The sequence below is a fragment of the Peromyscus leucopus genome, chromosome 4 (genome assembly GCF_004664715.2).
Source record: "Peromyscus leucopus breed LL Stock chromosome 4, UCI_PerLeu_2.1, whole genome shotgun sequence".
Classification (NCBI taxonomy): Eukaryota; Metazoa; Chordata; class Mammalia; order Rodentia; family Cricetidae; genus Peromyscus; species Peromyscus leucopus.
Genome location: NC_051066.1, coordinates 81,472,726 through 81,544,814, shown reverse-complemented (window position 1 = coordinate 81,544,814; position 72,089 = coordinate 81,472,726).

Sequence of the window (72,089 nt, the reverse complement as noted above, 5' to 3'; positions counted from 1 at the left end):
TTCGATTCTAAGAACCCACATGGTGACTCACAACTGTTTGCAAGCCCAGCCCCAGGAGATATGATACGTCTTATGGCTTCCGCAGGCAGCAGGCACATACATGGTGCACAGACACACACGGGCAAAACACCCATACACATACAACTTGGAAAGGAAAATGAAAGTTCCTCAGAATGTACATTGTACCTTATTAAAATTTACTTTAGGTAATTTATAAAAATAGGCTTCAACAATACTAAGTAAGTAGATTGGAAAAAGTAGATCTAAAGTATAAGAAAAGTTCAGTTCCATTTTTTTTTTCAGCTCCAACACAGTTTATGATACATATTGTATCAAGTCTTGGTTGGTTATTTATTTATTTATTTATTTATTTATTTATTTATTTATTTATTTATTTATTAACTTAATCAGGAAAAAATATTCCAACCCCCGTAGCTCAACTCCCATGCGTTAATTCAGAAGGGAAATGAACTGTATGCATACCTTTGAAGGTATGAAGGTATGCTTCAGTGGCTGGCATCTTTCCTGAAAGCTCTAACTGCATGCCTACTTTTTTCTGTATAATGAAGCCTTCCTGTCTCAAACTTTGCTCACGAAGCTTTGTTTTCTCTTGGCTTTGTCTTCTATCACTCAGTTTCCATCTTTGTTACCTTGGACCACTCAGACTTGGCTATGGGTGGCATTTTTAGCTCGAATTCATTACCAAATCTTCCCTGAATATGTCTTTGCATTTCAAGAAGCTTTGAGAAGCTGATGTACTGATGCTTTCAGAGAACTTTTTAGGTATGTGCTTGGCAAGGCTAATTGTTTCTTCATTTTCTCCTATCTTGAGTTCTCTGTTGTGACTCATTTTATTTTCGAGAGTCCTTCCTTCCAAGGGAGCACATGAGCACTTAAATTTGCTGTACTCTTTCATGCACGTAAACATCTTTCCAAACTCCTGATAGCCAAGTGACTATAAATCCTTCACTGCAGAGTCAATAGACAGTGTGCCAGTGCAAGGAGGATTGTTTTTCTTTGTAGAATCTGTTGTGATTTCCTTTCAAATAACAGTTGCAACTCAATGAGATTTATTGATCTTAAGACTCAAATTGTCTTTTCCACTGAGGGATTTAAATACTGCCTTCCTTCCATATTGGTGTTGTTTCCTCTTTCTAGATCTTTTTTTTTTTAAAAGATTTATTTATTTTATTTTATGTGAATGAGTACTTGTTCACATACATGTATGTATATTATGTGCATGTCTGGTACCCATGGAGGCCAGAAGAAGATACCAGGTCCCCTGGAACTAGAGTTACAGACCGTTGTGAGTTGCTGGTGCTGGGAACCAAACCCAGGTCCTCTGGAAGAGCATCAAGTGTTTTTAATCACTGAGCCATCTCTCTGGCCCCCGCTTCTCGATTCTCTGTTATTCACACTTAGACATTTTCGAAGCCTTCTGCCTTTCCCTCACGGTTCCCATCTCTTTGTATTTGTGTAATGCTTTAAAGTACTCATTCCATTTCCTAAGCTTAGACTCTAATTTTCTCATGTGATTTATAAGTCAAAGTGTTAGAAATAGAATCTCTTGCATACATTTCTTACTCTCATTGTCCCATTTCCAAAATTACCTCCTCAGTCTGCATATGAAGCACTTTTCTGGGTGATGTGTGTTCATCCCCCTCTTTCTCACTGCTTGGGACTCCTTACATGAACAACAGGTTCTCTTTGCCTACTTTGAGGCTCAGCCTCAGTTCATGGGTACATCCTAAGCACAAACAGCTTCTCTACCCGTGTGGCTAGTCCTCTAGCAGATGGCAAGTGACAGATGTTCTCAAGGAAAGGAGAGAGGGAATCTTCCCCAGTATGCTATTGTGAGCACCTAGGCATATGCTCCCTCTTGGAATGCCATAGATCTACAGCACCTATCTCTCTCCAAGAGCATGGAACTCCATATTTTTTATTCAAAATTCTACAAAAGTCCACGCTCCCTCCAAGCCCCAAAGAAAAACTATGAACCCAAATTTCTCTGCTTGACTCTCCGGACCCCCAAACAGTTCTTATCCCACAAGCCTGCTGTAGGTCTGACCTGGGGATGAAGCTATTGGATGGAAACTTCAATTCAAGGACAACAGGGATTTCTCTAACATTCCTGGAAGTATAATTGATATGTTCTAAAACATGAAATGTAGCACTCATGTAGAAATGTTCATAAATCACAAATGTCAGTGAAATAAATGACCATCAAACAAACCCTCCTATAAGTTCCACCAAATAATGTTGGCAGCATCCCAGAAGGCTTGTATATCTTCCTGCTTTAACACAATACCTTCCTTGTCCTGCTAAAGGTTAAAAAAATTTACTAATTTGGGTAGTAATTGTTTTTCTTGTCTTTCTTAAAAAAGTCTTATGCCTTTTATTTGTTTATTTTGAGCTTTATATAAATGAAATCATGCACAGACATTCTTTTGTGTTTCACTCCTTTTGTGCTCATAACATTTATTCCTTTATCTGTCTTCCCGCCCCTGAGTTTTTTAGCTGCCATAGAGTATTCTAGTGAATGGGCATACCACATTCCTTTGTTCAGTCTTTCATCAGTTGGTGTTGTGTTGATTTTCGTTTAGTGTTGCTCCGGACACTCCCTGTGCATGCTCTGGTTCATGTGTACATACACAAGTTTGTAACATAAAATTAGAAGTAGAATTAAGTGGGGGGGGGGGGTCAGGAGCCTCAGACAAGGCTTCAGGGCTTTGGCTTTACTAGGTAATGTTAAGTTATTTAAAAAGAGGTTGTTCCAATTTATAATGCCCAGAAATTCATTAGCAGTTTATGAGAGTTGCCGTTGACCTATGTGTGCCCTTGATCCATCAGGTGGGTGTGTAGTATTATCTCATTTTCCTTTTAATCTGTGTTTATCTGATCAGAAGTTAGCAGCATTTTTCACAGAAGAAAAAACAAGCACAGAGGAGTCCTCTAAAGACGAAGAGAGTGAAAGCAGCGTAGATGGATGGATGGAAAGTTTTGGACGGGTCATCTTCCTAACACCCCAAGAGAGGTGCTAACACCCCTATTTTACAGATGGGAAGTTGAGACTTAGAGAAAAGCTGCTTCATAGAGAGCACATATCTCCCCCAGACTAAAGGTCTCCCCATCACTGAGTCCTTACTAACGTGCTAAGGAGAGCAGCTCTGTGGATGGCAGTCCACGAACTGGAGTTACTAATGGTGGGCAGTCACGGCAGGAAGCCCTAGCACTTGTCAGGGAATTTCACAGGGAGTCAAACAGGTGCAGCTTTCAAGGCTCCCTAGCTGAGGTTTAAGAAGAGCAAAATGTCAGACAATTCAAGACCTGGTCTGAGCTTTGCCGTGAAGATTTGTGTGTGGTGGCTCCTAGATATAAGTGTAGGACTTTGCCTTTAATTTTAAGACTATTTAATTTTTAATATCTGAAATAAACACACTTTGCCACCAAGTATTGTGAAATTTACAAATCTACAAAGATAAAGCTAAGACTCACTTGATCGCACTAGGCAGAAATAATTATTATTATTTCTTCATTATAATCCTTCACTGTTTTTCTCCACATAGGAAAATGTATAAGCAGAATTGATATCAGATTGTACAGGCTACTTGGTAACTTAGTTCTCTAAAGATAAAGAACACTCTTAATATATATACATATATATATGTATATATATTACATTTTGTGTGTGTGTGTGTGTGTGTGTGTGTGCACTTGAATGTGGAGGTCAGAAGACAACTTGTGGAAGCTGCTTCTCTTTTTCTACCCTAAGTATCCCAGAAACTGAACCAGAGTCATTAAACTAGGCATGTTTACCTGATTACACATCTCCAGCCCATGAAACAATTTTTAACATTAAAAATTCTTTAGTACAGGAGTTTGAGGAGTAGATCACTTTGAAGTTGTAGTATGTTTTATATTTCAAATAACTCACTCCACTGTTGTGCCTGTTACCTTCCTTGTCAACTGGAAGCAAGCTGGAGTCATCTGAGAAGAGGAAACCTGGACTGAAGGATTGTCTCTATCAGATTTGCCTTCAGGAAAGTCTGTGAATTATTTTCTGGATTCATGATTGATGTGGGGTACTCCAGCCCACTGGGAGTGTTGTCACCCATGGACAGGCAGTCCTGGTTTGGATAAGAAAGAGGCTGAGCAAGTCAGGGAGAACAATCCAGTGAACAGAGTTCTTCCAGGCATTCGCTTCGGTTTTCACGTCTAAGCTCCTGCTTTGGATTCCTGCCTTGACTTTTTTCATGAGCGATGGTAAGCTGTAGGCTGAAATAAACCCTCCTCCCCACACACACTGCAATGTGCCTTTGTCCTGCTGTTTATTACAGCAAGAAAGAGGCCACATTTCTCATTTTTTCCCTTAATATTACTAGAAGTATGCATGGCTATAGACCATAATTCACAAAATCATGTTTGGAAAACACATCATACCTGTGTTGTTTCTTGAGATCAATTCAAATTTGATTCCAAGTCCTAGAAACTCAAACTAATGGAATATGAAATTTTCTCTTAGAGCTTTTTTCGAGATGCTGGTCTAATACTTGATGGAGAGGAAAGAAGAAGAAAGGCACATTAACTTTATGGCACCATGGTGAGCATAGACTGCAGCATTGGACAAACCCTGCATCCCTTGAAGTCAGATGATTCTCGACTTGTATGCCACCCTTCAATACCACTGGGAACCCTAGTGTATGGCATCCAGTCTTTCCTGGGACCCTACTGGGTTGTCTGAACTCTTGTCACCTCAGTGTTGCCAAGGAGATGTAAGTACCCTCTGCTTCATTGGGCAAGGAAAACTCCTCTTTACTTTCCTCCATCTTCCAAAGCTCTCACACTCTTCCATTGCACAGGCCTTTCAGTGACTTTAGCTTTTTCATGAGATGGGACACATTCTTGATTCTAAACGACCTCAGCTTTTCACTGTAGGATGAACATCCCTTGGGGCAAAGGAAGAGCAAAGATTTGTCAATTAACTGACATTAAGAAAATCACCTTTAATCCCCACTTCATAGTTTCCTTGCAATGTCTGAAGCATTTAGCGAGGTCTGATTGCTCGTCCTCACTGTCAACATGGCCTAGATTTTAGAATCACTTCAGAGACCCACTTGCAGGTATGTCTGTGAACGCTTGCCTAGAGAGGTTTAACTGAAGAACAAAGACCCACTCCAAATATGGGTCGGGGGCTCAGCCTGAATTACAGCAGAAAAAGATGCAGGAAAGTCAAAACAAAGGCTTCTGTCCTCAAGTGACTTTTCTTAGATATCTTGTCACATCACACAGACAAAACTATGAACTCAGAAGGTAATTTCTATCTCATGGTAGAGATAGACCACAAGTAATAATAGCATGAGGTTAAACACAGTGAAAGTGGAGTTTTAAAAAAGCTGGACCACAGGTATGGAGAGAAGCCCTAATGAAATGAAGGGCACCAGTTCAGAGGACAGAAAATAAAGCTTGAGAGCAAGATTTGAAAGTTCCAAGTAGAAAAACAGAGGACTAAACCAAAGGATAGAGATGGGAAGTCAGAAGACAACTTGACGCCTTCTTCTCCAAAGTGGGGTCCAAGGACCAGAAGTACTAGCTTGAGAACTTTCTAGAACTCAAGAGTATTGTGTTGGTAGAGCTTGGGGGAGCAGGAGATCCCAGCTGGATCAAGAACAGAGAAGGAGAACAAGGAATAGGAGACCCATGGTAAATGAAGACCACATGAGAATAGGAAGAAGCGAAGTGCTAGAGAGGCCCACAGAAATCCACAAAGATACCCCCACAATAGACTGCTGGCAATGGTCAAGAGACAGCTCGAACTGACCTACTCTGGTGATGGGAAGGACAAACACCCTAATTGTCGTGCTAGAAACCCCATCCAATGACAGGGATCTGGATGCAGAGAGTCACGGCTAGGCCCCAGGTGGAGCTCCGGGAGTCCAATTAGTGAGAAAGAGGAGGGTTTGTATGAGCGAGAACTGTTGAGACCAAAGTTGGATAAAGCACAGGGACAAATAGCCAAACGAATGGAAGCACATGAACTATGAACCAATGGCTGAGGGGCCCCCAACTGGATCAGGCCCTCTGAATGGGTGAGACAGTTGATTGGCTTCATCTGTTTGGGAGACATCCACGCAGTGGTATCGGGTGCTGTGCTCATTGCATGAGTTGGCTGTTTGAAACCTGGGGCTTATTCAGGGTCACTTGGCTCAGTCTGGGAGGAGGGGACTGGACCTGCCTGGACTGAGTCTACCAGGTTGATCTCAGTCCTCGGGGGAGGCTTTGCCCTGGAGGAGGTGGGAATGGGGGGTGGGCTGGGGGGAAGGGGAGGGGGGGGAGGGGGGAGAACAAGGGAATCCGTGGCTGATATGTAGAACTGAATTGTATTGTAAAATAAAATAAAATAAAAATTAAAAAAACATTGTGTGAAATTCTCAAAATATTAATAAAGCATTATAATTAGAAAAAAAACTTTCTTCCAAATATTTATGTTTCTACCCACAGACACTGCTTCCTGCCTCTGCCACCATGCTTTTCTTGTCACGATGGACAACATCCTCAAATTATGACTCCTCAGTTTGGCCCACACCAGGTGGCTCACAATGGCCTGTAGCTCCAGTTTCAGGTGTCAGAAGTCCTTTTCAGACTCCTACAGGCACCTGTATGCACCTGCTCATACACAGCAATAAAAATAAAACAAATCTTTAAAAAAATATGTTTGAGGGATTCAAATAGCTACTCAGAGAAGAGACCCACTGATATCCAACAGGATAGGGAGCCTGAGAAAGAAGATTTGAGAGAGTGAGGTTGATCAAACAGGAAGAGAATATGGAAGGCTAGAGGCAGAGCCTTTCAAATGAGAACATCCCCAGGCATTACCATGAGCTGGGAATTTGAATATTCCTACAGGTCAAGGTGCATATTTTCATTATTTTCCTTAACCACATGTTACTGCATTTAAGCTACAATATTACAGATGAGAAATGTCTGAACAAGGAATAGGCCAAATGGTTTTTAATTCCCCAACAGCAAAACCCTGTTAGTACCTTGCCCTGTGTCAGCAAAATAATTGTGGTTCAAGTGAATGTAAAGCACTTCCATTCAATCTTCTCCCTTCTCCCTAAGGCAAATGCTTTCTTATCATGGAGAAACAGTACTCCACACACTGTCAGACCGCATCAAGAGAGTTGAAGAAGAATTATAAAGCCAGGCTAAATCAAGGCCTCAGCTGGGAATGTAAAATTCTCCTGAAGGTGAGCTTTCTCTAGCCCCATCCCTGCTGGGAGCCTTCACTGATGCTACTGTGTCAATTCCGGGGGAGAAGATGCAGCATTTCTTCAGGAAGAAGAATACATTTCTTTGTTGCAAGAAGCAGGGGTCGTTACTGGCTAATCCAGTGTAAAAATAATGTGTTAGCTAAAAAGGTCTTTGGTGGCTCAAAAAAAAAAAAAAAAAAAAAAAAAAAAAAAAGAAAGAAAATGACAGAGAATTCTGAGAAGAGCCAGAGCCAGTCTTTGGGATAGGAGCTGTAGTGATGATCGGATCTGGCTGTTTTCTATGTCCTACCCTCCAGGAGCCGCTTCCCAGAAACAAGTATTGGACTGGCTGATCGGAAGCCCAGGACCTTAGTCAACTGTGACACCCTGATCAATGATTTGCAAAGCCCGACAGAGTTTCCATTGCAACAAACAAACAAAACACAGAGAAAAGAAAATAAAAGAAGTGATGCCAGGATGTGGGAAAAATCTATAGCTGTATAATTAGCATGTTTTTAAAATCATGCATCTAAAGACTCTCCTGGAGTTTGTTGTACAGTCACATGTCAATGGTGGGACTAGAGCACACAGCTTCCTGCACTCTGAAAAAGGAATGGCCCATAGGGTCATGGGTGCTGGGGCAGGAAAAGCTTGAAGGCACACCCACCCCCCTGGGTGACATCGAGAGAAAACGGGAGGACTGAATAACTTTCCAGCCTCTTCCTATTCATGTTTAATGTTATTCATGAAAACCATACAATTAGACAGAATCCAAGCAAGCTGCTTCTTGATCATTCAGCCTGTGGCTGTGAAAGTGAGTGCATTTAATTTCCCAGAAGACCTTCTGCATGCATCAGGGTTGCTCTTTTAAAGATGAGTAATAACAGTTTTTCACATCTGTCCAGCAGTTGTTATTGTAAAAAAAGAATCATCCCACTTGCAGGTCCTGTTCTCTCCTCAGGAGATTCTGATTTGAGGAGTATGGGTTGGGGTCAAGTGACCGCTAGTTCAGAAAAGGGCTTATGTATGTGCATCTGCTCAGGCTGCTTATGCTCTGGACAGCTACACCATTCACACTGGAGGCCTGGGGAGGCCCAGATGTCCAGTGAGGGAAGTTGGGAGTCTGTGAGACACCAAGAAGCCTTGAGCACAATGAATTGGGAAGTGGGAGTCCTTCCCACGGGTGCTTAAACTCTATGCTTTCAAGTATCTTGCATGTTAACCAAAACCTGTTTGCTGTACAAATTCTGCTCTCCTAGACTCTATAGGTCTTAAGTATGACTGATGTGAAGACGGCATTTGTCTTACTCATAGAGCTACTAAGATTCCACTGCCCTTTCACAAACAAAAATTAAGGAGGAGCTTCGACAAAGCTGCTGAATTTGAACACAGATCTGCTAGACTATAAACTGGAGTGTTTTTAGACACACTCAAGGACTTTTCAGTCTGTTTGTTTATTTTTGATTCCTCTCTGTGCTGTGATCTGCATGAACAACATTCTTTTCAAATGTGATTTTGTCTGTTCAATCATGAACAGGTCAGGAAGAAAAGCCTTGCTGTAATTATTTAAGTCTGTGAGCCATGTGCAAAGCAAGGAGACTCTTCAGAGTTTCAGATTATGAAACACATGACTTGGCACAGTGTTATGTAGAATTACTGTAGGTCTCTTTAAGATGGCCCAGTTCACATAGGTTTCTTCATAAGAGTCAGTTGATTGGGAAACACAATGTATTTGGATTCTCAGTTCCTTAGTGAAACAAAAGATGAATTCCTTGTAACAGTTCGCAAGTTAATTATTGATCGTGGCCAAAGCCTCTGGGAGTTGTCATGACACAGATTAAAACAGCGCCTTAAAAAAAAAAAAAAGGGTAGCTATTTCAAGGCAAGCTTTGAAGGGGAATGGTAGAATTCTTTCTGTGATTGAGAATTCTAGTCCTACCTTACACAAAGTGTCACCAGAACCCTGTGATGTTTGAGTTGCAGAATAGAGGATAGGTTAGAGGTTCACTGGGCAACTTCTGGCCTCCACTGAACAAGACTTGCTTCAGAAAGTCTGATATGGCCTCACCTAACTTAAAAAGTGATTGACAAGCAACTGTCATGTTTGTGAGTTCAGCTGTGTGCCACCCTGGCCCCTGAAAAGATGGTCTCAGCTGGGCTGGTATACACCCTGGCACAGAGGGGTGGACTAAGGAGAGCCGGCTGTAGCTGGAGATTTCTCCAGTCCTGCTGGAGCCCACAGCCTCAGACCCAAGTAAACACAATGACTTATATTACTTATAAACTGTATGGCTGTGGCAGGCTTCTTGCTATCTAGTTCTTATATCTTAAATTAATCCATTTCTATTAATCTATAAGTTGCCACGTGGCTTGTGGCTTACCAGTACTTTACATCTTGTTTCTCATGGAGGTGGCAGCTGGCAGTGTCCCCTGACTCAGCCTTCCTGTTCCCAGAATTCTCCTCTCTCTTTGTCCCGCCTATACTTCCTACCTGGCTACTGGCCAATCAGCACTTAATTTATTAACCAGTCAGAGCAACACATTCACAGCATACAGATATTCACAGCACCCAGCTGCTTCCTATAACCAGGCAACACTGCTTGAGGCCTGGGGAAGGGGCTAGAGTGTAGAGAGGGCTAGAGGTAGGCAAGGTAAGAGGTGTTGGGGTTGGAGGTTGAGGGACTGAATCTATGTGACTGGGAAAACTCTCAAGCCTGCTGGGTAAGGCTTTTCAGGTACAGTTGGCTGCAGAGGACTGCCCATACCCTGTAAGTACCCCTCTCACCTCGCTCTGTAGGGAAGCCCAATAAACTCATTGATTGCCCAGACTGGACTTCAGAGCAGTGGTGGTTGGTTTGTTGTTGAGACCTAGGGAGGAGAGGTAGATGTTGCTCTCATCTTCCCCAGAGAAGGAGTTTTAGCAAACACAAGTGTGCAAGCACATCAGATGAAGTGGGGTTGGGCATGTGGCTCAGTCGGCAGAGTGCTTGTTGAGCATGCACAAAGCCCTGAGTTTGATCCCCAGCACTGTGTGGTGGCTCAAGCCTGTAATCCCAGCTTTCAGGAGGTGGAGGCAGGAGGATAAGAAGTTCAAGGTTACCCTCTGCTATACCCCGGATTTGAGGCCAGTCTGGGGTACATAAGGAAACATAATGGATGAGCTGTAACTCAAGTTAGGGTGCTTTTAAAAGTAAAAAAAATCAACTGTAAAGATTATTGACAATTTACAAAAAGAAAGAAAGAAAGAAACCAAATGGTGAATAGACCTGAAAATTCTTCCTTTTACTAGCATCAAAATAAATGCACATTAAGATACAAATAAGAGAAAATGTTTCTTCCATCAAACCAGTAATTTTAAAAGTCCTATTTCAGGGTAGAAAGCATTCAGTGAAACAGATTCTGAAATAACGTGTATGGAAAGAGAATGTGCCACAGTAATTTGGGGAAGCAATTTGGCATTCATGTCAAGACTTTAACCTTTTCCTTCCTTGTACTATAAATAAAATATTGCAGGTTCAGGACAATTTTAATTTATAATAATTGTATTGTGAATTCACTGTAGTATTTTTTTACAGTAGAAAAATCGCTGTTCTTTACATAGAAACCTATGTGTTAGAGCTTAGGTTAAATAACTCATCAAGGCTTTTTGGAAACAGAGAAAACCCAAATATTCACCCCTTAGCTCTCTCATTCTGATACCCTTGGGAAATGTGTGTGAGTGGGGACTTTCTGCATACAGCAACCACTCTCGAGCACACTACAGCCGGGGGTCAGCTAAATCAGTTGCATTCTGACTCTATCTCCCTAGAGTTATCCTCAGACCTCACAGGTTGAATGCTCAGTCCCACAAGATAGCATTGCTCTCCACATACCCCTTGCAAGTAACCTCTGCTTTTATCTGCTTAACTATGAATCAGATGCACCATATCCAGGATCATTCACAGAACCCGGGGAAACACTCTGTGTCTACTCATTTATTAAACAGGATGTCAGAGAGGACTAGAAGATGGGAGGTAGGGAAGAGTGGGAAGTTCTGCAAGTTCTCCAGGTGAGCTACCTTCTGGAAAGCTGCATGTGTTCAGTCACTGAATACTGTGCTTTGGGGTTTCTATGGAGACTTTATTACATATGCATGATTGATCCGATCCCATCATTGGCCATCGGTGAGCAGTCTAACCTTTGGTTCTTGTCCCCTTTTTAGAAGATGCAAATCCCAACTCTCATGTCATGCCTTGGCCTTTCCAGCAACCAGCCCTCATCCTGAAGCTGTCTAAGATCCCCAGCCACCAATCCTGTCATTAGCATACAGCTGGCACTCTTATATTTCTCTAGAGAGCCCAAGAAGTTTTGGAGCTTTAGTTCAAGAAATGGGACTGAAGACCAAATACATGTTTCATAGTATTACAAGGTTAAATCCATGTGAGGAAAATAGTATTTCATTTCAAAAATCAAATTTCACTGGGCGGCGGTGGCGCATGCCTTTAATCCCAGCACTCGGGAGGCAGAGCCAGGTGGATCTCTGAGTTCAAGGCCAGCCTGGTCTACAGAGCGAGATCCAGGACAAGCACCAAAACTACACATAGAAACCCTGTCTCGAAAAACAAAAAACAAACAAACAAAAAATCAAATTTCAAAGAAAACTAAGCATTTTGGAAAAAAGTCCTATGTGTTAAAAATGAGGAAGGAGAAAAAATGTAAAAAATGCTACTGATTTTTTTTTAAATACATGTTTTATATTACTTCGCTTGAGCTTCCAAAACAGAAGAGTACAGACTAATGACTGAAAGAACAGAAGTGCACTCTTTTCTAGTTTTAGTAGTTGGAAGTCCAGAATCAAGTTACCAACAGCACAGGAGTTCAGTGAGGCCCTCTTCCTGACGTGCAGATAGTCGAGTCCCTTGATCTGCTCTACACTCTCACATGGACATCCCATGTGTTCACACACAGAGAGGCAGATGGGCAGATGGCCGAGTCCCTTGGTCTGCTCTACACCCTCACATGGACTTCCCATGTGTTCACACACAGAGAGGCAGATGGGCAGATGATCGAGTCCCTTAGTCTGTTCTATATTCTCACATGGACTTTGCATGCGTTCACATACTTCAGGTTTCTTATTCTTTAAAAACAGCAGGGATTATTGGGTTTAGGACCTTCTCTCACTACCTCATTCCACTTGAATTACCTTTTTAAAGGGCTCATCTCCAAATAAAGTCATATTTGGAGCCAAGACACCAACAGATGAACTTCTTGGAGACACAGTTTCAGTCTGTGATGTGTTTTATAGTCTGTCGTGGTAAGTTCTTTGGTGCTATGACAACATACCTGACACTGTATTTCTGAGTTCTAGGAGCTGGGAAGTCCAAGATCAAGGTGCCTGCAGGTGATGCTAAGGGCTCAGTTACTGCTTCTAGATTGATGTCCTGAAAGCTGCATTCTCTAGGGTTGAGGAGTGCTGCTCCTTACAGGGCAGTCAAGGGCAATAGGACTAATCCACTCCCCAAACCCTTGTTGTGGACTTGATTCATTCACAAAAGTACAGTTTTAAGTAATGGTTAGTATTGACTGTCGACACCTCTGAGAATTACCTGGGAAGAGAATCTCAATGAGGAATTACCTAGATCAGATTGGCCTGTGGGCATTTCTATGTGTTTTTTTTTTTTTTAATTGGGTTAAGTAAGATGGGATGAGGCCCCCTTCCCAATGTGAGTGGCATCACTTCCTAAGCGACCGTGAACTTTGTAGAAGTGGGAAAGGGGCAGTGAGTGAAGAGGTGTGCATGCTTTCATTCTTTCTTTGGTCTTGACTGTGGATGTGACTAGTTACTTTAAGTTCCTGTCTTGACTCTCCCACAATGACAGACTATAACCTGGAATTACAAGCCAAATAACTCCCTTTTCCCTAAGCTGTTTTGACCAGGGTATTCTGTTACAATAACTGGAAAGAAAACAACAACCTTCATGACTTAGTTCCCTCTGTTAGGCCCTACGTCCCAGCACTGTCCAATTGGGGATTAAGCTTCGAACACGTGACTTTGAGACGGACCATTTAAACCACCACAGAGTCATAAAGGAGAGCCGAGAATGAAATGCAGTGAAGTCCCGTTATTTCTGAGACGTAAGAATATGGATGGCCTAATTTTTGTTTTCCTGTCTCTTTTCTCCCATCGGTCTACCTCTTTGTTTTTTACAGTGGTATATCAGTGAGAAGAATATACTACTCAGGTTCACAGATGTAGGGGAGGCAACCTGGAAGTTAAAAATGTAAAACTAGAATTCACCTTCCATTATTTTGGTCAAAAAGGTATGTGGTCTGCCATGGTTTCTACAAGTGTGACAAACAGATGAAAAAATATTCATGTCGTGGCATCACTATGAGAAATCAGATAATTTCACAACATCAGTTCTGTTTTTATTTCTAAAGCTTAATTCATTTGAAAGGCATCTGGAGGACATTTAGTTTGCACCGAGAGAACATCTAAGGAGGGTCCATGTGTACTTGTATGTCATCCAAGCCTTCATTTGTACATAGGATTTGACTTGTGACGGGAAAGCCAAGGGAAACAATCTCAAGCAGTGATGGTAGCTAGTTCCCTAGAACACGAGGTTGGGTTTAATGATCATATAGGAATTTTTAACATTTAGCTTGCTCAGCCTCTTTGCCTTCACAGACCAAGTCTCCCCAAATGAGGTCATTGATGACACAGCCCTAACTTGTCAATATCAGAGAAGAGCACATGACCCCAGTTGGCCAGTCAGAATAATCATCCCCTTGAAGACAGTAATTGTTTCAGAGGTGGTCATGAGGGGCAGAGGCTTTTTTGTGGTGTTAACATGGAGTTCCTGTAATCCTTCCTGCTGAGATCTGTAAGGGCAGGCTGGACAAAGGAGTAATCCCACAAGGAAAGACATCTGAAAGTGAAAAGGGATGCTGTACTAAAAACACTTGGCACAGATACACACTGGCCTTGTCCTGGGCACACTGTGATGTGTGGCTGTCCTAATGAAGATCAAGTAAACCTAGAACTACCAGAAACACCATGTGAGACTAAATGCCTGGCAATGAATCCAGAAGATAGGAAAGTGATGGGAGAAAGGAACAGAAATGGTGCTGGCAACTTCTAGCCAAACCTGATGGCTCTCCCCTTCTGGAATGTTCCATTCCATTTTTGCTAAAGAATGCTTTTCAGAAAGAGGAACAGAAGACAAAGTAGAAGGTATTTGAATCAATACTGATATTCCTCACTTTGTTTTGAGATTTTAGCCTGTGTCTGCAGCCTGACCTTCTGTCCTATTCAGAGGCCTCTGGGAGCCTGAGGTCATTTCTCATTCATCCAGAAGTTTCTGTAGCACTGCAGTGTCTAGAATCCCACAGGAACCGCTGAGAGGTAGACAGCCCCATTTTGCCTGGATACTATTTCTCCCCACAGGCCTCTGCATGGCACCTCTGCTGCAGAAACAGGCAGATGACAAAGGTCTAGTCCTCCAAAGGATGCCTTTTTGCCATCTGAAGCAAAGGCTCTGCTGTAGTTTAAATATTAAGTGTCCCCTAATGTACTGTGTGTTAAAGACTCTGTCCCCAGAGTGTTGTTATTAGTGGGTGGTAGACGCTTTCAGAGGCAGGGCCCGGTGGGATGTCTCAGGTCCTGGGGGATGTGCCCTTCAGGGGAACCGTGAGAATCTAGTCTCTTTCTCTTTTTCTGGCCACTCTGTAATTAGCTTTGTCTGGCACGTGCTCCCACCCGATGTACTGCCTTGCAACAGGTCCAAAACAAGTGGGCCCAGTCATGATCTAAAATGTGTATGATTGTGAGTCAAAATAAAACTCTCCTCGTGAGAGCCATTGCGTCTGGTTATAGGGACAGAAAGCTTGAAGTACCAGCATTCTGATTATTCTTTGCCTTTCACATGGATAAGACTGTCATTTTCTAAAAGTACAGCTACTTCCCAGTGCCTCCTGTAGACTGGCTCCATGGAGGTCAAGGGTGGAGTCCAGTGGGTCTTATTCTGTTGGGAATCAAATAGAGCTGTTCTTCTCTTTCTCAGAACCTTTGAAGAAGGAAGGGGCTACTGAGGAGCCCTGACATAGTTCTGGTAGATTCAGCCATAAATAAATATAGTAGCATCTATATAAAGCTCTAGTTCTTAATACTGAGGCTGCAGCAGACAGGTAGAGGGCAGGGTGGCCACATTACATTTCCCTCGTTCGTTCGTCTTTCCTTCCTTCCTTCCTTCCTTCCTTCCTTCCTTCCTTCCTTCCTTCCTTCCTTCCTCCCTCCCTCCCTCCCTCCCTCCCTTCCTTCTTTCTTTTCTTCCTTTCTTGTGTGATGTGCATATGCACCACAGCTGTGTATGCATGTCAGAGTACAACTTGTCAGAATCAGTTTTTTCCTTCCACTATTTAGGTCCTAGGGATTGAACTCAGGTCCTCAGGCTTGATAGTAAGAGCTTTTACCCGTAAGATGAATTGCTAAATGGTCTTACTAATAAAAAACCCAGAGCCAGATATTCGGGTTAAAACCCAGAGATCAGAGGAATAGGACAAGCCACAGCCAACCTTACCTCACCAACACCTCAGTCCCCAAAGAGAATTACTTCCTGTAAACCCACGCCTATATGCCTTTCTGTTCTGCATCTCCCTTCCTCTCTCAGCCCAGCTCACTTCCTGTCTGTCTGTACAGACCTCCAGACTTCTGTGGTTAGTGCTGAGATGAAAGGTATGTGTCATCATGCCTAGCTCTGTTCCCCAGTGTGGCCTTGAACTCAGAGAGATCCGGATGGATCTCTGCCTCCCTAATGCTGGGATCAAAGGCATGTGCTACCATTGCCTGACTTCTATGTTTAATATAGTAGCTGGCTTTTTCCTCTGATCCTTAGATAAGCTTTATTACGGTGCACAATATTTTTGGGGGACACAATATATCACCACATTTCCTCTTTCTTTGTCTAAAATAAAAACTATAACTAATATAAGAAAAACTATATGCAATAAGTACAATAACTATGTACAATATATACAAGCAATAAATACATCAACAATGTTTAGTCCATTTGCATTTGACAAAGAAAATATTCCATTATCTATTCTATTTTTGTGAATCCAAAGGATTGTATCTAATTTACCTTCTATCCTAATTTGCGTTATCAAAACTATCTTTTGATGTCTTTCAAACTTATACACTTAACATCTCTTAGTGAGTTTCTTTTCTGAATTGTTAACAAGGAAAACTATAACCATCTCACTTGCCTGAAATACGCTTTTTAAGTAAGGAAAATTCAATTCCCTGTTAGGGCAGAGGTATTTCTTTACTTCATTTATTCTTTCCTTTGTGATCTGTTATTTTTCTCCTTTGTAGTTATTTAAACCTAATACTTGTCTCCTCCACTCTCCTCTGTAATGATCACTTATTGCTTTCACTCTGTCTCTTTTGTGATATTCTAGTTTGGGGATGATTTTGGGTCTACATAAGTGCTGAAAGAACACTGCAAAAGAGTCTCTTCTGCTCTTCAGTGGACTCCCAAAATGGCTGGCTTAATACCACGTTTGTTTTTATCCATCCACAGCCTTTCCTCCCTCCCCCCACCCTCCTTCCTCTCTGTTATCTCTCCTTCTCTCCCTCCCTGTTATCTTTCTTCCCATGAATATAGATTTTTTAGAGTTATTCTGAAAATTAGTGACACACAATAGTCTCTAATGCCCAAATTGTAAAGTCATCATGTCCAATAAGTCCTCATCAGCAGAATGCCTTTAGCTCATCTACAAACCATATTCAAATTTTATCAAGTTCATGTATCAAATTTCGCTTTTCTCCTTCAAGATCTTGTCTAGGATCATTTAGTTACCCTATCTGTTCAGACAACATTAAGATAGTTTAAAATAATGGAATTCTTCCTCTTCCCCCTTTTCCTTTAATATTGTTAATCTTTATGAAGAGCACCAATTAGTTAATTGTGCGGTAAAATATCTTTTGGTTATGGTTGTCTAATGTGTCTTCATGATAAAATTCAGGTTCAGATCTTCGGGAATAGAATTAATACTGAAGTGGTGTTGTGTCTTGGGAGCATCAAAGCCTGTTTGTATCGTCGCCCTTATCAGCTACACTTGGATTACTAAGTCAAGTTCTATTCTTCCTGGAAGGTTTCCATTTTTCTCCTGGTGATTTGCAAGTCTTCCAATAGAGCTACTTTGAAAATATGTAAATATTTGGTTTCTCATCTAACATTCATCTAATATTCCTAGCCAAGTGATTCTTAACTGCATCAGTTATTGCTCTAATAGTCACCAAATGATGATTTTCCCACATCCATCATTTTTTATGTGATCATGAGGGGTGTTTTCTCTGCCTCTCTTTAATCATGAATTAATTTATATCATTATTGATTCATGGATTCAACAGTACTGAATAGTTTAAATCTATAATCATTATGATATTCAAGTGGTTTCCTGCCCTGACCCTATTCTTCCCTTGTTTTCTACCCTTCTCTCCCATCCCCATTGTTCTGGTTCCAAAAGTTCTTTTCCTTGTGTGTGCGATGGCATGAAATGCGTGCAGCTCTTCTTTTTACCCAGCTTTCCTTCTTCATTTCCCGGATGTGGGTTGTGTCCCACCCAACCGCACCAATGCTTGAGAGAATCCGGTAGTTCCTAAAGGTGGTATTTCTCTTGATCCAATCGTAAGATGCCAGCTGCAGTTAAGTGTCTCAGTATTTTCACAGGTTTATAACTTAGCTATAAAAATTCACTTTAGGCTACAGTTTGACATATAATCTTTCAGCCCAGGAGTGAATTTCTCTGGCCATTTCCCCTTTAATTCAACACTATGTGATTCAGGATAGCTTTCACCATCTAATAATAGATGCCCAAGAATTGTTATTGCTTCAGTACAAATCATGTCCAGCACTAAAGTGATTATAGGGTAAATATGAGAAAAGATACAACTTTACTGACTCAGGGATTAAAGTAAGAAAATAATATTGATTTTCTGTGATGCTCTCTCTAATGTCCATCCTTCTTATCAGGACCCTCCCATATGAAAATCCAGAAGGATTTGCTGTCGTTTCAGGGACCACACTGTAGTATTTGTAAAATCCCGGCTTCACTAGTTAATGGTGGCCTCTGTCCAATATTGTTTTGTGATTTGGCTTTAAGTTAAGGGACCCAATGTGGCCACAGGAATGGCAAGCTATTCTGTATAGAAGGAAAATATTTAAAATCCCTACTTACTAAGAGGTTGGCTGTGCCTCTGTGTGTAGCCTGTAGGTAAAGATACACTATGGAAAGAGGTGTATTTGAAAGCAGGATCCTTACTCCTGGTCTGGTTCAGCCAACAACTATCTGTATAAGTCCATTATTTTCACTTTGATTCATTTCCCCCCTCTGAAAACAAAAAGTTTGGGATACAATATCCCATAAGGTACAGTCTAACTTCAATGCAATTTTGTGATTCTTATATCTTAAAAAGCATTTGTTTTTCTTTTTAGTTTCAATATAACAAAACAGGTCTAACCTAAAACTGGGAACAATAAAACAGTAAGACAGAGGACATTTTTGCCAGCACAACTGATTTAGGAAAAGGCAGCAGCAGCGGAAAGTGTGGGGGTGTAGGGGAGATGGGGTTGGGGGTTGCAATGAACAAAACCCCATAAACAACAGAGGGGAATTCAGTGGAGAAGCTTTTACTGATTTGCCTACTTGCTGGTTCAAACTCACTCAATCCATTTGATCATAGTGGTCTCCTGTGTATATCCAGTGGATATCCAGTCTCAAAGGGTGCAGCGGCAGAACCATTTTTGAAATTGACTGGGCATACTTTCCTCTCTTCTGTTCTTTTATTATCACACATATAGGTGGAAGGATGTTCTTCCTGGGTAGAGGAAGAGTGTTTGGGAATCTTATGCTCAGACAGAATCTCACTGAACCTAGGCTGGTGACGTAGACTTAGTGGGTGTTGAAAAAGATGGCTCTGTGGTTGAATTGCCGTGACTCTAAATAGGAGTCCTTCTGGTTCACGAGAGCTCTTTGTCTCAGGACCTCTGTCTCTAAATAAGACCAAGTCTCCTCATGGCCGTCATCATCTCTCCCTCCTGTGACTCTGTCCTTAGGATTTGACCTGTTTTCTCATTACACACTTTTCTTGGTGCCAGTGATTTCCAGATGTGGTTTGTTTTTTGAGACATTGTCTCATTTGCCTGAAGGACCTTGACTCTACTATGTAGCGCAATATGGCTGGAAGACCGATCCTCTTGCCCTACATCCCAAGGACTAGGGTTAAAGTCTCATGCCACCATGCCTGGTTTGGTTGGTACTGGGGATCCTGACAAGTCTTTTGTGTATGCCGAGCTAGCTCTCTATCCACTGGGCTATATTTCCAGTCCAGGCCAGATCTTTCTTCTCAGGTCTGACCTCTTCTTATATGCAGACTTGAATTTCTAAGAACCGTTTGCTGATTTCTAGGAGCAATGGAGTTGCATTACCATTGTTTTGTCTTTCATTTTCCCCTGACTACCACACTTCTGGGGGCAGAGACAATGTTTTATGCTCTCTACACCATGACATTTCTCCCTTGGGCACTAGGAAGGGGATGAGTCAGCCCTGTGGTTATCTCTGGTCATCGAAATAGAGACAGAGACTACTCAATACTGTAAATTCCAATTATATAAATGGAAAGAGCTATTTTTTCACAAGAAATGAGGTAATTTTAAAAAGAAAACCATGGTTAGCATTAAAATGCTTTGCCTCATTGCCATGTTGGCTAGGAACCAATGTGGAAGTGGATAGAAAAGCAGAAACTAAGAGGACAAAAGAAGGGAAGGGGCTTAGGGAGTCATTTGCGGTCTCTTGCCAGCTGAGAGTTGAACGTTCAACAACTAACAACATTTTCTGTGAAGACTGCAGATGTAGGGACAGCACTCCTTCTCCACAGAGATGTTTTCAAATTCCAGTGTTAAAATAGCAAAGACTTATGCTTAAGAGCTGAACATATATGAACTGTGGCTTTCCTGTATTTTCCTGCACCTCTTCTAGATGTAAACCTAAACATTCCTGAGCATCTCACAAAATTACAGACTCTATTTGCAGTAACAACATCTTCATTTCGCCTGTGACCCCTGTGACCTGGGATTTGACATTCTTGGCTGTAGAGAACCAGCCTATAATTTAAGTTCCTTAGCAACCCTTCAATATGTAACTCCAGAAGCCACTGAATTTGCATACGTGGTTACTGGCTATTGTAAAGACATTCAAGTGAAGCTCGGTCTTGAGAAGCCCAGGGCTGTGCTTGGTTGTGTCTGATCCTCTTCTTCAGCACTTGTCTCGCTCATGACCCTCATGCCAGAATCTACGTGAAATTCCTCCCGAACAGAATCCAACTCTCCTCCACACTGCAGTTTTTTCCCCAATTCTGTTTTTTTTAAATTTGTTTATTAAATTTAATTTTACATATCAGCCACGGATTCCCTTGTTCTCCCCCTCCCCCCTCCCCACCTTCCCCCAGCCCACCCCCCATTCCCATCTCCTCCAGGGCAAAGACTCCCCTGAGGATTGAGTTCAACCTGGTAGACTCAGTCCAGGCAGGTCCAGTCCCCTCCTCCCAGGCTGAGCCAAGTGTCCCTGCATAAGCCCCAGGTTCCAAACAGCCAGTTCATGCACTGAGGACAGGACCCAGTCCCACTGCCTGGATACCTCCCAAACAGATCAAGCTAATTAACTGTCTCACCCATTCAGAGGGCCTGATCCAGTTGGGGACTCCTCAGCTATTGGTTCATAGTTCATGTGTTTCCATTCGTTTGGCTATTTGTCCCTGTGCTGTTTTCAACCTTGGTCTCAACAGTTCTCACTCATACAAACCCTCCTCTTTCTCACCAATTGGACTCCTGGAGCTCCACCTGGGGCCTGGCCGGGGATCTCTGCATCCAGTTCCTCAGGAGTCCCATGATTATCGGAGTGCGGATCTCTGGAAAGAACAACTCAGGCTGCTCCAGGAGGCAGGATGGGGCTGTGTCTCCTGCCCAAGCCCCACTGGGGCTAATAGTACCATCTCTGCCTGCTCTCTTTACTTATCCACTGCTTCTCATCTCTAAATTTAATCAGACTGCACACCTTAGTCATGTTGGTCTGATTTTATATCTCTGGCATTTCAGTTCTGGATTTGATAAGAGCGAAGGTCTCTCTAGTTTTTGTTTCAATTATGTCTCTATTTTTCTTACAGTATCTTACTCCACAGCCTGTGTCTGTGTGTATCAACTGGCCTGCTGTGGATATTGTTCTATATAAATAAAACACTGATGGCCAGTGACCAGGCAGGAAGTAGGTGGCCAGGCAGGAAGTAGGTGGGACAAGGAGAGAGGAGAATTCTGGGAAACAGAAGGCTGAGGGGGGAGACACTGCAGCCACCGCCAGGACAAGCAGCATGTAAAGACTCTGGTAAGTCACCAGCCACGTGACAAGGTATAGATTTATAAAAATGGGTTAATTTAAGATAAAAGAACAGTTAGCAAGAAGCCTGTCACGGCCATACAGTTTATAAGTGATATAAGCCTCTGAGTGATTATTTTATAAGTGGATTGTGGGACTGCGGGGCTTGGGGAACCTGGAGAGAAGCCCTCCAGCAACACTGGCCTTGTGGTACTGTTAGGTTCTTCTATATTGACATTACTCAGGAGATTATAAGCTCAGGCTAGACCCTCTGCAGGCCACCACCAGACACAGAGAAGGAAGAAGAATGCGTGGACAATGGTATTTGAGGGACTGGCATGAGAATGGCAAACTTCCTCTCTGCATCCATTTCAATGACCAGAGTTAGTCATGGGGCTGATTGCAAGGAAGGGTAAGACATCATCTCCCTCCTAGTACCCAAGGAAAAAATGTGATGGCATAGAGAACATAGAACATTGTCCCTGCCTCAAGAAATACAGTAACGGGGGAATGATAGACAAAACAAAGATAATGTAACTCCTTTTCTCCTCAATGTTTTCAGTTTGTCTAAGGTAATGTTTGCCGCGCTCAGCAATCTTAGGACCACTTGGTGAGTTTTGCTGTGATGTCATATGGCATTCCCCCCACTTTGAATTGGCTTTTTTAAACTAAGTGTTTATCTTTTCAAATGGATTCTTCTGTTAACTGCTATGAAGAAATAGTGATATGTATCTGTACTGTGTAAAAATAAATCACAAGTAAGAAAATGAGTCCACCATATCTCACCTAAAACATTTTGGCATTCCACTAGTGGGCCATCCTGCACTTTTGGTAATGGCCTTACTGTGTCAGACGCAGACACAGGGCTGACGCGTGGGGAGTGCTTACTGTCCCGCAGGGTTGTTAAGGGGAAGTAGAACACAAGAAATACAGTCAGCTTCCTGCTTGGAGTATTGCCTTCCCCCTTTCTTTCCATCCCTCTGTTTTCTCTTTCTCCCTCCCTTCTTCTTCCAACCTTCTTTTCCTTCCTTTCTTCTCTCTTCCTCTCCTTCTACCTTTCACCATCCTCAGAGAAATAGCTCTTTTCTTATCTCCCCACAGTTTCCTCATCCAAACCCGATGAATACTGAGCACCAGTGTAACATCCAGCAAAATCAAAAGTCCTCTCAAATGAAGTTCTCCTTTCATCCCTTCCAGCTCCCTATCACACACCGTCCACCCCATCACACTCCCATCTTTGATTCTTTGGTAAGCAGTGTCCAGTTTTTTTTTTTTTTAGACAGGGTTTCTCTGTGTAGCTCTGGCTGTCCTGGAACTTGCTCTATAGACCAGGCTGGCCTCGAACTCACAGAGATCTGCCTGCCTCTGCCTGCCAAGTGCTGGGATTAAAGGCGTGCACCACTGCCACTGCCACCACCACCCAGCTGGTGAGTAGTGTCCTAGGGAGAGTGTTTGCTCAACACCCAGTTTTCAGGATGGAAAGGATGGGAAAGTGTTCAGTCTCAGAGAGTGAGTGTTAGCAGAAGCTATTGGTGGGGGCCCTTGGGTAACGGTCAGATTGGTCCTCTAAGCCTTGGCCCAGGACCGAGAGCTGCAGCTGTTATATTTACCTGTCTTCAATTAAACTGAATCAGCAGGGAAGCCTTCTGGCAAGGCCTGGATTCACTACAGTGATCAAAACGGCCTGTGTGAGTGCCTGCGAAAACAGTTCATTTTCCTATCAATGGCTCTTTACAACTATCCAGTAAATTTTATCTGAACCCTCTAACTCCAGTAAAATACAGCAAAGTGCAATAAATTTCACTTTATGGGTTTTACAATTTGAAAACAGCTTCGGGCAGTCTGGTTACTGAGGCAACCCTGCTACAGCGGCCTCCAAGGGTTGGTTTGTATATGATGGAGGCTCCAGAGATGATCCATGCCTTTGGGTTCCCAGGTTATGCAAAGAAAGTTGCCTTCCTTTTGAATATCATCTAAGGTGCGAGGTGAGTCTCTTGTCTCTACCTGTACAGATGGCCTTAAATGGTGAAAAGAAAGAAATTCAATTTCCAAGCAGAGTGCTGCCAACTTCCCTGGAACATGAGCAAATGAGCTTCATTAAAGACAAAGGTTTCGTCACTGACTTAGTGCAGTCTAGTTGACTACCCCCTAAGGTCCCCAGGCCTTTAAAAAAAATTCCAAATTGTTTTGAACTCGGATTAAATCAAATAACATTCTACTTCTCCCCCAAGCAAAAATGTTTTTGCAAATTTCCCTGAGGCAGGTTTTCCTATTTTCAACTGGATTTTAATTGACTGTTTTCCTTGCCTTTGTAAGTTGTTAAGGTATGAGAAATCCTGCAGTATATCAAGGCCTGGTCTCCACATAGGGCTTCCCACTACTCAGAACTTAAACAAGCAGCCCTTATTCTCGTGTCCCCCATCTCATTCTCTTGCGGTACTAAAGTCTGAATCTAGGACTTCATGCATGCTGGGCAAGTGGCCCACCACTAAGTTACAGCCCTAGCCCATCTTTGTTCCCTTATAATAAGAGAGGGTCCATGTTGAATCCTTGTGAAAGAGCCTAAGAGGGAGAATCTCATCCTGTTCCTTTTACAGACAAGACACCAAGACGGAAACATTAAACGGTTTGCTCGGAATCTCAAAACCGGTTGCTGGGAACGCAGATGGAGACGCACCACCAGCAATCTGGAAGCCCAGTGTGTTTATTATGTACAGCACAGACAAGGGGGAGTTTGGATGTGAGAAGCAAGGAGTTGCTTTTGAAGAAGAAAAGAGAGCACTAGAGTCAGAGAGAAGGTTGGAAGAAGGAACAGATCCAAATGAATGCTTTGATCATCTTGAAATAGAAAGCGAGAAAACATGAAGAGTTTGGTTTCACGGAAGAGTGAAGGATTGTGATTTGGGACCCCAGTGATATGGCTAAACCGAGTCCAAAGTGGGAATGAGAAATGCAGGGTAATCACATTGTACTGTAGTGCCAATGCTTTCTTGCTACAGATCACAGCCAACCCTACAAAAGGCTTCAACAAAAGCAGGGGTGAAGCATATGACTCAAGGAGCACCCCTCTTTAGAGAGTCCTCAGGCACCTCACTCGCCATGCTCCGTCTTCTACCCAAATGCTATTTTACATTTTTGATAATATTTATCTCTTCATAAACAACCTCTCTTGTTTCTTCACCTTCTCTCTCACTAAGAATGAACCCCAGAAGCAAGGACCTTATTTGTCTTGTTTGTTGGTTTACAGCGGCTGGCATATGGTTAAGACCTTAACCAGTATCTGCTGAAGGAATGAATAAAATGTATGCATATCTGCCAGAACTCCAAGAAATAACTGAGAGGTAGACTTTTGATGTGGGGGTAGGTGATGGATGTAGTGGAACAGAATCTGAGAACTAAGGCCAAAGGCTGCACCATTTTAGATGGTTAAACACTTGGACATTTTAGTTACAGTAATTTCAGTGCAACCCTGGGATATACCATCCTTCTTAGTTTTCCTACAAGAAAGAAAAAACGCGTGAGAACTAACTAAATTACTTGTCTCTGGTCCATCAGCAGAATGTGAAGAAACAGGAATCCGGAAACAATAGCTGCATCTAGATGCTGCCATTTCGAGATGCCGTGTGGGTTAACATCTACCTCTTAGGCTTGTTTTCCAGCCATGAGACAGATGGGGGGAAGGGAGAACAGGGCGTAAATCTCTCCATAGAACAGCTGTGGCATATCTTTTGTTTTGGCAGTACTGTACAGGGCCACAATTAAAAAAATAAAACAAAAACAAACACGGGCAAAGTTCATGGCCTTTGTCTGCCAAGGCACAGCCAAAACAAGGGAGGTCTCTTTGATGTAGGCAAACTAATGTGATTTTTTTTTCATGGTTAACTTGCAACATCAGAATGTTTTTAAGCTGCAGTTACATGGAAGTGGTATTGACCTATCCTATTTCATGGTCCACATAACTCTAGGTACCAGAGTATGCGAGGGATAATGTCACTGGGAAAGACACTGTGGTGTTGAGTGTGTGCTGTCTTCTTGTACAAAGTGAGCCATTTTGTGCTGTGGTTGGCGGTGGTGGGATTTGCAGACATTGTCCTTGAAACATCCTTCTGAACATCTTTGCCCCATCCCTTTCTCCCTCATAGTTCCCATGGGAATTCTAAACTTTATTTTCCCAGGTACAGAGAAAGTCAATTAGTAGTCAGTGGTTGCTACTAATCACTATTTTATCCCCAATTCAATTTCAACAATGGAGAATGAAGTAACTTTTAAAAGAATAATACCAAAGGGAAAAACTGTCAAGAATATCTCAGAAAATAAAGCTAGAGGTAAAGTGAAATCCTTCTGCCATTTGCTAATAAATCCTATTTCTGGAAACCAGTCTTAGGAAGGAGACAATAAATAAAGATTTTTTTGGAGGGAGCACTAAAGCTCTTTATTTAAACACAAATGGGAATTCTGAGTCAAATTTAACATCCAAAGCATGTAAAACCTGTTTTAAATTATAGGGGATATATATGGAATCTAAAATGTTGATTATGTGGGAGTTAATGAATAACAATTAAGAAATTATAAAATATAATAACAAATAGAAAATAAAAGTAAGTAGTATTTGAGTAACTGTAAACACAGTTTTAATGCACAAAAGAAAGACCAGAAGAAAATATGAAACTATTAGAGGTCATAGATTAACAAGTGTGGGTCATTCTCTTTCTACTTTTGACCCATCTGAATTTTTCATACACTTTATGTTTACAGAGGGAAACATTCTGATACTATTTTTAAACTGTAGTTTTGAAAAAAAATGAAGATTCATGGTCATCCTTTGGGAAAACAAATTTAAATTAAAATTATTTCTCCTTCTCCCTGACTATGGCTTCAAGCCAAGGGTCAGCTGGCATGAGAAGAGGTCGTCACCCTCTTTCAATGCATTTTATCTGCATTTTCTCATCTCATTCTCACACTGGCCACTATGACAGAGATGATGAGAACTTTAATCTTGCAAATAAAATAATAGAAGATTGAAAAAATGTTGTGTATCTTCATATGAACCTGGATATCTTGGTTATTTTTCTATCATTGTAAAGAGATTAAGATATGTGACGAGACCAAGAGACAAGGACATACCTCTTCCAACATGGCCACACCCCCTAATCCTTCCCAAACACTTCTATCAACTAAGGACCAAGTATTCAAATATATGAGCCTATGGGGGCCATTCTCATTCAAACACTACACTGGAACATTGTGATATACAGCATGGTGTGTGTGTGTGTGTGTGTGTGTGTGTGTGTGTGTGTGTGTGTGTGTGTGTGTTTCTCTGCTCTTGGTTGCTGGCACAGAGTTCCTAGAAACCCTGTAATTCCTGACCAATAAGAATTCTGGCTGTATCTTCTATTCTAATATGTGGTCATTCATTTCAGATATTAATCCCTTGACATTTTAGATGATAGGAGAGTCACATTTCTTAAGGAGGTGACTCTTCCTAATTCCTTGATGGAGAATAGTCACCAAAAGCTCAATCTATGTTAGCAGCTTGGAACTCTCAGCCTCATTGTCATCTTCTGAGGTAGGAGAGGAACTGGAGACTGAGTTAATAATAATCCATCTTTCCATAAAAGCTCCTAAACTGCAGGCTTTGGATAACTTCTGCATTGTTGCTATATCCATTTGCCAATTGTGTGGTGCATGAAACTCCAAAGAAAAAGGAGATCCTGCACTCAGGACCATCCATACCTCGCCTTTCTTCATCTGTATTCCTGGTGATATCCTTGATACTAAACACAAGTGAAGAGTTTCCCAGAGTTCTGTGAGCCACCCTAGCTAATTAGGAAACACCTAAGAGATATGGTGGAAAACTCCAATGTATAGCTAGGGATGTAATAGCTTCCGAGACCCAATAGTATTTGATGTGTGGGCTATCTTGTAAGACCGAGGCCTTTGCTTGTAATATGTGACTCTAATTTCAGGTTGAAAAGGCAGATTCATGAGAAATTGTTTGGGGTGTGTATGTAAATCTATCTATCCTGTGTTGTGTTAAGAATGTAGCCGGGTGGTGGTGGCCCATGCCTTTAATCCCAGCACTTGGGAGGCAGAGCCAGGCGGATCTCTGTGAGTTCGAGGCCAGCCTGGGATACAAAGTGAGTTCCAGGAAAGGTGTAAAGCTACACAGAGAATTTGTGTCTCGGAAAAAAAAAAAAAAAAAAAAAAAAAAGAACGTAGCAGGAGAGAATAATTGCTTTCCATACTACTGCATAGTCAAATGATTCCAAACCCACTTGCTTGCTGGGAAGTTACAGAAAGTACTTAAGTAAATCGTCATCCATTTTCTATACGCAGATTTGTTGCTAAACATGAGTTGGTGGAACACTGAGAAGAAAATACACAAGCAATCATGTAGCAGAAATCTTAAAAGTTCTTATTAATTAAATCAAACCTGAGGCCAGTTATTGGGTGAATGCTGGAAGGTCAGAGAGACAGAACCAGCCACAGAACCTCACCTGGCCAACTTCTCAGCTGATCTTGTTTCCTCAGACTGGAGGCCTCTGAGTCCTCATCCCAATGGCTCTCAGCTGAACTGCTGCTCCAAAGCCTGAATGCTTAACCAGCTAAAAGCGTAACCAGCCAAATGCTTCTAGTTTCTGATCCTCACGCTTTATATACCTTTCTGCTTTCTACCACAACTCCCTGGAATTAAAGGCTCGCTTTCTGAGATTAAAGGCGTGAGTTACCATGCTTGGCTGTATCCTTGAACACATGGATTTCAGCCTCTGGAATGCTAGGATTAAAGACATGTGCTACCACTGCCTATCCTTTATGTTTAATATTGTGGCTGCTCTGTCTCTGACCCCAGATAAGTTTATTAGCATGCACAATATTTGGGGGAATACAATACCACATTTCCTCTCTTTTTGTCTAAAATTTAAAAAAGCTTATAACTAATACAAGAAAAATTATATCCAGTAAGTATATACAATATACACAGTCAAGATTACATTAATGATGTCTAGTCCATTAACATTTGACAGATTCAGATTAAAAAAACTCCATCATATATATTAGCAATGTCTAGTCCAGTAACATTGATAAACTCAAAAAATTTCATTACTTATCCTATTTAAAACACGTAGTTCCTTTTTAAAAGTAGGTTCCATAATCTCCCTTTTTATCTTATCATATCCATATTCTCTCTTTTTTCTTTTCATAATACATTCAGTAGTCTACCTTTCGTCATTTTTATATCTTCCCCTTTTTCTTCAGTGTAGATTCAGTGATCTACCTATTTATCCTATTATTTCTTTATCTTTTTTCTCAGAGTAGATTCAATGATCTATCTCATATCTTATTCACTTTTTCTTTTTGCTTTATAGGGGTGAAGATATCTTTAGGGAATCTTGAAAAGAAAATTTTTGGGTTAATTGTCAAGTCCTGTATCATTTGTCCAGTCTCTGCATAAAAGGGAAGTTCAGGGCTTGTTTCAAGTCCTTGCTCAAGTAGTCTGTCAGGCTGGATCATCTCAGCTAGTCATCTCGAAATTGTCCTGACCAGTTTGTAGTCCAAAGTCGATTTTTCCATGGTGTTAATCGGCTTAATGGCTTTATCATAGTCCATGTGGAATCATCTTTGTGGAGTCCCGTCATCCTTTTGAATATTTCAAAGTTGCTGTTAGGTATGGTCATGGTTCCCTGCAGACTTTTTTTTTTTTTTTTTTTTGTGCCTCCTCTGTGGTTTGGAGCAATCACAGTCTGATAAATGTCTGTCTCTTGGAACCATGAACATTCTTCCCTAGAACAGAAAATCTTCACAGCAATTTCTCCCCACCATTTGTCTTGCCAAACTTTTCCAAACTGACCTTTGCTGATGCTTTCTTGTAACACGATGGTCCTAGCAATTCTTCTCTGAACCAGCAGCAGTAAGGCTGATCTGAAGTGAAATTTGGCAGCTAATAAACTTGATCTTTACAGCCTGGGGTGCTAACTCAGTTGGTAAAGTGTTTCTTCACAAACACAAGGAGGATCTGAGTGCAGAACACTTCACACTGGCTTGATCAGTTTAGCTAAAATGGTGAGCATTAGGTTCAGAGAGAGACACTGTCTCAAAAAAAATAAAGGTGTCAGGAAATCAAGGAAGACAGTCTTGACCTCCACACTCTAGGCCTCGGCATGCCTGCAAGATAATGAACAGTAATTAAGAGATTACACAACAACATAATAACAAATATAAAACAAAAGTGAATATTTAGTATCAGAGTCATTGTAAAAGTGGTTTTAATACATGGAAGAAAATATAAAAACTATTAAAAGGCATAGATTAAAGGGCATAGGTCATTCTCATTTTACTCTTGGCCTATCTGAATTTCTCAGATATGCTTTATGTTTACAGAGGGAAATATATCCCACTCCCCCTTCAAACAAGTACATGTACACACACACATATATATGTATACATGTAATATATATGTGTGTGTGTGTACATATAAGTAAAAGGTGCATCTTTAATTTTTTGTAGAATGATGAATAATGAAATTTCTCAGGGTACATCATGGCCTAGGTTTGGTTCATGAACACTTTTCAACAGTATTTTGTGTGGTTTAAAAGGCAGCCAGGGAAGTTGATACCTAATGAATTAAGAGCCAATCACCTAACAGGAATTAGAAACCCCATTAAGGGATATATAAGAATCTGGTTTTTAAAATTAAATTGTGGCTTTGAAAAATTTGAAAAGCAAGAAATAAATTTTGTAGGTAAGGTCACTCATCCCTACACTAGATCCATTGGAAATTATTGTTGAATATTGATCAATTGCTGTCACTGGAAGGCTTATGTATCTCAGCTCGGTCAATTCTGAAGAGTTTTACAGAGCAGTGCTAGAGAATAAAGAAGAAGAAACTGTCATTTTCAACAGGTGGATGAGCCTGGAAGACGTTATGTAAATAAAGTCATATGAAACATGTCAGACACAGGGAGACCAACTGCATGCACTCTCACTTAGAGCTGGACGCTCACACAGCTGACCTCAGAGGCCAGGCATAGTTCCTACTCTCCAGGAGCTCACACTAGAGAGGGAAAGGGGAAAGGGCTGGTGAGGGGATGGGTAGTGGGTCTGAGGGTGCAGTCTGTACAGGAGGAATAGCTGCCAGCATTCTTGAGTATAGGAGGATAATTATGATTGGCAAAAACTGTGTATTTCCAAATCCCTAGGAGAAAGGATTTGAAATGCTTCCTACACAGAGAATGAAAACTTCCCAGAGATGAATGTGTCACTTGCCCTGAGATGATATATAAATGTTATACATGTTGTGATTGTTAATATTGTCAACTTGACAGAAAGTCCTAGAAGATGAGCCTCTGGGCATGTTTGTGAAGGATTAGGCTAGCCTCTTGGCACACCTATAATAAATTATCTAGATTGGATTAATTGAGGTGGGGAAATCTCCTTTAACTGTGGGCTGAACCATTCCGTGGGCTGAACCATTCCATGGGCTGGAACACCAGACTGATGAAAAGGAGAAACTAGGGTGAAAAGGAGCTTTCATCACTGTATCTCTCTGCTTCCTGACAGCGGATACAATGTGTCTAGTGGCCTCCAGCTCCAGGGGCCATGACTACCTCACCAGGATGGACTGGATCCTGGACCATCAATCACAGCAAACTCTTCCTTATATTGCTTTCATTGGGTATTTTCTTCAGCAATACAACAACTAATGGTATACATGTGCTGAAAGATCCTTCTGTGGCCCAAAAATATGAACAATTGTGTTAGATTAAAAATGAAAGTGAGCCGGGCGGTAGTGGCGCACGCCTTTAATCCCAGCACTCGGGAGGCAGAGCCAGGTAGATCTCTGTGAGTTCGAGGCCAGCCTGGTCTGCAAAGCGAGTTCCAGGAAAGGCGCAAAGCTACACAGAGAAACCCTGTCTTGAAAAACAAAAAACAAAACAAGACAAAAAAAAAAAATGAAAGTGAATGAATGAACTTGACTCAAAGTGAAAAAATATAATACAATAATACATAAAGGCATTTCCATATAATATTTTGTGCATTGAGTATATTCCCCCATATCTCCATCCTCTCCTCTCTCCCCACTTCCGTTAGTCCCCTTGTTCCCAAGACATTTGTACTTCTACTGGCCTGTGATGTATCCATACATGGAATTATGTATCAATATAAATTATTGATAGTAAACACATATGAGAGGGAGAGTAACCATACTATATTTGTCTTTCTGAAACTGGCTTAATTTGCTTAATATGGATGATGCCTTTAGTTATATCTATATTTCTGCAAATAACATAGCTCTATCTCTTATTATGGCTGAAAAAGAAGCCCCATTGTGTAATTTATACTTTATTTTCTTCCTCATCCTCAGTTACTGGACCAGGAGGTTGGTTCCACAAGTAGTTATTGTGGACAGTGCAGCAATAAACATTGATGTGAATTCAGTATCTCTGTCATATATTGACTTCAGGTTCAATACCCAGGGATGATATGTTATATTTATTTTGCTTTTGTTTTTGTTTTGAGGAAACTCCATATTGATATCTACAGTAGCTGAGAGGGTTTTTTTTTTTTTTTTAAATATCAGTTATACTTGCAGTTTTATTTTATCTAAAAATAGGAAATAAAATGCTCACTCAGATAAATTAATTTTGGGCGCTTAGATGAAATTATCCATAAATAATTTCAATGATTATTTAAATTGTGATCTTTGTGACTTCATTATCATAATATTTAAAATATGATTTTCATTTTGGACTTCTCATGTGACACAACCCTTGTCCTCATCAGGATTTTAATTAATGCCTCACATACTCACCTACTATAATTTCATCAGGATCATAATTTAGCTGTTTCAATGTCAAGAAAACAAATTGCTATAATCAGTGGCATTTAGTCACTTACACAGAGGTGACATTAGAGTAGCAAGGCCATTGACAAATGGGAGGCAGTTGCATCCTTTTATTTCAGAAATCCCACCAAAGTCTCCTTATATTATCTAATTCAGGCATTCTGTCTTTGCTCCCTGGCCACTTTTGCGATAGATATAAACCTTGGTATTTCTTGTTACAACTCATAAGTAATTTGCTCTCTTACATATGGAGTATGTGGTTGATTAAAATACACACCAGCCACTGCTGATTGGTTAAAGGATTCTACAATGTCATGTAACATGATTCAGTGTCTCCTCAAGCAGTAAGTATGCAATTATATTTAAGGAAAGCATGGGACACAGGAGGGTGACGCACAGTGACTATTCCACGTGCCTACATTCTGATCAGAGAATATTTATTGGCTATAACACCAACTGCTGTTTCAGTCAGACTGGATTTAGGTAAACACTTCACTAACATATACTAGGATAGTGTGATGGATTTTAGTGATCAACCAACCTTCCTACTCCCCAAATGCAAATTTATAATTATATGTGCTATTGCCATGTATTCAAAGAATATAAAAGCAGAACTTTTATGATGAGAAGATGGGCCTGATTTCTAGCAAATGGATTACTGCTCAAAGCTCTCTCATGAAAAGCCTTTGAAGCTTTCTGTAATTCTGGGACTCATGATGAGACAGCCTATGTAATGTCTCTAAACAACAAACAACAACAAAACAACCCTGTGCTATGAATATAGTGCTTGAAAATGTCATATTGAAAAAACACATAGGGAGAAATTAGAAGGAACTATTCATCTTACCATTCTGTAACAAAGAACAGTCCCTCACCAGCTACCATTAAGGGGGAAAAGTTCAAAAGGTAAAGAAAAGACACTTGAGCTCTGGTTCCGACCTTGTTCATCAGCCGGTTGCCCCTTAGCAGTCTGGTTAACCTCTAGCCTCTGTGTACCCGTTTCCTCCCTTTTAAAGTGAAAGGGTTGGAATAGGCATACTCTGGCTGCCAGCGATTAAGTTTTACAGTGCTGTGGCTCTAAATCTGGACACATGCAGGGGATCCAGCATAGATGATGTGGATAGGACTACTGGTTGAGTATTGATAATTTCGTAGGGGTCAATGTATTAGTTCCCAGAGGCACCAGGTACTAGAAACACATGTTTCAGCACCCTCATGAGTTTATTTTTCCACATTGTGGAAAAAATGATTCGAAAAAGAAAGAGGAATGATAGAAACATGTATTTTGGGTCATCTGCCTATGGACACCTTTTCAAGGAATAAAAGATATAAGATAGAGAGTAGCATGCAGTGTCCAAGATCTGACATCCCCAAGTCCTTTGCTCTGCTGCCTGTGACAAACCAAGGCATGGTAAGTGGAGCCCATATTAATTTGTCTGAAAACGCCATCTGGTTCTAAGTGCTTATCTAGGCCATAGATGTCACAGTTGAGATGTGGTCACTGTGATAGTCAAAGGTCAAAGAGGGGTCTAATTACATGCCCCAGTACTTAAAGGGCAGAGTCACCCAAGCATGAACATAATCAGTCAGTCCAAACAAGACCCATTTATAATTTTAATTATCAGTGAATCAGACAACTCTATCAAATACCAATTATTTGGCTGTTGCTGAAAAATAACTGTCTTGTCTTGTTAGTCTCTGTAATAACCCCTTGAGGGATGTTGAAATGTTTCCCTTAATGTAAATATTTATTAAAATCCATCAAGCAGAATCAGACTCATTTAATGATGCTCAGTATTGGTGGTTTATTTTATTTATTCCCCAATATAAGGAGAAGAGAATAGAAAGATTTCTTATGTAGTCTGCCATTCCCATCCACAGCTGTATTATGTACTAGCATATAGCAAAGTGCCATTCCCCAAAGCTCTCAACTTTTAAGTTGAAATAAAGAGTTTTACACGTGCTATATGGCTCTGGTGGTGTGTAAAGCACTTGTGCAAACCTAAAGAACTGGGTCCAATCCCGGAAGCCCTTGGTAGAGGGAACCAATATTTGAAAGTTGTCTTCTCATCCCTACCTGAGTTGCGTGGCATGTGAGCACCTGTGCATCCCCCTTCCAGATGTACACACACACACACACACACACACACACACACACACACACGCGTGCGCACACGTAGTAGTAGCTGTTGTTGTCATCATAGTAGTAGTAGTAGTAACAACAATAATAAAGAATGAAGAATAAAACGTAAGTTAAAAAATAAAGCTTTCAAATAGACTGGAGATGTCACTCTATTGTTAAGGTGCTTGCCTAGCATCCATGAACCCCAGCACAGCATAAATAGTCATAGTGGTTCATGCCTGTAATATAAGTACTTAAAAGGTTGCTGCAGGAGAATCATGAATTTGAGGTCATCCTTAGCTGAGAGAGAGAGAGAGGAGAGAGGGAGAGAGAGAGGGAGAGGGAGAGAGGGAGAGGGAGAGGGAGAGGGAGAGAGAGGAAGAGAGGGAGAGAGGGAGAGAGGGAGGGGAATGGTGCAAGCACCTTTTGTCTCAATGCAAGTGACATGCAATAAAGCATAGGCACCTATAGACATCCACTTCAGAGAGATTAATGCACGACAAAGAAAAGCACAACTTCGGGCTCATCAGGCTTAGGTTTCTCTAACTCCAAAATTATGCCTTCCACAAAAAACTCAGGAAATCCTGCACAGATGAATCTTAGCATGAAGCCTTTGGGACTCTGCACATTGTCTTAAGTGAGCCATACCAAAATCTGCAGTTCAATAACCATCAACCATTGGTAACCTCACATACTTTAACCTGATAGCATCTATGAGGGGAAAAGGCAAAGAGTACCCAGGCTGACTCTGTTCTTAAAAACGGGCTCTCTTGAAAATGAATACCTTTGAATAAATTGTCTTTCATCCCCCGTCTGGGGCTGTCACTTGTGATCTGCCCTTTGGTGAGTGGCTCTCAAAGACGCTCTCTGCTGTCATCGTTCCTCCCCTTTCCATTTTTACCTACAGCAATTAAGACACCAGTAATATGTTATCTGCATGGCTTTGATATTTCCATTTCATTTGCAACTTCACTGCTCCTCAGTCATTTTTGACACTCTTATAATTTTTATCTGCAATTACGCTTTCATTATCTTCCCTCCCGATATTTTAGATGTCCAATAAGCCTCTCAATTTCCTTAATTACCACGTAACCTTCCTTCTGCATGCCGAGGGCTATTTTTATTCCTACAATATTTATTACTAATTGGCACACACGCACTTTTATCCTTACAGTAATTTCTCCAGTCTGTCCTTTATTTACCCTCTGTTTCTCTCTTTTAGAAACGTTTTGTGTTATTTTGTAATACTTGACGTTAGTTCACAGCAGTGCACTGTCTGTTTTCTTTGAACATCGTTTGGGGGGCTTACTCTACATTTATAGGTGATACAAGGCTTGAATGGTTGCCCCAAACCATTTAGCCCCTCTTACTGCCCCTCCATTCCTCTTTCCCTCCTTTCCTTACAGGAAACATTGCCATCAAACTAACCACACACCGCTTTGCCAGAACCTTCGATTCTTTCTGTGTGCTGCAATTTGCCTTCCTGTTCTTTTGCTTATGGTCACGTATTTTGCACTTCGTATTCTGGCCTTGGAACAAAGAAGTTGGAGCTATGGACAAAAAGGGGCGCTGGCACCATTTCTTCGTTCATCTCCAGCATGTGGGTACAAAGTAAAAGGCACCAATCGAAAGTCTGGTTTTTACTCATGCCAAGACGCTTGCTTGGTAGTTCTACGTTGTCAAAAGTCATAGCAAATCAGCATACTGGATGCAAGTAACTAATAAGATTAGCTTTTGAGTATGATCTCCTTGATTAGGTGAGAAATGCATATTATTTGTGGACATATTGGGTCTGGTAGGTAGAAAGGGGAGGTGAAGCCACTTTTATCCCCCTCAGTAATAACCACTTTGGGATTTCTTTATAGTATCTATAATAACTGTTGCTTTAAATAATAAAGAAGCTGTTGGGGGAGTGAGAGCCAGTTTTCCTCAGGAATGGGAACCTTCTTTGATGCCATGCTCCAGCTGATGGCCCAAATACCCATGTACACGCAGGCAGCACTAACTAGATTCAGTGGGGCTAAAAAAGAAAAAAGAAAAAGGTCATGAAGTTGAGCAGACGATGTAATGGGGGTGGGGATGAGAGGAGGTGCGGGGGAGTGAGTGGTAGACATGACCCAAATGCACTATACACATGAATGAAATCCCCAAAGAATGTATGTGTGTGATATATCCTGGTTGAGTTGGCATCTCTTGTTTCTGTGAATAAATGCCAGACAGAAATAACTTAAGGGAGAAAGGACTTATTCTGTTTCACTGTTTTAGAAGGTTCACTCCGTTATGGTGGGCAGGCATTGTGCTTCTGAGCTCATGCAGACCAGAAGCAGCAGATGAGGCCCTGGTATAATCTCCAAAGCACACTACCCAGTACCTACTTCCTCTATGTTGACCCAACTTCTGACATTGTCTTCAAGTATCCCAAGTGACACCTTCAGCAGAGAACCGAGCATTCATGCACCTATTCATGCACTATGGAGAGAGTTCATAGTTAAACTGCCACAGAAGATTTCCCTTTCTGCTTTTCAACTTAATTTCATATTTATTTTTCTTAACTGGAGTGTATTAGCCAGAGTTCTCTAGAGGAATAGAACTGACAGAATGCATATCAAAATGTGATTTATTGTATTTGTCCAGGCAGACCAACAATAGCTGTCTTTATACTGGGGAGCCTGAGAAATCTGTAGTTGCTCAGGCCACAAGGTTGGAGGTCTCAGCAGTCCTAACCTGGTGCTGAAGGCCTGGAGTATTTCTGGAGAGCCGGTGATCTTCAGTCTGATGGTGGAAGGCCAAGAAGCTGAGTTCTGATATCAGCCAATGACTGAAGTAGCAGCAGTCGCAGTGGAAACAATAGATGAACTCACCAGCACAACACAAAGGCAGAGAGGCAAAGTCTACCTCTCAGACCTCCTTTTATCTAGGCTGCCACCAGAAGCTACCATACACATTTCCAGTGGGTCTTCCCACTTTAAGTAACCTGATGAGAATTTCTCTCACAGGTGTGCCTACCAGCTTATCTTTCAGTTGATTCCAGATCCAGTCAAGATCACAACCATGACTACCACATGCAGTAAGAGTTAATGGTGTGTGTTCTCTTTTCTTTCATCTAAGACATCTCATTTTAGATTTCTCCTGCCTTTGAGAATAACTTTCTTCCAATTTCTCTGAATATATTCACCTTCATTCAGCTAAATGAGTTTCTTTCCTGTTTTTTCCTCCTTGATCCCACAAGACACGCAAAAGTAACACTCTTGAGGGCTTGACTTTCCTCACGGTATACATAGAAGTTTGGATGACTCACAGAGAATGGGAGGCCATTAAATGAGAGATCAGAAAGAATCTCCCGTGCTTGGGATGAATGAAGGACCACCGGTGGTTATGGTGGGATGGCTGTGCAGCCAGTCAAGTGTCAGCCCCCAAAGTGGTAAGATTGGAAAAATCTAGTGGGCACTCATCCAGCAAAAGAACATTGGAACTAAAAGTGTATTATCTTAATGTGCACATTTTTATTTAATTCAGGGTAAAGTAGAATGAATCATAATAGGCCAATAATAATGACTTATGGCTTCCTTCCTATGGCACATTTACAATAAATGGCAATTTACCATTAAAGAGAGAGAGATTTCTTTTTTGTACAGGAAAAATTAGCATTAGTCATGCTGAGAAAGAATGGGTTTCCATTCCTGCACTTAGGACTTGTATTCAGCTCTTCAGGCCTAGAATATCACATGGGAACCACTTTTCATCCAGCGACCCTCTCCCTACTCCCATTTAGGAAATGCAGGAAGAATTAAAATGTGACTGTTTATGACATCATTTCAAGTGTACAATGATGAACCACAGATCCGTCTAGCAGAGCTGCTCGGAGAAAAGTTCATGTTCCAGTCATTAGATTTGCTAACTCAGCCCAGACTTGGAATTGCATGGGTAGAAGACAGGAGTGGCAGGGCTTCAGGTGACTGTATATGAATAATGACAATGTGTGCACACCATTGCAACCTTCATCTGGATACTCGGTATATTCTGGGCTTAGATTTCTCCTTCCCTTCCCCCCCTTCCTTCTTCCTATACAATACACCCCAGTGGGCCAGTTAAACGGCTCAGTGGGTAAAGGTGTTTGCCACAGTCCTGACCATCCGATTTTGATTTCCAAGGAATTGCACAGTGGAAGAAAAGAATCAACTCTTGTAAATTGTCCTCTGACCTGCAAGTGCATGTTGTGACACACACAGGCATGAGCACACACACACAACACACAGAATAAATACATGTAATGAAACAGTAAATAAAAAAAAAAACTCTGATGATTTTCTTTCATCGACTACATTTATTGACAAATTATAGATCATTGTTGTTTTCATCAATAAATAAGAACCTAAGATTTTCTGATAAAAATTGTAATTTATTTGGTGCAGCATTTCACCTTTGTTCTCTAGCTAAGAAGAGTGTGCATGTAGAGCAGACTACAAAAACTTTACTCTGAAAGTCCCATCATCCTGCTTAACTCTTGACTATCTGGCTAACGCTTTCCTGGAGCTCAGAGAGATGCCAGATTAAATTATAGGGAACATCCTAACACTTTAAAGCCTGAACATTCTATTTCTGTGGTCTATAAACCAGTTCACAATAACTTGATTAGGTAAAAGTCTTGAGTAATTGGATGAAGTCAGGCCCAGAAGATTTTGATTATTGTGCACAATAATCAACGAAATCTCCTGCCCCTGGCTCTGCGGGTTGCACACTGCTTTTCAGTCTACCCAAATGGCCTTTTTCAAAGCTGAAGCTTCAGAGAAAGCATATCAAACCCTCAAAATGTAGCTAATTTTGTAAGCTTTTTGAAAGTAGATTGGATTTAACAGGGCTGTGCTTTTGGAAATGAACGGTTGATATAAATCAGAGGTAGTGGAAAGGTAACGTTTATCTGATCTGATTTAGCAGCGATCTAGTCCAGATGGCAACGTGGAATTTAAAGATATTGAAATATACGGTTGCAGCTGGAGACTGTATAAACCTAAATATAAATAATTCAGATGTGCTTATGCATTTAACAATGTCAGTTTTAAGTATATAAGAGCCAAGACTTTAGGCTAGCAATTGAAAATGGGAAGATGACTGAATGCAGGTGCTCTTACATATGCAGTCATATTTTAATGTCCAATTTAGGGCTAATCTGAAAATGAAGGCAGAATTCATCAGATGTACCTGTCTAGCCTAGGAAAGCCAGGCACAGATTAGTATAAGGTTAAATGTAGAGTATCAGAAGCAAGATGTCCAAGGAGAAACAAGAGCTAGTCAGATGAACACCTAATTGATCCTGACGCATAATGGAGTGAACTTTCTATCTATGTTCAGCTTGAAGGTCTGCCCGTTTTAAAAGGAAACAAAGAAGAATTGGCATTATGAGAACCAGACTCAGCCTAAGTTTGACTGGATCCTTAAAGGATATTGGAAATAGACTTCCAGGTGCCAGGAGGTTGGGTGAACTTCCTGGTTCTTTCACCAGTCAGAAGGACCCAGAACATAAAGGACCCGTATTCATATTCTACCATCAATGGCTGTAGGCCAAGTGTGTAAGAAGGGCCCATGTGTGCTAAAGTGTGCTAGAAGGGCCCATGTGTGCTAAAGGAGCTGAGGCCTCACTGAGGAGAGAAGTGTAGGACACCGACACAGCAACATCTGCCCATTTCTTTCCTTGCTTTCATCTTTCCTCATCTTGGCTAATCTTCCTTGCCTTAATGCCCGAACCAGCCAGGGAGCTGAGACCTGGAGCTGAGTTTAGGCTCCCCTGAGATTCCAGGAGGCGGTGCTCTTCACTGACTAACTAAATCTATGCCACGTACTCGGCTCTCAGAGGCCTGCACACCTGTGTTTCCTCAAGGACAGCCTCTTATCTTGTCAACGTGGGCACTGTTCTTCATTCCTCACCCTTCACCCTGGGCCCTTGCTGATAGGGCCCTCAAAATGATGGTTTGAGATATGGTAAGGTCTTAAACTAAAATCTGGGGTAGAAAAAAAAATGACGATGATTACAGAAAATGTCATAGTTAAAAAACTATCAAGATTTTCATACGACGTCTAAGGTGTTGACTATGGGAAAATGGGACATCAGACATGATTCTGGGCCTCACATTTGGTCTGAATAAATCCTTCGAAGAATCAAAGACCTGCTTGAAAATAAAGAACCTGCTTTGGAGGCCAAGTGACTTGTCGAAGGTCACAGAACTAATTATAGTTTTAGAGCAAAGGTCCCTGGATCCCAATATAGAGCCTGCTCATTCCATCTCTAAAGAAAAGTTGGATGAAGAAATCTGCAAAAGCCAGAGAGGAGGCAAGATTGATCTAGATTTTCCTAATCAAAAACAAAGTCCATTGGACGATGATGGAACATTGGCCTTCATTTAAAAATAGATCAATAGCAATGTCATCATTTATCCTGGAGTCTATTTTAAGAGAAGGTTTGGGAAAGTGAAGCCTTTTTGCAGGAAGAAGAGGGCAGAAGCTTTGCCAAGAGAAGTGTTCATCCTGGTACACCTACCAGATAACTTAGCTGGTTGAAGTAGCTTTATGAAGTTATTTTTTTCCTGAGATAAAGATAGCTTGATTTCATTATGAATATTCTTGAATGTTAGCTCTCACCTGTCTCATTTCCACACTCAGAATCCACCTCCACAAGCAGCAAGAAGGGGTGGCAATCCCTTCTTCCCAGATGTTCCTTCAAACCCATTGACTTACCTTCCATGGTCCCTAACCACTCAAACACCAGCCCTTCCCACTCTTCTGCGAGTGAGTGAGGAAAGTGACATTCTTGTCCATAGTCATAGAGAAGCCACAGTGGAGTCACACTCGAAATATTGGCTAAGCAACATTTAGCTACTCATTCATCCATTCGCTCAAATCAAACATGCATCGTCAGGTTGTTCCAGGGCTTTATGACACAACACATCCCCAAGTAATTTATATAACCTTGTTGTTGAGACGGTCAGTTAAAAGATCATTTTGATAGAGCGTAAAAAATGATGTGGACAGTGGCCATGGTAGCACACGCCTGTAATTTTAGCATTCGAAAAGCTGAGACAGGGTGAACACAACAAGCTCAGGGGTAGCCTCGGCTGCACAGTGACACCCTGTGTCCAACAAACCAACAAAAAGTATTGTGTAAGAGCTAAGGGCATCGTTCAGTGGCAGAACACATGGTTAACATGTGAAAGGCCCTGAGATGAATCTCCAGTACACACTTGTACACACACACACACACACACACACACACACAGTAAACACACACAACACACACACAGAGAGAGAGAGAGAGAGAGAGAGAGAGAGAGAGAGAGAGAGAGAGAGAGAGAGAGAGAACGAAGGACTCTTTTAAATGACCTAGGAAGAGCATTCAAATTAATCTTAGATACAAAAATGTTTACACTGAAGAAGTGATGATGATAATCTGAAACTCAAATGCCAGAAGGAATGGATAAAATGGGGCTAGTGACTGACAAGAGGTGAGTAGTTGACAGAGAGGTGAGTAGTTGACAGATATTACCATCACGGGGAAGGGTGGAAAATGACACTTGTTGTTGTTAAGCTAGGATATCTAGCTCAGACTGGTCTCAAACCCATTACATGGCTGACGACCAAAACCTCATGGTTCCCTGCCTCTACCTGTCTAGCACAGGGATTACAGGTGTACACCACCACACTCCGTTCATGCCATTCTGGGATGGAACCCAGGGTCTCACGCATGGGCCATAAGTACTCCACCAGGTGAACTACACTCACAGCCCAGTTTACCATTTTAGAAAGGCTTTCATATTCACGGGTTGATTTGATCCCCACAGTCACTCCCTGGAATACGCAGTGTCTGGGGAGTCAGGCTGAGTTGGTATGTCTACTTTTCAAAGGAGGAAAAGACCCAGACTCAGTTCAAATCACACTCGACAGAGTATCTTGACTCCTTACCACAGCACAGTAAGTCATTTAGAACTCACTTGATCCCCAAGGTCTATATCTAAGGGATCCAAGCCAGGGCTTCAGGCTGGCCCCTGAACTAAAAGAGCATGCTGTCCTCATGCCTGGGATAGCAGTGACCTTGTTCAGCCCCGTGGCCTCTGGCCTCTATCGAAAGTACACAAATGCCCAAAGGCTTTAGCTTCAAAGGCATGCCAATCCTGAGAGGCTCCAGCTCCCTGTGGCTTCTTCTGGAATCCACGGTCCTTGTGCCAGGAACTGCAACTGCCAGGCGAGGGACAACTTGCTCCTGAGCCTGTCCTAATGCACTTTGGGAAAGGGCCCTTGGGAACCTAGGCGTGACTGCACAGGCCATCTTGTGCTGAGCTGACACCTCAGCCCACCATGAAAAGGATACAGATTACACCAAAGTCTAGTCATTTGGGATGGAGATGGTCACCCGAGGAAATAACTGCCCTTCTCTTTCTCTGTATCTGGCCTTCTGTATCTAGCCATCTCTCATGTCCAAATGAGCACATCTCTAAAATGCTTGAAGAATCTACCACCTGCCATTTAGAACTGCCATATGATCAAAGAATGCCAGAGGGTTACAGGACAACATCCTGGGGGCACTCCATACACAGACTCTGCTCTAATTTTTCTAGCTGGATGGATACATTTAATTTTCACAACTCCCCCATAAGGTAGGTAACATTACTGTCTTCATTTAACTGACCAGTAAATCAAGTCAGCGCCAGGTCAGGTACCACGTGGAGCAGTGGGATGACAAACTAACAGAAGGTGTTGTTGCTTAAAGCTGTGCTGGAAGTCATGTGACAGGATGAGTTATTAAACACGTGAAGAAGGGGCTGGAGGTGGGCTCTCAGAGCCCAGTACATACTCACCCCCACCCCTCTGCCCACAGTGCTCTTCCTTTAGCACCTTTCTATTTCTATCTTTAAACAAAGTGAAATTCAACTTGTTTATGGATAAAGGAGAAAATGTAATCCCCCTTTGGCTTCCACCAGCTTCAAAAATCAGACTGAACTCATTACTTCTTAATTGGTGTCCCATAGCCATGTTGTAATGATGCTGTTATAAGAAGGATCTTTAAGAAGCATTTCTTCTTTGAGGGTAAGGGCTTCTTTATTGTGTGACCCCACTACAAAGTGTAAAGCTTGACGTACACTAAGAGCCTCATGAACATTGAGTTACTCGGACATGAAAGCACTGCTACTAATGGAGAGTTTGATGCTCGTACCCCCACTCAACACAGAAGAAAACTACAGACAGAGGCTGTCCCCCAGCCATGATTATCTTCAGAGAAATACAATACAAACAGGTTGTGAGGAGACTCACAGTCTTCTGTCACTGGCTATCTTCATGTTAAGGAGAGGTTCTAAAGGGGATGCCGAGTCATCTGGGAAGGTCAACAGAAGTTTAAACAGAGTCTCTATGATCCCACTGCCAAGGTTCCCATAATCCCTGCCTGGATGGGGACAATAGCCTCCTAACTAGTCTCTCTTGCTAACTCATTCCTGTGCTTATGCCAATTAACACACACAAAATATTAAACATACATGCACACACATGCACACGTACACACATACATACACAGGCACACATCACATGTTCACTTTCTTGAGAAAAAAAAAGTACATGGATTCCCATTGTCCCTGGTAGTTGTCCTCGGATTCTGTCCGGTATGACTCTTGGGTCTATTGTGTTATTTGGTGGCTTCTCTGTTGGGTAGGAGGATGGAGGTTGGGAGAGCCAATCAAAAAAGAGTATTGCAAACCTTTTCCTGAAAGATAGCAAAAAGAATCCCTATTTCTTTTATATATTTGAAGTGGTAGAACTCCTGGGAAGTTTTGTTTGGAAAAAGTCAACCATAAAACTTGGTGAGAACGAGCAGGCAAAGAGCAAAAGCTTCTAGCATTCATGTCTTTATCTAGGCTTCCAGCAGAAGGAGTGGCCCAGATTGGAGTTGGTCTTCCCAGCCCAAAAAATATGGATTAAAGTGTGTGTTCCTGCCTCAAGGAACCAGATTAGAAATAGATCTTCCCACCTCAAATTAAGCAAAAATCTCTCACAGGTGCACCCCTCTGCTTTTTAGTTTTAGTTAATTCCAGATGTAGTCACATTGACCACCAAGAAGAGCCACCACAGGCACTTCTGACAATCCTAGCACACAGTGACTTAGGTATGTTTCACAACTGAGTCATTGATGTTTCACACTTGATGCTACAATATCTGCATTTAATCAATATCTATCAAGTGATCTATGCCTGAGGAGGAGTGATGAGTCTGAAGGCTAGAAGAAAGTCTCCACTTAAGTCTCTGTGATCTGTGGACTTTGAGTCCTTCCATTAAATGCCCAAGACTGGGATAGCTGGTAGATCTACCAGTAGTGTTTTCAGAAGTGACCCTGGCACATCAGTGTTAATTGCAACACTGTTCACAGTAGATACACGGTGAGACCAGCCTTGGGATCCCTCAACAGAGGAATGGATAAAGAAAATGTAGTGCATGTACACACAGAACTTTCTCAACCATCAAGAAGAATGAAGTTATGTCATTTATATGAAAAAAAAAGTGGTTGCAACTAAAAATGATTAAGTGAATGAAGTCAGTCTTAGGAAGACAAATATCACACCTTTGTGGATCCTGATTTTATATATACATAAAATCATGCACATATCTATAATATTAATGTATAAGTGAGACTGTCCAGGTTATCAAAGGGGATGAAAAGGGAAGCAAGGAGGCTATGGGGGGAGTATGCTCAATGTACAATGCAGACTTCATGAACATGACTTTTTGACACCTGCTACCATGTATCATGAATACACTACTTAAAATGTTATTTAAAAAGAAAATAGACAAATCTCAGTTCAACTCTTCAGAAGCAAAACCAAAATAACAATATTCAATGCACATGCCCATCCAGCCAGGTCCTACATCCTAAATTCCAATTTTGCTTCAAGCATGAAGAACCTTGAACTTCTTTGCCTGAAATTCACAATGGGAGAAGAGATGATTACAATCTGAAGGATCTTTTTATACAGGGGAGTTTTTGCAAAGCTAGATAGCTGCACATTTCTGAATGTGATGCATAGATCTTAAGTCATAGGCTGTCCCTGTGTGTGCAAAGAAGGAGAGGCAGTTCAAAGATGCATAGTCCTGTGAGCAAAGAGAGAAGGCTGAGAAGTGATAATGGATTCCAGACTGAGCCTCTTCCAGTTTCTCGGGCTGTGCATGGTATCTGAGCACTGCCAGGCCCAGAAGAGAAGGAGCTGGTGCTGCTTCCTCCCAGGAGGAGATACCCACAGGTGACAAGAAGACAGAGGCACCGGTTCCGCCAACTTCCTCAAGAGCAAACAAAGCCCTCTGAGATAGGCTCTCTCTTATGGACTGTGTCCTCATCCTAATGTGGGATGGTCTGTATGTCAAAACTGTTGCTCTGATTGGACAATAAATAAAACACTGATTGGCCAGTGGCCAGGCAGGAAGTAGGTGGGACAGGGAGAGAGGAGAATTCTGGGAAGCAGAAGGCTGAGGGAGACACTGCCAGCCGCAGCCATGACCAGCAGCATGTGAAGACGCCGGTAAGCCACCAGCCACGTGGCAAGGTATAGATTTATGGAAATGGATTAACTTAAGCTATAAGAACAGTTAGCAAGAAGCCTGCCACGGCCATACAGTTTGTATGCAATATAAGTTTCTGTGTTTACTTGGTTGGGTCTGAGCGGCTGTGGGACTGGCGGGTGACAAAGATTTGTCCTGACTGTGGGCAAGGCAGGAAAACTCTAGCTACATCATCCCACTGAAGCCACGACATAGGTGAGATTAGGAAAGGCTATGGATTATCCACAGAAGTGTGATTTCACTTCGCCCCAGGAAGAATGTTGTCATTGGACAAATTCATTAGTCAGCAGAGAAACTGTGAATGGTATCATGTTTGGAGAGGCCAAGGAAACCTCTTCCCTGCATCTTCCCTCTTCCATACTTGAATTTCTACTAATTTTTCATTCCATAGCACCAAGATTTCTTTGAGCCACTACCAGCAGGAATCTGAACTTTCTGTACATCAAATGAGAAGCAACTTAATAGTGATCATCTTCTATATTGGTTCAAAAACAAGAATAATGATGGGTGTTTAGACTCTCTGAAAGCTGTGGGGCATCTCTAAGATGCTCGCTATGGGCCTTGTCTGCTGGTATTCCCATCTTAGAGTGCTTTCTTCTCAAAGTGAGCCAGTGTTGGTGGACATGACCAACGATGGTATATTCTTCTCTACACTGCCTCAGGACTTTCAGAAGTAAGGTTACAGGAATAATTGCAATGCCTGACTTATTCTCTTGGATCATCACTTGAGGGGAGGCTGGTCAGCATGTTGAGTCACTGAAGAGAACCTGTGGAGAGGAACTGAGACCTCCAACCAACAGGTAGCACCAGTTTGCCAGCCATGTGAACAAGCCATCTTGCAAACATCCTCTAGCTGGAAGAAAGACTTCAGAGGGCTGCAGTCCTGGTTTCCTTCTGACTCAACTTCCTGTGAGAGTCCACAGGACAACTGCCCATCCAATTATCTGCCAAATTCACAGACCGCAGAAACTATTAAAAATGACAAATGCTTATTATTAAGGCAGTGAGCTTTGGGGTAATTCGCTACACAGCAATCAGTAACTAATCCAAAAGACATTGAGATTCTCATTCACTCACTGTTTTTCAGTGCTTCTTCTGTGTGTGGGATCTGATTGATCTTACCATGGATTCTGAGGAAAGGAGCAGGATCTAGAGAAACAGAACTTGGGGCCAACAATGAGCTCATGTCCTTCCTCACAAGGGGACTAGGATTTCACGAGGCATGGAATTCCCTTCTTGGGCACCTGTGATAACTGCAAGTGACAGAAAAAAATTCACTGGTTTAGGCAAAAAACAGATGATCATTTTGGATAACTGAACGGTAGAGTACTTTATATGTTTTAATTGGCGCAATCCAGAGGAAACACTAGTATTATTCTATTTCATAAAATGAGAAAATTGGAGCCCAAGCAGGTCTAGGGCTCAGACCATTCTGCCCAAAACCTCTGTCTCCAGCTTTTGGCTCTCTTTTCCTTCTGTTGGGTTCAGACTCAAATAAGTTGTCCCTAAGCAGTGGTCAGTTGGGCCTCCAACAGCTCACACTTACCAATTAAGTACTTCGGAGCAGAGCATTAGCTCTCTGTCAGTAATTCTAGGAATCAGCCTGGGGCCATTTTCTTGGAGTCACTGATTTGCTTATCAACCCACTGGGGGGGGGGTTGTAGCCAGACTCCTGTCACTTGTCCAGCCAGGACTAAGATGGTGGGGAAACCCCAAGGAAACTTCACAGAGTACAGAGAAGAAAACTTTCTGAAAACAAAACAAAACAACAACAACAAAAAAACCCTCTAGGTTTGTCCACCAGCATAAAGAAGAGCAGTGAAAGACAAGCAAACACACAAATTGATGGCCTACAGTGTGTCTCCCTTTGTAACTGGAGAAGAGGGTGCCTAATGGGAGAAGACAGAAAAGAAACTAGTCGAGTCTTGCATTCATTTGAATTCCCTAAGTGATTGTCAATTAGCCTTTTGCTAGGCCTTATGGGTAAATGCAGTGGAGCAGTAATGTGAACTGACTTGCAACATTCAATCATTAAAATGCCAAGAAATTCACAACATGGTTGTTAATGCAGCCATTATAAAAATTAAGTGATTTGATTTTAGAATAAATTTATATTAAAATAATGGCAATAAGCAAGCAACTCAGGTCACTAAGCATTTAAGCTGATTTACTTTTATCTATATTATTTATAGCTCACATACATGGAGAAGGTAGAAATGTCTCATTGGTATCTTTTGGAAATTGGCCATACTATGGTGGCCACAGAGATGGGCAGATGTTACCATTCAGGGCTTGGTTTGTTTTCTCTTGATCATGTAAGAGGAAGTGATAATATGTAACAATATTTTTTAAAGCCATTGCATTGCAAATTGTGAAAAATGCTGAAGAATTCCTCTTTCGGAATTTGTGAATTTCTGATACAGAAAAGAGGACACATTTTGATGAACGAGTGAAGTTCCAGTGTTTTCCTTTCATCTTACATGTTAAAGGAAACACCACCTGATGTGTGTCTCTGTTACATGTGTTCATTAACTCCAGCTCCAGGGTTCAGCAAAAATGAATAAAAGCATTCATTACGACTAAACTGATGGAATGGAATTTATAATGGAATTTTGTATACTTATATTATTTATAGTTGTGGGCTTGCTACACATCTGTTATATAGTACAACATTATCACAAACTAGAGTATGCAAATGCCTACATTATTTCCTGCCTTTCCTCCCTCGGAGCACTAGTCATTAAACATTTACCAGGTGCTACTGGGGAAAGAAGGAAGAGGCAGGCTGAGACCAGGTGGGTGATTCAGAGTATTCTGTAGGCAATAGGAAATCATCTGGGGTTTTTGAGCAGAGGCATGGCATGATGGGAGCTGCATTTTTGAAAGTTCTTGCCAGCATCTGGTAAGGGGCATAGATCAGAGGAGGGGAGATCACAGATCCAAATGCCATTAACACTATCATTCCGAGAAGTGCTAGATCTGCTAAGAATTTCATATGCTCTTTCCTTAGCTACTGATATCAACCCCATCAAGGGAGTTAGATGTCACCTCCCAAGATGTGCTGTGGGATAATGTTTTTGTACACTGGTTTAATAAAACACTGATCAACCAGTAGCCAGGCAGGACGTACAGGCAGGATAAGCAGACAAGGAGAATTCTGGGAAGAGAAAGGCTGAGTGAGGAGACGCCAGCCCACTGTCCAGGGAGCAGCATGTAATGGCACACAGGTAAAGCCATGGAACACGTAGCAACATATAGATTAACAGAAATGGGCTGAGTTTAAGTGTAAGAGCTAGTCAGTGGAAAGCCTGAGTTAATGGCTGAGCAGTTTTAATTAATATAAGCCTCTGTGTGTTTACTGAGTGGCTGCTGACTGGGTGGGATACAGGAAAACTTCAGCTACAGAGATGCAGTGAGCTAGGCAGAAAGGAAAAGACTTCAGAGGGACATGAAACATGCACTGTGGACTAGAATGGAGTAGGTCCCTTTTGCTGCCTAATAGTCAGTCCCTCTAATGATGGATCTCCTGAGAAATGACCTCTTCTGTAGTGAGGACTTGCCTTCCATACTCATAGAGTGACCCCCCAAACAGCTCCTTTTTCCTTAATGTAAACGGAGAAATGATGGGATGTTGATAGAAGGCCTTCACATCAGAGATGGTAGTTAACATCGCTGGTGAATAATTAGTTCTGTTTGAATGCACAGCAGAACTGGCTGCTGTTCAGTTTCCAAATCTTGTCTCCGGCCCTGTAATAATGATTCTTAACTTGTCCACAATTGACCCCAACCCCAAACCTCCCACCAAAGCAGGGTCTGATAAGGAAGAAGGGGGCTGGGAAGGATCGCAGCCTGGCAGAGGTTTAAAGAGACTCCTTAATGTTCAAGATGACAGTAAATAGTTCTGGTCTTAGGATGCCACGGTACAAGTGACTCTCATTCATTCCCCAGTCCCTTCTGGCGAACATTCTCCTTTTTAACAGCTGTATATGATGAGTTTATTGAGCCCTGGTAAAAGGCAGCCTTGGCTCCTTTATTTCCGTCCGTTTCCCGACCAGCCACACTAAGGTGCATATTAATGATGGCTTGGCAGACCCCTGCCCGTGAGGCTGGGGAACATGAAAGACATGACTCTGTGTGTGTGATCTGAGTTATCAAAGGCCACAGGAACATCAGTGAGGAGGGAAATTGACAGAGACACAGAATCCACCCCTTATCAATCAGCAGGTCCTGACAAACCTCATTAGAAAGATCCCTGTGCTCTGCCTCATCGAAACATTCCAGCCCTCAAGGATCTGGAAGCAAAGGTCAAAGTGGCCTGGCAAATCAGGTCTTTAGCTCCTTTTTCGATGCAAGGGATGAAGGGAGGCCTTAAAAATCAGCTATGGCTAGACATCTGGCTGTGTCTATAGCGAAGATCAAAGTGACAGGTCTCTAAGTACGAAGAGGCCCACTTTCCAAGCCAGAAACCCACTGCCTGTCATTTAGCAATGCTTGGTAAGTGTTGGTGGCTTCAGGGTGGGCAGCGGAATAAGAGAGGGACCCATGCTCTCCAGAGCCGGCCGCGGCTTTCTCTTATCATTTCCCCTTCTGGACCTTTGGACTAGTTGGAAACACTGTCTGTCCTTCTGTCTCACTCCTCCTTCCCATTCACCACATCCTGAACATTCGGACACTGCAGAGGAAGGCCTGGGACTCTTCTGACAACGCTTCCTGTGACTCACCCCAAAGCCACTTGAGAGATAGTACAAGTGGAGCTCTGGCCTGGAAGTCCTGCCTTCGACACTCTGGCTTCACTGGTAACAGAGGCTTCTCCGGGCGTTAGCATCTTGATGGAAGGAATGATAAGTGTCCTGCCTAACAATAACCTTCCTCCGGGCTGCACAGAATCGTGCCTGTCCTTGCTTCCCTTTATGGCCAATGGGTCTTCACCGAGATTCCACAAATAGCGCCGGACGCTGTCCCCTCTTGACAGTTGCGGTGTTTTTTTTTTTTTTTGTGTGTGTGTGTGTAGTACCCTTATAACCTTCTGATGCCGTCAAAGGCCAGGAAGCCGAGGTTTGATGCCAGGGATAACAGGTTAGGAGAAGCCACTGTACAAGGCCAGAGTCGCCATCCAGCACTAACGCCACACCAGCTGCCACGGCTCAGTTCAGCCATTTCCTGGATCAAAACCCCACTTCTGCACAGAGCCAGCCATTCAAAGTCGCCCTCTCTGCCCTTTCAAATTTAATTTGTTCCAAATCTTGTAGGAGCCGCAGAATTATTTCAGGATTGGAGTCAAGTGGAAACAGGTGGGCCATTCTTTCATTCCCCTCCACTCCCTTCAAAGGAGTCTGATTAGGCGCCAGATTAATCAGGCTGGTCCCCAGTCAGGGAGGAGTCCCTCAGTGTGTCTGGCACCCATCACCAGGGTGCTGACTCAGGTACTCAGAGGCCTCAGTTTAGGATTTGACCTAACTGGCCTTCTCATGCCTTCCAAGCGTCCAGGCAGGGACAGGATGTGGTAGCCAGGCCATGGTGGTCCTACAGTCCAAGATAAACCCGGGTTCTGTCTTTGGCTAGCTCAGCATTTGCTTTGGCAGTCCGTATCGGTTGACCTTCCTGATGTGTGAGGATCTTTAGGAGACTATGCATGGAAAACACAGCGTTTAAAATGAAATAGAAAAGTCCTATTCAAAATAGGAATGTTGGAGTTCAGCAAAAAGTCAAACCACAGGGAAAAAATATTGTAGATGTGCAGCCATTTCTCGGAGAGCTGCTGTGTACACAGTTCCTGTGGGGAGGGCCACAGAGTCAGACCTGAGAAGATTTCACATCTCTACATCTAAATGCCACCAGTTTCCTCATGTCTTCTCAAGGCTTCCCCAGCTGGATGCCTATGGTTAGAATTGCCAACTGATGTCTCCGTTTTGAACTTTAGACCCTTATTAAAAAAAACAATTCTTTGCTGGACTTTCTTGACATCAAAAATATTCAACACAACATTCTTCCTCATGGCAGCACCATATTTTATTTGCTCTGTCCTTGGAAAGATCCTCATCTCTCCTCTTTCCAAACTCCCACACCAAATTTCTCAGGACTTCTCTGATTCAATATTTTCAAAATGTTTCTCAAGTCCAACCATGTTTTGCCATTTATTTCATGGTCATCCAGGTCAAAGACTCCAAGATTTTCTTCCTCCAAATCACAGCAGGCTTCTAGCAAGTCTTTCCCAATCTACCTCAACTACAAAGAGAAACAATTAAGATGGTTAGTTTATAGTACCATTGGTTCCAGACCAGCCATTGGCTTTACATGTCACAGTAAAAGTCAAGAACCTTCACAATGTCCCCAAGACCCTACAATGGAAGTTCTTTGGCTCCACTTCCCACCCTTTAGTGAACCTCATCTCCTACCCGTCCACCCCTGCTCCTTCCATTCCATCTGTGTCCAATGATGCTCAAGAGCTGTGGATATCTCTATATATAAATAAAACACTGATGGCCAGTGACCAGACAGGAAGTATAGGCGGTACAAGGAGAGAGGAGAATTGGGGAAACAGGAAGAAGGGGGAGAGACACTGCAGCCACTGCCAGGACAAGCAGCATGTAAAGACGCCGATAAGCCACCAGCCACGTGGCAAGGTATAGATTTATAGAAATGGGTTAATTTAAGATATAAAAACAGTTAGCAAGAAGCCTGCCTCGGTCATACAGTTTATAAGTAATATAAGTGTCTGCATGATTATTTTATACGTGGATTGTGGGACTGCAGGGCTTGGTGGAACCTGGAGAGAAGCCCTCCAGCAACACTCAAGCTCACCAGATACTGTGTCTGTGTGTGGGATGTTCTTTCCTTTCCATAGCACTTTCTCCTTCAATTGCTTTAGTTCAATTTCAAGTATCACATCAAAGCACTCTACATAATATAGTCACACCCATCCCTTCTAAAGTCAATGAGAAAGAGGTTCCGGAAACCTTCCAGAAGTCAGAGACAGTTTTCTTGTGTCTCACTGGATCTGCTCGAGTTACAGGGTCATCCTTGTCCCCATCCCCTCACATGTGAGTATGTATAAAAAGACAAAACATTGACCAAAAATCACTGTTCCGGTTTTCATGTATAGTGACTTTCACCTGATGTCTTATTTTCACATTTGTTTGGTTTCTGTATCTCAAACTGAGAATAAATAAGCACCATAAAGATTAAATTTTCTTCATTCACTGTGATATTGTCACAACAGTAGGCACGGATACATAATCCTTTAAAAAATTAATCCCAGTGTCCTTCCAACTTTCCAGCACCTTATGCTTTCCTTTCCATGATCACTCAGAGAAGACGTTTCAATCACAACCAATTTTTGGTCAATGTTTTGTCTTTTTATACATACTCACATGTGAGGAGATGGGGACAAGGATGACCCTGTAACTCGAGCAGATCCAGTGAGACACAAGGAAACTGTCTCTGACTTCTGGAAGGTTTCTAGAACCTCTTTCTCATTGACTTAAATTAGCAAGATGTGCAAGACTGTAGCCATCTGAATACTGCCAGGAAAGTCCAGGAAAGCTTCGAAACAAACTAAGAGGTGGTCACCAATCTTAAGGACAGTGTGTGTGTGTGCTTTGCAGGTCTAAGATCTTGTAGTCATGTGCATGCTGGGCGAATGTTTAGCCACTGAGGTATTTCTCCAACACTTGAATGTGATTATACTGACCATGACCTACTCATACCACATATAGGAACATGAACTTCAGGGGAAAAATATAGAAAAAATAAAAATAAAAAAGGCCTCTTTCTTGCCTCAATTTTCCTAATGTGTTTTCTTCTTTCTATCTCTTATTATTTTAGTGATGTTCTCATATTTTTTTAAAAAAAGAATCACAAATACACTGTGTGCTATATCCCAGTATAATTACACATAACTCTTTTCCTGGAGCTTAATGTTGAGGAAAAATTTAGAAGCTGTACTGTGATTGATTAGTGATATCTTTTAGGAGCACAAAACTGGGAAGTGATGTGTATTATTGTAAAAAAGTTATGTCTTTGGAGGAAGGATGAAAACTGAACTGATTTCAAGGACACATACTTAATAAATATGTGCATGATAAGAGAATAAAGAAAGAAGAAGGTGTGATTAGATTGACATAAAATCTAGAGATGGTTCCTGGCAGGTAAAACATGGATGGGAATTGGGAAGGTCCAACAGCCCGGACTTTTATCTGTAGCAGAAGAACCGTGTCAAGAAGAGCCTTGTGATAAGGCTGGACAAGTTCCACTAGGGACAGCATAATTGACGAGGGCCTAGAATGCTGGACTGCAAAGGGTGGAATGGATGCAGGAGTAATAGGGAGGTTCTGTAGGGTCTGGAGCAGGTGAGGGCTGTAATAAGATCGATGTTGGAAGCAGATTATTCTGTCAGTTGAATCCAGGATGAATTGAAGCTGTGGGAATTGGTGCTGGAGAGGCTGGTTAGCATCTTGCTGCAGTGAGTCAAGGAAATGCTCTCTGGAAAATGTCTTAAGCAGATCTGTCATGAATGTGACCACAGACTCCTTAGCTGTCCAGACCTGTGCCATGGACATGTTTAGAGACATTTCAGAACCTGGATAGAGCTCTCAGAGTAAACGACCCGAGCAATTGCACAGGGTCTTTCAATTCCGTTTACTTGACAGTGGCCAGGGCCAGCAGGGAGGCCGTTCCGAAGCAGCTGTTACAGATGGAGTTGTGGAAGGAATTTGTGCCTTTTGTTATCGTCGCACAGGAGAGATAGCTCAGTAGAGTCTTCAGATATTTTTTCCTGAGCCCTGTGAAGGAGGGATTGGGTAACTACTAAACTTAAATGATGCCAGATGTACATCTAGGTCACTCATGAGGCTGGCTGCTGAGGGAACAAAGCGAAGAATGGCGGGGCCTGTGACACACTGAAGGCCACAGTCTGAGAACTCTACAACTGCTCACTTCTGCCTGGTGGGTTCATTTCCAAATGCAGCAAGGTCCTCATTTGTAAAAGTCCTGCATCTAAAATTTCACATACATTTTCCCAATTCTTAAATATCAATAAATTTTTAAAAATGGAACCTATCGATTTTTCTATTCCGATCTCTCAATTCTAAAACCAAAGATACACGTTTTTCTCCCTTTTATTAAGCATGGCCTTGCTAGTTTGGAGTGCCCCTGCAAAGCCCATGTGTTAAAAGTTGGTACCTCACTTTGGTACTTCCTGGGAGTGAGGAACCTGTACCAGGTTGGACCTAAAGGGAGGAAGTGAGATCACTGAAGGCATGCCTTAGAGGAGGGTATGGGTACCCTGCCTATCCCACTTCCTGGCCACTGTGTGAACAGGCATATTCTCTGCCATAACTTCACATTACTGGTCCAAGCAATAGGGCTAAGAAATGTTGGGCTGAGATCCTGAAAGCATGAGCCCAGATCAACTTTTCTTCCTCTTCAGTTGGTTATCTGGGGGATAATCACAGGGTCAGAAAGTTAAACTAACACAGTGCTTGGTTCCAAAGAGCGGAAGATGAACCTTAAAACAGCCAGCCAACCTGGGATCAAATCTACGCTTGCTCACATTCTCCCTTTAGTACTATGGGTCCGTCATGTTGGCAAGAAGCCAGCAGTGATGGGGTGTCAATTCATTAGTGACCAGAACAGCAGCTGCCATCCATTAAGCACGTCACAAAGAGCTAGGCACTATTTTAATGGCTTTATGTAGGTTACTTGATTTGATTCTGTTTTTTATTTGATCTTTTTTCCTTTCTCAGATAAGGAAACTGACAGGGACAGTCCTGTGAAGAGACTGTTTAATTACTAAACTTGTGATGATATTGTGCAGGTTGTCTGTGTCAGGCTTTATTTACTATTATTATTATTATTAACAGCAGGCTAGAGAGAGAAAGCATCCACTTGCAAGTCACAGAGTGGGAGGATTCTTTCTGTGAAGTTACTCTACGTGGGCTGTCCTCCTAGGGTGTAAGAATCGATGCTTCTGAAGGGAAGCCTGAGCTATCCAGTCCTCCTAGGGTGTAAGAATCTTGGGCTTCTGAAAGGTAGCCTAAGCTATCAGTCTGGGAAGAGCGTTGTTGCGCTGTTGAGGAAAATAGCCAGAGTCTCAAGAGCCTAGAGAACACAAGTGAAGGCGGGGTTGGGGGTGGGGCTTAAAGAAAGGAAAGCGGAGGGTCAAGAGGTGAGGAGGGGCTAAAAGAAAGGAGCCCAAGTTCCCTGGCAAGACTTTAAAAGCCCCAAGGAGAAGAGCAGACCTGTGCTCCTCATCAGGCTGTGAAGACTCACTTCCTGTTGCTCCAGATTAGTAAAACCTTTGTCCTTACAAAGGCTCCTACAGGGTAGCAGAAGGCTGTGTCCCTTTATAGCATGACAACTGAACCTAGGACCTCAAGCACACTAGGAGACACTCTGCCAGTGAGGTACAGCCCCAACCCTCCTCTCACTTTTCATCTGAGGCAAGGTCTCACTAAATTGTGTAAACTGGCCTTGAGTTTATGATCCTCCAGCAAAAATGTCTGAACTAGCAGGGTTGCTGGTCTGCACCCTATGAGCTGGCTGTGTCCCTCAGGACAGCTGGGGGCAGGGAATGTCAAAGCTGACGGGAGCTTCTCCCCTTCCAAGAGCTTTGTGCTCATTTAATGCTATTGTGGAACCAAAATAAGACCAAAATGCTCTCACCCCAAAACTAAAGGCCTAAGACTGCTCCTTTTAGCTACAGGCCATAAGTTACTGGAACAGGCCAGAAGTTACTGAGACCAGTCAGTTCAGATTCCAGAAACCAGGAAGTGTAAAAGTACAGAGCCACAAGATAGTCACGAGGTAATGCCTGCCAGACTATGGAATGTCCTCTCCCTGGTTTCCAGGGTAACTGACCATAAAAATGCCCCCACCTGAGGGCAGCCAATGAGAAATGGTGGCGGGCAACCACTCCCTTAGAAGTAATTTCTAGAAGTCCCTAGAAGCGAGCCAATCAGAATTGTACCTGTTCTAGCACCCCTAAATGATGTAACCTTGTGACTTTTCCCTTTAAAAACTGAGCTTGCAGACAGGTGGGCGCTTCCTCCAGCCTCCACTGCGTTGGATGTATTGGACGAAGTCCCTGCCTAGGCTTGTATTGCTTTTGAATATCCAGAATTAAACCTTGCTTTTGCATTCCGGCATGCTCGTCTTTGGTGGTCTCTCTGGGGGTCACGATCTGGGCACAACATTTGGGGGCTCTCCGGGATCCCCAGAGACCCCCGCCGGGACCCCTAAGAGCTCCGGAGGTTCATCTGCACCGATCGGTAAGAGCGCTCAATTTTCTTGTCTTTGCTTTCCTTTTACTTTCATTTTCTTATCCGAAGCCGGCGGTTGAATCTGACAGGCTCACCTTGGCGGACGCGCCTGTAAGGTGACCTGGAGGAGTTGGAAGACGTTCCAACCCCTCATCAGGACGCGGGGGTCCTCACAGATCCCCCCGTCATAGGACGCCCGAGAGGGGTCCGTCTGTTAGGATGCCCGTGAGGGGTCCGTCTGTTTGGATCCGTCTGGGGATCGGGAGATGCCCATGAGGGGTCCGTCTGTTTGGATCCATCTGGGGATCGGGAGATTGTCCCTGTCCCATCTGTAGGTCTTTGGCATTATCGAGGCTCCTTCTCCGGACTCTCATCTGCCTGGACCATCTGTAGGGCCCTTGTTCTTCCTTTCTCCGGACTCTCGTCTGCCTGGACCATCTGTAGGGCCCTTGTTCTTCCTTTTTGCCTGCCTATCTTGTTCATCAGTGTGATTTGTTAAATGTGTGAGAACTGTGGCCACATGTGTGAGTGTTTTATGCCTGAGCTTGTGTATGCATTGGGACTTGTGGGCCGGATTGCCAGCCGAAGGGATGGAGATCCCTTCGGTGGTTGAACTGGCACAGACTAACCTAACATTGCTTCCTTGCTCTCTCTGACCAGAGCACAGGCAGCAGGCAGCAGAAAGCTTGCAATGAGTGCAGGCAGCGGCTGCACAGCTGCTACTTTGGGGACCCAGGGCGCCGCTGAGAGGGCTAGGCGGCCCGTGAGCATCACGGAGCCTAGATGCAGCGGGTTCGGGCCCCAGTTCGCTCAAAAAGCTGTGGAGTAGAGGCTTGGCTGCATGGGAACTAGGCATGGCTTTGTGCTAGAGCGGGCTGTGAGCACTGCGGGGCCCAGATACGGCCAGCAGGTTCTGGCTGGGCTCCTGTGTGGACATGGGGCAGAGCTGGCAGGAGCCAGCAGGAGCCTCAAGGAGCTCAGTGTGGGGGCTGGTGGAGAACTAACTGCCCTTCCAGGGTCACAGCTGAGGAGTGGCCTACAGGTCTGTGGGCCTAGCCAGGGCGTGGAGTCACTTTCAGTCTGTCATTCTCGTGTTCTTGAAAATCTGAGGTTAACAGCAATCTTTTGTCTCCATGGTGCATGCTTTCCCCCGCTTTCCCCGTCCTCCTCTTCCAAGCTGTTGGGTGGGGCTCCCAAGACCTGCCCTGGGCTAAAATCTGATCAAGGTCTGGCTCCAAGAATGGAATGTCACCAACAGTTTCTTGTCTGTGGTACAGTGCTGATGCAAATTGCGAGTTATTCTTGTTATGGTATGTGCATGTATTTCTGTTCTTGTTTAAAATATTGTAACTTTACAATATATTCTAGAGTACTGAGGGAAATCACAAGAAGGATTTTGGTAAGAGTTTCTGTTTTAAAAAAAAGAAAAAGCGGAATTTGTCTGGAGTAAATGTCTGAGGGATCAAAGGAACGGACTGAGGGTACATGGAAGGTTGTAGAAGGTCAGAGGGGATGTGATGTAAACTGTTTGTTAAGGTTTCTTATACCTGCAAATACTGAATTTAAAAGTTGATTCCGGTTGGTTTTCATCTTAAGAATGGCTAATGATTCTGCAAACTGCTTATGTGTGTATGTATACAGGTATGTGACTTGAAAATGAAAGCAAGCTTTAACTGTATGTATGTATGTGTGTAACTTGGATCCAACTGTGTGTATGTGTGCAAGTAATTATTGTTTAGAAAAACGAGCTTTAAACAGCAACCACATGGCTCCCTCCATCTTGGCTGGTGACCTCATGGGCAGCCATGTGGCTGGTAGCCATTTTTTACTAAGGTTATAAAGATCTACTCGGGTTAACACCTAATACTTATGTCTTTACCAAGTGTTCAACAGCAAGTTTCTAGAGAATTTAAATAGATGGCAACATATGTTTAATAAATAAGGTATTTGATCAATATTAAAGCTGCACATCAATGCTTTTATTCACAGGAATATACCTTGCTCTGGCAGCCAAACTTTGCAACATAAAGGAATCATAGGAAACAGCTGAGGTTAGCAAATGTATGGCAGGACTAGAGTTCCAAAAAGAGTCTAGTTGCAATGGTGGAAGACATTTGAGAGATCTCAGTCTTTTAAGAATAGTTTTTATAGTTAAAAACCAATGGCTTAAAAAAATGTTTCTTCTTACCCAAGGTACGTTCAGGCTTAAGAATGTTGTATAATGATATTTTGTTTTGGTTTCCTCACTGAACCTGTATTTGATGCTAGAAGAGCTTCAACTTAAAAGCATTGTTTTTAGGCTACTTATTGTAGGCTGTTAGAGAACATAAATAATCAGTCATAAGTAATCAAGTTTTTTAATTGTAGTCAGGGTAAGTAAGTACTGATGTAAGTTTACTCATTTACTCAGTCTCTTGCATATGTTTTTAGGGTTGAGCTTGAAACAAGTAATTAGAAACAAAGTTTGTCTATTCAGATATACCTGGACAGCCCTCATACTTCAGAGATCTGAAGAATATGGCATTTAAATGTTGATCTAAAAGCTTACTATATCAGACAGGCTTCCAGATCCTAGCAGTGACCCAAGGTCTCCAAAGAAGATTATGTATGAGGCACCACAATGTCTCTGCCTGAAATATGACAACGCTGACCACAGGGCAAGATGCCCCAGTACAACGCCTGCCGCCAGGACCCAGCCCAGACTGTGGACAAGCAGTAGGACACTGGAATTGATTGCACCCTTTTGCCTGATCAAGGTCAGTCTTCCATGTCCCTATTCCACAGGAAAAATACTCTGCCTTATGGACCTGATGGCGGAAGAAGATTGATGCTGTTCTGATTGGTGCCTCCAACGCTATGAAGACCTGGGTAGGGATTGGTCCCTGTAATTTATAGGATTGGAAGCTTCTTGGTCTGCACTCAGATATAGTTTATCCTTCTCAGATCTCTGACAGTACTGATGGCCAGGCTAGCTCTAACTTTGTCAGCATGGCAGCATCAACCAGATCCTCATGCAAGGCCATAGCTAGCTTGTTAGCTCACTTTTAGGAAAATATTCTAAGATATAAAAGTTTAAGTAAGTCATAAAGGTTCAGATATGAGTCCAAAATGAGATAAGTTTCAGATTACTCTTCTGGTCTATGGTTCAGAGCTTAACATTTAGGAGTCCTGATGAGCTGGTAGAGCAATGACTACTTACTGTTCAGTCACAAGCTCAATATTTTGGATTTGTTTTAGATGTCATATTTAAATGTAACTTGTTGGGACTCAAAGGTATGAGTCCACTTCTGCTGTTTTATAAGATACCCATTATCTGCTTTGTCTACAATATGGATTTCAGTACAGATTGGTAATACTAATGTATCTAAAACTTCTATGTCATTTTGTAAGTAGGCCTCAAAGGATCAAAAGAGCCATAAAAACCTAGACCCACTTCGCAGAGGTCAAAAGGACCCCAGATAAGTATTCCTAAAGATGGTATTTTTCCTCTCTCCTGGTCTTGGGACTACTTTTCCCATTACTAAGGGTATGGACCTAAGGGTTCCAAATAAGTTCATAAATTTTAACTTCTGTCCCTAGTTTAAATTTGTCTCAACAGATTTCCATTTGGCTGGCAGTCACCTCCAGGTTTCAGTTGCTGACTCCACTGCTCCAGATGACTGTGAGCTCCAAACTTGCTAAAAGCTGACGTGGACCAGCCCAGCTAACATGGTTCTTCCCTGTCTGTCCCTATGGGGTCAGGCAGCTACATGCTTCTGACAAATGCCCCCTTGCCCAGTCTTTGACTAGCTTTTCAGCCTTTTGGGGCCCCCTGACATCGGTGCCCCAATGCCAGCTCGAAGCAGTTCCAGAAGAGAATACATCACCCATATTCCCTGTTCAGGAAAGGCTGAAATGCTGGGTCAAAAGAAAACTCCCTGGCATAGAGACAAGATGGCTAACTATACATGGCCATTATTAGAGAGGGATACTTAGGAGCTAACTGTCCAAAACCCATGATTGGGTTCCATTAGGCACATGAGAAGGGGGAAATGTGGAACCAAAATAAGACCAAAATGCTCTCACCCCAAAACTAAAGGCCTAAGACTGCTCCTTTTAGCTACAGGCCATAAGTTACTGGAACAGGCCAGAAGTTACTGAGACCAGTCAGTTCAGATTCCAGAAACCAGGAAGTGTAAAAGTACAGAGCCACAAGATAGTCACGAGGTAATGCCTGCCAGACTATGGAATGTCCTCTCCCTGGTTTCCAGGGTAACTGACCATAAAAATGCCCCACCTGAGGGCAGCCAATGAGAAATGGTGGCGGGCAACCACTCCCTTAGAAGTAATTTCTAGAAGTCCCTAGAAGCGAGCCAATCAGAATTGTACCTGTTCTAGCACCCCTAAATGATGTAACCTTGTGACTTTTCCCTTTAAAAACTGAGCTTGCAGACAGGTGGGCGCTTCCTCCAGCCTCCACTGCGTTGGATGTATTGGACGAAGTCCCTGCCTAGGCTTGTATTGCTTTTGAATATCCAGAATTAAACCTTGCTTTTGCATTCCGGCATGCTCGTCTTTGGTGGTCTCTCTGGGGGTCACGATCTGGGCACAACACTATCAGCAGCCAGTAGGGGAAGTATCCTTTTTAGCGTGCTTGTATAGACAAAGAAACTAACATAAAGCGAATGAGCAATTGTCCAGAGCTACTCAGCTCTAAGTGACCCAGACTCTGTGCTTTTAACCTCTGTGTGATCCTAAAAGAAAAACCCACTGTGGGCATGGAGAGGGCATGAAAGCGGAGGTGCACAGAAAGGGAGTAGAGCGAGCACTGTCAAGAACATGAGCCCCTTGGGAACTCCCAGGGTCACCCAGAGAGAGGATCAAGGATGAGATCGCTTCCTGCAGGTTGGTCCACTGGCCTGAGAGATGAGGCCTTGAAAGGACAACAATTAAAAAGGTGAGCCAATTTCAGTTGATCTCTGGATGCTACTCTGTTTATTTTTAAAATTCAAATAGGATATACAAGTGACTGAAGCCCATCACTCCAGGCCAACTCAGATAGATGATAGCCTGAATTTAACTAAAGGTCTGGAGCTGATGGGTCATTAGTATAGCCAGAGAGGGGGTGTGTCAGGAGACACTGGCTGCTTTCCACAGAGACAGAGGATACTAACACCAAAAGCTGGTTTGGCACCAAAGTGAACAGGACGGGATTTTTTAAAATTTTTATTTTTTTTTTATTTTTAGAGGTAAGGGAAGAAAGTGTGTTGTTATGTAGAGGTCTGTCTATCAATTGTTTTCAAAGATACAACCAATACTTACATATAAATAGACAAAATGGTCAAGCCCTCAGGCGGGCTTTGATTTTTGTCTGAACAGGGCAGAGAAAAGATAAAACTTTGCACATTTTTAAACTTTGTTCGTCTATATAATACATGCTACTTGGACTTTTTAAGGAAAGGAAGATACACATAATGGACACCCCTCTCCTTTTTTTCCTTATTGATTTGCTAAGCATGTCCTTGCAATTACTTTTCACTTAGCACAATGGGAAGTCTTTAAATGAAAATGGTGCCTATCAAAGGTAAAAAGTTAAGGCTTGTCACACAGGAAATGAGAAGGCTTAATCAAGGCATTTAAACCCTGCAGAGGTCAGGACATCCCCCATCCCTGGTCCCTGTCATTTCTCCCCATTTTCGACACCTTTTGTTAGTAATCCACAAAAGGAGTGCCCAAAGACTTCCTTTTTACCCCTTATCGACACAGGCGGCTTCCTACTTTCTCTAACAATTTGCTGAGGGGTGGGGGTAGGGAAGACAAAGGTGAACTAAACTAAGACGTCTTCAAAATATGCTCAGGCAGTCAGTCCATCAAGAGTTCCAAGTCCCGCTTTCTGTCCTGAAGAGTTTGCAGTTTGCTCTTTGCACTTAGCATGCACTTTGCATCTGTAGCCTTAGAAAGTATACTCACGAAGTGACGACAAGTGGCAGCAGAGCTGAGTGCCGGGCATGTGTGCCAAGTCTTTACAAAGAGAAAGCATGTGACCAGAGAAAGAAATGCTTCCTTTAGGTGGGGTTGTGCTAAGCCAAACCGGAGCCAAGAGACGGGAGGAGTCTCCAAGTGAGAAAGGGGGCATTTATGGAGGCTCAGCCTTAAACAAAGAAGGCTTGGAGTGTTAACAGATGACAATAATGGATCAGGAGCCATGGAACGGTGCCCAGGGCCCCCAAATACTCATTTACTTTTCAGATTGTTTGGGTTTTAATTAGTGAAGCCTTGCCCAAAAGGATTAAAAATCTTGAACTTTGAGAAGGAACAATTTTGTGAGGGCACGTGGGAAGAAGGCTGAGCAGATGTGGATGGCAGAGTGGCTCGGAGCTCGTGTAGCCAAGAGTTAGAACTGGAAGCGCTGAAGTGGAGCTGGAAACTTTATTTATGAGAAAGGTTCAGACTAACACTGTATTCTACTTCTAGGCGTGAAAGCAACTGTTATAAAGAAGCGTCCTGCTGTCATCTTAATATTTCTGCCTTTATCGGGCATTAGTAGCTCACATCTCCCCAACTTGAATATTCTAAGGTTTCTGGAGGCCAAGATTTCTTGTATCTAAATTCTGTTCATAGGAAAAGTCTCACATACCCTTTACAGCTGTGGCCATGCGCTTCCTCTCTCTAAAGATCTTTCTGAATGTTGCAAGGGGTTGATCCTGTGTTCCATTGTGTCTACTTAGACACCTGTCACTTGGCATATTGTGTTGTAATTATTTTATACCATGTTTTCGAAAGAGTGCAAACACAGTATGTGGTGGTTGGGATGAGAACGGCCCCATAGGCTCATATGTGTGACTACCTGGTTTCTCGCTGGTGGAACTGTTTAGTAAGGATGAGGAAGTGCAGCCTTGTTGGAGGAGGTGTGTCACTGGGGATGGACTTCGAGGTTTCAACAGACTCTTAGCATTCCCAGTTGGCTCTCTCTGTGTCTCAGGACGTGAGCTCTCACTCACTGCTCCAGATGCCTGCTTGCCTGCTACCCTGCTCTCTGCCATGACAGTTGTTCTCTGAAAACGCAAGCCCCAAATTAAATGCTCTCTTTTATAAGTTGCTTTGGTCATGGTCATATCACAGCAATAGAAGAGTAACTAAGATGGTACATAAGTCTGTTTTAAATAATATTAATATTTTCAAGCACTTTTGTACTAGCCAGATAGTTCAAGAGACTACTGTTGATAAAAACTGTCTTGATTTTTATCTATTCCTCTATTTACCTTGTAAAAGCAATTAAGGAATTTTGTATTTGTTAGAATGTTGATTTTATCTCTAACTTTACCATACGTATTTGACTCCTAAAGAAGATACTGTGTAATAGTCTTTGTTTTGAGCTTAATATATGTTTCTTTTAAAGAGTCATCCATATTGATGAATGAATTACTCTCATTGGGGGAGTGATAGTGCCCTCAGGGGATGAAAATTGGTGTGAAAAATATGGACACTTTATTCCATAAAGTTTTATATGTATGTGTACATATAGATATAAAACCAGTTTTTAAATACACAGTGTATAAATATACAATTTGTTGTGTTAAAGTTTCATCTAAGGCAAGTTGTTAGGAAATAATTAAAATGTCAGAAGTATGTGGTAATGGGAAACATAACAAGGTCAAGACCCCCAGTGTGGAGCATGTCTTCTCATTGTTAGCTCTTATCTTACTATATTACTAGTCCATAATTACCTTTTTATTTTAATGTTGCTGGTTATATGAGCTGTTTCAAATTATCTTAATTATTAAAAAACCATTGTGCCCACAGACTTGAAAATCTATAGGAAATATAGCAGTTATTTGAAAAATACTATCTGCTAAAGCTCACAGGAGAAGAAATAAATAACCTAAGTAGGCATACCTACAGTCTAATATTTTTCTAAAACAGAAAGCAATCTGGCCCATATTAGTTCTCTAACAAATTACACAAATATTTAAGGAATAAATTATACCAATTCTCTACTTTTCTGGGTGGAAATACTCTCCAAAGCAAATCATTCCTAATTCATTTATGAGCCCAGCAATGCTCCAATGCTAAAACCAGATTACAAGAAAACAACCAGCTTTCAGGAACATAAACAAAAACTCCTAACAAAGAAATTCAGTAAATCAAATCCAGCTGTGTATAAATAATTATACACCAGGTATAGGATTATACCAGGTATACAAAGTGGGCTCCATATTCAAAAGTTGTTCCTTGTAACTTATTCTATCAATATTCTAATGAAGAAAAGTCACATGATCATTTGACAAACAAATGATAAACTCAATTGACAAAAACCAAGACTTCATCTTAATAAAATCTCCCATTCAACCAGAAATCAAGGACAGCTGCCTCCTCTCAATAAAAAACAACAAAAACCTTCAAAAATCTGCAACAACTATCAATCTTAGTAATGAAATGCTCAAAGCATTTTTGTTAAGATCAAGAGCAAAGCAAGATGTCTCAAACTACCATTGTTTTATAACATCGGACTAATGCAGGAAGACAAGAAAAGGAGATAACATGTGTACAGCCTGGAAAATAAGAAATCAAACTGCCTTTGTTCATACACATAACTGTCTGAGCAGAAAACATGAACAAACTGATAAGTTGTCTAACTTCAACTCAATTTTGGTATGGACCTAAAACTGCCCTAAAAATAAATTCTATTTAAAATACTTCACAGATATATTTGAACACATTCATTGGTTTATATGTGCATCACTGAATTCAGGAAATTCATAACTAGCTGTCTCCTAATTAAATGAGATGTCTTCTTATCTGCCAATATGCCTTATATCAATATACTATTCTTATCTGTAAATGTTTATTTCCTTTGCTGTTTTTTGTTGGGTTTTTCTTTATTGATTGGTGGGGATTCTTTATATTTTGAACATTATTTTTTACAGCTAGTATATCTTAAGATGTCATTTCTAGTGTATGCTAGTTGGGGTGCTGTTTTTGTTTATTTTTTAATATTATGGCAGCATTTGGTGAATATAGTTTCTTAGTTTTAATGTCACCAAATATATCAGTTTATTCTTATATTTTATTGCAATCTCTGCTCCTATTGTTAATATTTTCTTTCCTCAATTTCACTTTATTTTGATCTACCTACTCAGAGTCCTTAATTTTCTGTATTATTTCCCCTTAGTAGAGGAAATATACAAGGCATTGCATTCCTTCAGGGAATTATTGCTTTTTTATTATTTTTCAATTGTAAGTGTTTTTGGATTTCCACTGGAATTTCTTCTTTTACCCAGGTGGATTTTCTTTCCTAAATGTATGAGGTGATTTTAATCTTTCCTTTGTTAGTGATTTCTAACATATTGTGGTGTGGTTGGGAATGTGATCATATGATGCTCTTTGAAATTTGTTAAGACTTCCTTTATGGTCAAAAGCGTGATCTGGGTTCCATGTGTGCTCGGGTAAGATATGTGCTTTCTCGGTCCTGGTGTGGTGGACTATACATGTCTTCTAGATGAATTCTTAATTATATTTCACAAATCTTTCACATTTTCTTCCCTTGACAGCATGGGCTATCAATTACAGAAAGAAATGTGTTCAACATCTGATGGTGGTCTGTCTGTTTTTCTCTGCAGTTTTGTTGATATTTGTTATATATTTTTGGAAGGTTATCAGATGCACAAAACTTATAATTATGTTATGTTTTTTATCTCACTGATGTTTTTTGTCTTGAAGTCTAATGGTGACATAATTACACCATCTTTCTTTTTGCCAGTGTTTATTTGGAATGTCAGTCAGAGTCTGATGAGGAAAACAGAAAACACTTTAAACATCTAAACAGAGGGAATTTAACCCAAGCAATGAGTTGCACAGATGATAGATGATCTGAGAAGTGCACTAGAAATGGGGAAGTGATTTAAAGATTAACAACAGTGAGGGGGCGCTACCATGAATAGGGTAGGGAAGCAGAGGAGAGGAGGAAGTTCAGGAGCATGGCTACCCATACAAGCGGAAACCATAAAAAAGACGAGTCCTAGCAGTAAGCCATACTCTTGGTGCTGAGGACTGCCTGAAAAGAGGCAGTGCCAACGGAAACCCTTGGGAAGTACCTCTACTGTCAATCAGCCTCAACTCTTACGGACCAAAGGCATACAGAAGCCAGCTGACCCAGGGTGTTGGTATCACTTTGATTTTCTAAGTGGGACCCTCCACACTGGCTCCTGTGCCCTTCTGACACATCCCTACTGTGCTTCAAGCACTGGCTTTGAACATAATTATAAGTAATTATGACACAACAAATGTGTTTTAGGCTCATCTTAGTCTTTCCTTGCAGCCCCTGGAGGAAATTTTGTCACAATGATAAGGGGCCTTATATGTGGTCATCATCCCCTCACAGTTCTTGTTCATCACTTGGGCTGTTACCTCTTGTTCCTTCAGAGCAGGAGACCTAAGCCACTCATCTGCAGGATAAGCAGGGCCCAGGACTTTTTCAAACTTTCTGCGTACTAGTGTTTTAGGCCAGGCTATCGTGAACTGAATAGAGATAGATTTTGTTTTTATGTACAGCTTGCTTTCATTTGTTTTATTATATATCGACTGGTTGGTTGCTTGCTTTTGGAGACAGGGTCTCATGTTCCGTAGGTTATCCTTAAACTATGTAACTGAGGGTATCCTGCAACTTCTAATCTTGCTGCCTTGACCATCCATGTGCTGGGTTATATATACACGATCTTTATCTTTATGATTTTGCTAGAAGTGAGGCAAGTGCACACAATGAATAGTTAAGCAAGCTAGGACCCAACTTGTCTTGAGCTGTACACAGATGCATACCCTGTTCTTGTAATAATGCACTTGGCAGTATAGGTCCTTACCTGCACATGCTACACACATACACTATTCTCTAAACAATGCACTTAGTAACATGCTAACAGCATACAGCCACCACCTGCATCAAGCTGCACACACACTGCTCTCTAAACAATGGAGTAAGTTTCTGCTTCCCTAATGACGATCAAACTTAGACTGATACTGCTTGATCATACTTTTGTTATGTCTGGATAGAAGAATAAAGATAATCCAGCCTGAACCGGTTTTGGGTGCATGCACCATAAGGCAAAACAGTGCTCCCAAGCAAACTTCAGACAGAATCACCTATTTACCACTCATGCCTGTGTGAAATTGCGTGTGCTTATGATTAAAATCAGATTCATTGTGGGAGGAGATATTTGCAGTAGATTATATAGCCATAACCAATCAAAGTAGAGGGCCATCCAAACTACACTCTTTAGTAACTGGCTCCTCCTTCCTTTAGAGCCCATGAAAGGAGAGCCCAGACAATCACCTAGGGCACTTGAGTATCTTCTCTGACATGGGCCACTGCTCTCTTGCAATGAAATCTGACTTTCTGCAGCTTTGCTTTGAGGAAAGTTCCCCTGCAACTTTTGCAACTGTGTCCTCCCTTTGTGTCCATTCTTCTTAGTATAAGATGCTAAGACTCTAGAGACAGTCAGCCGGGATCCTGATGACTGGTAACTGATTGTTCTTTCCTCCTCTCCACTAATTATTATTATCATCATTATTAGATTTTTTGAGACAGGGTCTCTTTGTGTAGTCCTGGCTATCCTGGAACTCACTCTGTAACCAGGCTGGGCTCGAACTCACAGAGATCTGCCTGTCTCTGCCTCCCACATTCTAGGAATAAAGGTATGCTCCACCACCACCTGGTCAAAGTAGAATTTTCTATGTGTCCATTCTTGGTTCCTATCTATTTCGTTCTTTCTTGCCTTCTTTGGATGGATGTGGTTTTTCCTCTTACTTCAGTGTTTCTTTTCTACTCATTTGGATGTTACACAGTGTACGTTTAGACATCATTCTAAAAATGTACCATGTATTTTTTTATTTATAAAATATAAATATAAAGTCTTCCTTTCCCACTTCCTTTTCCAGTTACCCTTTTCTTATTCCCTCTTCTTCTCTCCCTATTTCTTCTTCTTTTGCTTTTTCTTCCTTTTTCATTCACTCCCACCCCCAACCCCGCCTCCTGCCATTCAGTTGAGGTCTAGGTCCACTAGAAAGGCCTAGCAAGGTCAGTGTTTGACCAGGGTGGATATGGCAAAGCACCCATGGGAGAAGGAGATATCTATATGGGGTGAGCAGGGTCAGCCCAATTTGTCACAGGAACCTGGAATGGGATGCTGAACGGCATCAGGGGAGAAAGGTGCTTTGGGGAGGAGACTGGAACAAGACGTTGGAGCATTTTCAAAATGAGTGGGAAACATTTGTAGAAGAAAAAAGTGATGAGCTAGATGGGTCAGCATGATGGAAACTGGAGCATATTCTCTCTGAAAGAGACCTCAGCAGGACAGGCAGGTAGCTGTGCACGTAGGGTGGAGTGACAGGAAGGAGACAGTGGGTAAGGACTCTTGTCACCAAGCCTGATGTCTTTTGGGCCCATAACTAACTTCAGCAACTTGTCCTTTGACTTCCATATGAATGCCATAGTAAATGTGAACATACTTGCACAGACACACAAGATATATGGACAGGCAGACAGATAGATAGATAGATATAGATAGATAGATAGATAGATAGATAGATAGTTGGATAGATAAATAAATAGATAGATGGATTGATAGATAATAGGCTATTTACACAGTTTTGTTATAACTTCCACCCAGGACTTACTAACTACTTTTCCACAGCATGTATCACTTCCGTCAAGCACTCAAGTGTCACATCTGTAGAAACCACAGCCGCCCAAGGGGAGGCCGGTGATGTTGCCTAAACTCTACTATTTCTGCTAATGATGTATGTGGTCATAAGGGCACATCAGGTGATTCTAAATGGGAGATTACTCTACAAAGTAACTGTCACATAATTTTTATGTGTCAAGGCCATGGAGGTCTGAGAAGAAATGATACTACCTAAAGAAACATGAGGACTAAATGCAACATAGGATTCAGAACAGATTTGTTTTCTCTTAAGAGTGTTAGTATGCTGGGGAGGTAGCTGAGTGAGTAAAGTGTTTTCCAGGCAATGGAAGAACCATAGTTAGGATGTCTAGAAGGCATATAATCACCTTGATGAGCTGGTTAGAAAGACTAGCTGGGATCAGGAAGCTCCAGGTTCAGGAAGAGACTCTACCTCAAAGTGTAAGGCAGAGAGCAACTGAGAAAGAAGCCAGAAGTCAACCTCAGGCCTCCTCACATACCCCAAGTGTCATGCACATAATCCCACATTTAGATATATACACATACATGTGTGAAATAAAAGAACATTAGAAAAATTAGACAATTTGAATGGGCAAGAGGAGTAAGGACACAGTGTATCAATGTTTGTTCATTACTCTTATTTATAGAATAACATACAGAAGTATTCAGGGGTGACAGAGCCCCAGGTCTGCCACTTCTCAAGTGGTTTGGTGTAGCAGGAATCTTAGAAGGTCTTACTAATAAAATCAAACCTGAGCCAGGTATTGGGGTGAACTGGAAGATCAGAGAACCAGAACAAGCCACAGCTACCTCACCTCACCGGATCCTCAGCTGGTCTTGTTTCCTCAGACTGGAAGCCTCTGAGTCCTCATCCAGAATGGGTCTCAGCTGAATTGCTGCTAGAAGCCTGAAAGCTTAACCAGCCAAAATGCTTAACCAGGCCAAAATGCCTCTAGTTTCTGGTCCTCGTGCCTTATATATCTTTCTGCTTTCTACCTTACTCCCTGGGATTAAAGGCTCGCTTTCTGGGATTAAAGGTGTGAGTAACCATGCTTGGCTGTATCCTTGAACACATGGATTTCTGCCTCTGGAATGCTAGGATTAAAGGCATGTGCTACTACTGCCTATCCTCTATGTTTAATATTGTGGCTGTTCTGTCTCTGACCCCAGATAAGTTTATTAGGGTGCACAATATTTCGGGGAACACAATACCACCTCAGTTTGTGTTGTGGGATAATCTTTTGTACACTGTGAAGATGTGTCTCTGCCAAGGCAACTTTGATTGGTTCAATGAAGAGATGGACAGCCAATAGCTAGGGAGTAGAGGATAGGTGGAACTTCTGAGCAGAGATAGGAACTCTGGGAAGGAATCAGAGAGGTAGGGATTCACCAGTGAGACATGGAGCAAGTCGGATGTACAGTATGGAGGAGAGGTAATGAGCTATGTGGCAGAATGTCTATTAAAATAAATGGGTTAATTTAAGTTTTAAGAGTGAATTGGGAACCATTCTAAGCTAAGACCAAGCTTTCATAACTAATAAGAAGTCTTCATGTCATTACTTGGGAGTTGGCAGTACAAAGACTATAGTTTGGGAGGGGGAAAGTTTCTTATGGTACCATTACAACTTGTCTGTAACTGTTATAGAAAATGGTATTTTCTCTCTTTTGTGAGTCACTTGGAGTTTAGTTCATTAGCCCCATTTCATCTCCCTTCTTATGTTCATGCCACTTTCCAGGATTTTCACTGTGTCTTTGGTATAGCCCAACAGATTAAACCATCGTTTATACACCAATTTATACAATTCCTTGTAGTTCTCTATATCTGTATATTTTCACTGCTAGAAATTACTTCTGAAGTCATGGGATTTTTCTCTGGGGACTATTTTAATTCTCTCAGAAGTCCTATCTGATAGATAAATGGTGCTGGTGGTGTCACTGGCTACCGGC